Raw genomic sequence first — 68,942 nt, forward strand, 5'->3', positions numbered from 1 at the left:
TTCCCAAAAGCTAAGGAGTATGGCTGCAGCAATGAATGTCAAATGAGGGCACTAGGCAGTTCATGAACTTTCCAGGTTTGATGTCTATTAGCTTGTCACCGATCTCTCGAGTTTTGGAAAGCTAATTATTATGCTGCATTCTGCTTCAGACACAACTATGAAGAAGTATAACAGTTTTAGCATTTCATCATATATAATTCTTTTGTGTCACTACGCACACTCTAGCTGACATTCAGAAAGATCAGAAAGTTGGGAGTGCCATCCCAAAACTGAATGTAAGTGTTCCTGTGTGCAAGACCTATATGGGCTATACCGTTATTCTAAAATTCTGAGCTAGACTAACTGTGTGTGTTGCTAGAAAAATGTGGAGGGGATGAGGAGGGGAAGACAGGAGATTGACGAGGAATGGAAGGGTGGAGAGAGTACTGCGGGTTGCATTTTCCTTCCAAATCTTGAGAGGATTTGTTTTATTAAAAAAGGAAGGAAAGTGTATCCCTGTGATTCTATTCCCATCCCTTCTCCATTTCCTTTTCTTAACATGAGAGAATTAATCCTGCATTCCCCCTCTCCTCCCTGCTCTTTAATATCCTTCCATCCAAACACACTAAAGAACCTTTAATTATGCTTTGAGGTTTGATTGTCGAATTGCATCCCCTTTTTGCAGAATGTCATGCTTACAATACTGGTGGTCAATTCGTAGAGAGAAGGGCTCTTTGATTTCTAAGCCGAAGTAGTGGATTCCGTTGTATATATAAGCCAATATATTATATAGCATGATCCATAAAGGAACAAATAGTACCATAACTTGCTAGGTTGTGATCGCTAAAGTGGTCAAGTTCTTTTGGTTTATATTTATATTGTAGATTAGGAATAAATTATGTGTAAAACATTAAATCAAGTATGCTGTTGTAAAGAAGTACATATGATTTTTGCTTCAACAGCTCTTTGTAGAGCATTATGGTAGATGTCTGAGAGGAGATCTGAGCTGAAAAGAAATTGTGGCATAATTTTTGTGAAACCTGGTGAGATTTCAATTAACACCTTGGCAGTTTTGAACTTTTGATTAATTTCCTTATGTATGTTTTTCCTTTTTTTTTTTTCAAATCATCACTCTTTTTTTTTTTCAAATCATCACTCAAGTGTCTTATTTTAAGAAATATTAACCTTGAACTTTGAAAGCATGTACTTGTATATTAAAAGCCAATCATGCAAGTATCTATTTGATAGCGTAACAGTTGAGGTCAAAGACATAAACTGAGTGTCTGAGGTGAATATACGACCTAACATCTCACATTTTTTACCTTGATAGATGATCCGCAGTTGCAGAACTACAACAAGATTTAGAGAGCGACTAAGTTCCCTCCATTAGATAACAATCAGGAATTTGAGAACGACAAATAAACAACCATCATTAACTTGGGGCAATAACTCTTCACCATTGAACAAAACCAGTAGCATTTGTATATTGAGTGTGAAAAATTAGATCCAAAACTTCAGGTTTCAGAACCTAATACAATTTTTTTTAACTCAAACACAGAATTATCTTGTAACAAACTAGATAAAATCTAAAATGACTTGGCTTGAAACTCTAGTGAACACTAAACAGCTCTAGTCAAATATCACTTCACCGTCCTGCCTATGCAACTTCGATCTGCAAGAGGACATTTAGCATTCAGTTAGTACCTGAATTTAGTTTAGTAATCAGTAATCACTAGCTGAAAGTAACACAGCAAGCCCTGCAATCACACCAAAAGATCATACTACTGTCTAATTTACTTGTTTTCTTATTAACAAAACCATAAATTGGCGAATCATATATGAGCATTATACTGTTTATCTACAAGATGAACTAGGGCTTGCTCGCTGAAATGAGGACAAGAGCACTTAATCATACAAGAATGAAATTGCAAATCAAATATTATAGAATTTATAGATAAACAACTCATTAATTAAGCGACTGAAACTTAATAACCAAGAACAAAAAAAGGGCCAAAGATATATCCAATCTGAAATCTAAAATCCTAGAAATTGGAGGAAAATTGAACAAGTAGTGAATTCATCACATTAAGCACAGCAATCAAAACATCAGAAACAATGGTAAATTTGATTTCATAACATTCACATAATACAACTACATACTTCTAAATTTTATATCACCCAACAAAATCAAATTATTGATGAATATAATCAAATAAAATAAAAAATCACAAATACCTGACAATGGCAGATGCTTCTTAGATGTTGCTGGGATACATCATAACTCTAACCTTATCTCCCTGCAATAATATCAAAAATTAAAAAAATCAAATCATTAATTCAACCCAAAATAATTAAACAAACTGAATAAAATGAAAAAGAGATATACCATAGATTTAGGTGGAAGGTTGGAAGTGAACTTAGCACGAACAACACCAGTATTACCATGAGGTCTACAAACTTTACCCCAAATGCAACGATAATGGGATCCATTCTTCTTAATTTGAGCTTTGTAAATGTTAGCAATCCTTTTTCCCAAATACCATGATACTTCTTCTTGTGTATTTACTCCTTCGATCTGTACTAAGGATGTGTTTGGGTACTGGTTTGATTTCGACCTATTATTTTACAATTCAAAGATTATTTTTAGAATATACCCAGCAATTAGAATCAATTGAAGAGACAGAAATCATACATCTTTTGGAATTTTACAATTTAAGTAATACCCAGTAGTTAGAATCAATTGAAGAGATAAATTATACATCTTTTTAGTACTGTATTATACAATTTAATAAGATGGTTTTAAGCAATACCCAGTAATTAGTATCAATCGAGGTTACAGAAATTACAAATCTTGTAGTATTTTACAATTTAGAAGATGATTTAGCAATACCCAGTAATTAGAACAAATTGAAGATACAGAAATTACACATCTTGTAGTAATTGTCAATTTATAAGATGATTTTAAGCAATACCCAGTAATTAGAATCATTTGAAGAGAGAGAAAGATTACCTCTTGTAGCCAAGAATTGATCCTCTGACATACAGCCTTACACGCTCACCTTGACGTCCCTTCACCATTTTTGCGGTTTCTTAACTTGTGTTACAGGAGAATGAGCAAGGCGATAAAGATAAACCCTAGTGACTATTGACTAAGTGAGGTATGTTTATAATCCGGGTATGGGCTTTAACCCATGTTCTAGAGTAAGTGGATAGTAAGTCCCTTGAGGCTTGAGCTGTTCTACTCTACACTGTGTTAAAAGTTTAGTTGAGGTCTATTGAAATCTTCTCTGCTCTATCAAGAACCTCAAAAAATATGGCCTAACTTCTTTTTGTGGCACACCTATCCTGAGAAGTTTTCAATGCTCTTTTCATAGAGAGGTGTGATAAAGTCAATTTTTGTGCGCCTAAATCATTTCTCTTATTGCGACACATCTATTGTGGGCATTTTTAAATGTTTTTTACATAGAGAGGTGTGACAAAATCAACTTTTTGAGTGTCTAACATCATTTCTCCATTGAGAGTGAGGTATAGCTCAAGTGGTTAGTGATAGAGAATATCCATAAACCTAAGATGAGAATATTCTATGGATATTCTCTATCAGTTAGAGCTCCTTTCCCGATCCTAGAAGATATTGGGATCGATTTTCATCACCCATGTACGAAGTACGAGTAATATTTACTTTCACATATTAAAAAAAAAAATTTGGGATAAGAGTAGATGTGTAAATAGTACATAAGGTAGAAATGGTGCATGTAATTTTGACGAAGGAGAGTATATTTTAACACTGGTCAAGTTATACTATAAGGATTAGGGACCGTGTATACGTCACGTTTATTGTAATCGGTCTCAAATTAAAGTTGTTAAGTTTTGACTTTTGTATATCAAGTTCTAATAATATCAAGTAATTATCAGTGTAAGATCATGTATACCAAATTCTTTAACTTAAGGTATATCATATCATCAAATTCTTGGGGCTTGGCACGTTTTGTTTGGGGGGTTTGAAGAAAGGAAACTAATGACCTTGATTTTAATTATTTTGTGTTGTTTGTTACTTGAATCTCATCATCCATTATACGTACCATGATGTGCAATGGGAAATCAAAATCCCTCTACCATGATCCCACTGCCCTTGGAAATCACTCTAATCTAATTAACCACCAAATAAACTCCTCTTCACCCAGCAACCTTTACCATGATCATGACGTTATTAATTGATCTTATTATACGGAGTAACATACTTGCATTGTGTGTATATATAACAGAGTACACCCTTTGATATCATGCATATAAAGTTACATGGTACTTAGGGCATGGGGATATTATTTTCTACTTCCATTTCTCATAGGGCTGGAAATAAACTCAGTGTGTATTATCAACATATGAATGCCTGTAATTAACTATTTAGCTCGCTTTTTTTTTTTTTTTTTTCTTTCTTCTTCTTTTGAGTCGATAATGATGATGTATTTTTTTGTTTGTTCTACCTGATTTAATTTTAATTTGTGGTAAAATGATGTTCAATCATTTCTACTTGTGATTCTTATTGTCATAACTCCTATAATATACATGAGTCATGAAACATAATATACGAACATTGATATATATCCTAACAGCACACCACATTGAGACATAACTTAAAGAAGAAATGGCGAAAGTATGTTTTACATGTATACAAAGGGCATATAGTAACACTTACTACTATTGCAAAAATAATTTAAGGAAGAGAGGAAAACGCCATATTGGCCGGTGCAAGCTTAGTTATATGGAGCTGTTAGGGTGAATATAAATCAATCAAATGGTCCCATTTATATTCCCTGTTGCAGGTGAATATATACTACTTTGATTTTGTAATCTAACTAATGAAGTTATATATTGTTGATTTCTTGTTTAAACTCGAGTTGACTTTTTGCTGAATTCCATGATTCCAATTTTTTACGTTGAATTTTTGAAATGTTTAAATTGCATGATTATGATTCTTTTAATTAAAATCCTTGCATTGTTATTTTTAATAGGTATTATAGTATATTGTATGTAGGTCATTATCATGGCCAAGAAAAACTATGTTTGTATAAAAAAAAAAGTCATCGTCTATAATAATCCGTGGTACCTTTTGATTTATAAATTTGATGATTATTAACCTAATACTTGGACCTTATGTATTTTATTAGACCTAAGTCAAATTGTTTGGCTTGTTTCTTAAGGTATTGTGTCTTGTATAGTTCTAGAGGAGTTTGTTGTGAAATGAGAGGGAATCCTAGGGAGGTAAACAAGATTGTCTTTAACAAACTAGTATGTATACATCGATTTTAATTTGACTCTTTTGGGTTTGTTGATAAACCTTTCTCTCCCAAATTAAATTCTTTGGCGAAATTTGATTTGCTATGAAATAACTTCTCTTGGATGTTCCATCAAAGAAAAGTTGATAGATTATCCATGTGCATACCCTAATTGGCAATTGGGCATTATGTAACCAAGGTCCAAGACTATTTTCTATTTATCTTTTTTTCAACTTACTTTTAAGAAATAAGGTTAGAAAATTTTAAGGCAAAATTGGCCTCAACACCCTAGCTAAACTATAGCTTGGGTGCATCCAACACCTCAAACTTTGACTAGTAGCAGACACCCTAGTATTTGATAGAGAATATGTACAACTTATCTTTAATAGAGGATACGTTCAATTTATTAGAGGATATGATGAAGTATTTGGTGAAGAATATGTGTTAATTGTCAGAGGATACGTACAGTTTATTAAAGGATATGTAGTATTCGATGGAGGATATATAGTATTTGATAGAGGATGTGTACAACTTGTTAGAGGATATGTATTACTTAATAGAGGATATATATTATTTGATGGAGGATATGTATAATATGTTGGCTTACCTTGATTTTGTTTGCTGATTTCATCCTTCTGTCGGCTTATATGCTTCATTTGTTGGCTGATGTGTTTTGTTAGATGATATTTATCTTTTATTAGCTGTTATGTTCTGTTTGTTGGTTGATATATATGCTTCATTTGTCAGCTAATATGTTCATTTTGTTAACCGATATACATAATATCACATCCTGTAATAGAAGATATCATCCAACTTATTATAAATGAAATAATCTAGACAATTCAATAGAATTTATTTTATAAAAATAATAAAAAGGTCAACAATGGCGGAACCACCATTAAAGGTGTTGTACTAAGTCCATGGGTACAACATAAATATGCTCATTTCTCAACCAAAATACATGCATTTGTTATAAAAAAACGCTCATAAATCAACATACAATCACATAGGACAATCAATTTCAACAATTATACATCACACAAGAAAGACCCAAATCTATTTTATTTTTTTTTGGGTATGTATTTTTCAAAATGTTCGGAAATGTTCGAGAATCTCAAGCAATTATCAAGCCATTCCAAGCATAAATCGTGGACAAATATAATCAACAATCAACGAGTTTCTTGTCATTGACGATACCATCGCCAATAACAATGCCGCCAATGGGAGCGATCATTGGTATACAACAAATTAAACACCCGCTGGAATGACGAAATATCAAGTTGAACTGACACAATAGTTTGTGGAAAATAAATTCAAATAAGTTCATTAATTTGTGATTAGGTACATTTAAACAAAAATCATAAGCTTGTATCAATATATAGTTCTAACAAATTCTCATTCTAATTCTGATACTACCTTAGTCTCTTTTTACTTTCATTATTTTCCTTCTAGGTGTCAATAACTCAATATATATATCTCCTTTTACAAAAATTTAATTATTGCATGTATTTTTTTTAGTTGGATCCCACATTCACTACTCATATTTCTCTATTTTTTTTCACTTGCGTAATAACATGCGCAAATTATTGTATGTATGGAAAGTAACTTCAACTAAGAAATTATCCAATTACTTATAAAGAAGTACACAAATATTTACTTAAAAGGCTACTCAAGATATCTAGAAGTTAGCTAAGAAGTATAATATATATTAAGGAGCCAAGATATTTATAAAGAGATTAGGTCATCATGATAAATGAGTGCTTGAGGAAATATGGACTGTACTTGCTGTTTTTATTCAGCTTATACTGTTATACAGCATCTATGTCAACTTCCGTGATGAAATATACAGCCTTTTGACTTAATTAATATGATCTTATCACTATAACAAATTAAGTAATGCTATTAAACTTAATTAATATCGTGATTATCACTAGCTTAGGGATTTAATAGCTTATCACCAACGGATAAATGGGATTTTAAGTTAAATGTTGAACTCTTTTGAGAAATGCGCTTTTAGTAGTAAGCTAATTAGGTCAATGATAAGATTATTATGATATACAAATTGAAGTGTACGGTGTGTTTTATTTGAAATTTAAAATTTAACATGAAATCAGCATGATAAGGGTCAAATTTTTTGATATCTCAAATCGTTTATATAACAGGTTTATCTATAGATCTATTCTACACCATGTATGTACTACGTTTTATACTCATGCAGTCAAAATAAGAAAACTTTGACCATAGATAAGAAAAAAATAATGTAGAATAATTTTGTTACATTTGTTTAAAACTTTAGCATTCAAAATCTAAATTTTATAAATATAATTTTTACTTGTACAAAATTAAAGATATTAATTGTCAGAAATGTGTAAGGGAGATCATAATATAATATAAAGAAGAAATATAATCAACATTATGAAATGAAAGTAGTATATGTATATATGTTAGCATAAGATAATATCAGTCATCAGTATGGTGTATAAGCCTTGTTCATATCAACATAAATTTTCTTTGAAGTTTCTAATTTTGTGTGTAACGTAAAATTCTTTTTGCAACATGCAAGTATATATATGCGTTATTGTAATTTCGTTGATGTACTAACATATTTACATTGTTGAATTATATTGAACAAGGCTTTTACACCAATGGAATATTATTAACCCATTCTTCAATATGATTGGAGGAAGATGTACATGTTCTCGTTAGAAGTCATAATTCACAAGCATAGCCGTCATGACATACTTAATTACCATCTCTTATCGCACTAAAACAAACATAATAACTTTGTTCTAACAATGCATGTACTGTATGAATAGTAACGTAGGCATATGCACCACAAGTACAATTTCTAGGCCCGTTCTCTTTATTTTTCTTGAAAATAGGTGTGTTTTGACTTCAGTGTCTAAGAAACATTCCCGAGCTAAGATTATTACCTAAGGTAACTCATCACCATACTTGTTTCATAATCCCTCAAGCTCAAATCCCAAACAAACTCCCTTAAATGTATAAGGTATCCCAAGCCTAGCTCCTATATGGCTACATTTTCAACATAATATACATTGAACTATACTAATAAAACTATTCAAATGAATACTATAATTTCAAGCTTATCTTGTTATCAAGACAACCTCTACCAGCTGCCTCCTAAATTAATTTAATAAAAATAACGAAGAACCTAATAAGTTTGGTCTTTGATGATGATGTAATTAGAAGCCTCAACAACATAGATTCTAGGAATTAGAAAAAAGACAAACAGAAGCATGTTTAATTCTTCCTAAAGATCCGAGTCAATTTGAGGATTAATAAAACAAAACCCAAACATAATAAAATGTTAATTTGTGGGAGTGAGTGCTTTTTAAAATTTGTTAGCTTCTATTTTGTATATTTTCATGTAGGGATATGTTCTTGACCTTAAGTAATTTATATAGTAATAATAATTAATTAGCCAAGAAACATTAGTCCAAATTAGTGTATTAAATTAATTTAAACCAAGGTCAATGAGTGGTGCAAATAAGTTTGAAAGTTTTGGGGTTTTTCCTTTTGTTATTTTCTGCTAGAATTAAAATATTCACTAGCTTTGATTTTTTTTTAAAACTTTATTTATTTAGTAAAGTAGGATTATACAACTTGGCATACAATTTATTTATTTAGTTTTTCATATCTTTCTCCCTTTTATTTGGCCATATTAATGGGGCTTATTAAAATAATTGGACAATAATGACACTTGTAAGAAAATGAAGAACAACATAAGCTAAATTTCATCACTGGCTCAAAAGAAAAGAACATTATTGTAGGGTATGATTGTTTTTTATTAAGGGAATTTCACAAATTTATCCCTTCATTCCTTCCTCAGATAAACATGTTGCCTACCTTTGAAAAATAAAATAAAAAATAAATACAGTCTTTAATTTTTATTTTGTATTAATTGTACTTCGTAGAAGATTTGAACTTCTGAAATTTTAATTGAATTGAACTTAACTTATTTTTGCTAAAGTTAATTTGTTTCAATTGAACTATATTAAAATTAATTTTACTAAACTTTAATAATTTATACTGAATATTAAAACCCTATTCTCCTCCCTATTTTTTCTATCTAGGGTTCTTTCAAAAAGTGTTTCATAAGCTGGAAATAGACAAATTTCTCTAGATTTTTGGCTATTTCCGACCTTTTTCCCTTAGTGTTTTTTTTTTTCGGAATTCAATAAAGCTACACTATTTGAAAGTTCTAAGTATCCCTATAGGGGATGTGAGTGTAGTAAGTTAATTAAGCTTATCAATGTACACCTGACCAAAAAAAAGTTTGTTTTTGCAAGTTAAGAAAACGCAAGTGAAAATTGAGATTATTCCGTTTAGAATAAACGAAAGTTGAAATTATTAAAAGTAAATTGACCAAAATTTAGATTATAAAAAAAAATTTGCCCATGAAATAAAAGGAATAGTAATACTTCTTTTGTTCCAATAATATTGCAACAATGGGACTTTTGTGCTATTCATCACTCTTAGCTTGTTTGGCCATATAATATGATTAATACGTTAATCAAAATATAGTCACGTAGGATCTTGTTAGATCCATCTCATAAAATACTTTCACAATATCAACTTTATATAATTTTACTGTTATACAATTATAGATATTTAACATATAAAATGTGATTTAAGATGCGTAATTTCATCCTTATTGCGATATTATTAGAGCGGAGGAAGTATTATTTGTATTAGAACAATGATCGGACAAAGGATCAATCTTGTTGTATAACCTAATTAAGCCCCTAGATTAAAATCAATGATACTTTTCAGAGGGTGTCTCAACCTCTCGTATTTGTAGATACCTATAAAGTGATTCTACATTATTAGGGTCTGTTCACATTTACTTAATTTCAGTTCAGTTCAGTTCAGTTCAGCTCCAATCAGTTCAGTTCAGTTCAGTTCAGCTCCAATCAGTTCAGTTCAGTTCAGTTCAGCTCTTAATTTCCCTCTCTCATAAAATATTCATTTCAGCTTAGTTCAGTTCAGTTCAGCTCCAATCAGTTCAGTTCAGTTCAGTTCAGTTCAGCTCCAATCAGTTCAGTTCTGTTCAGTTCAGCTCAATTCAATAAATGTGAACAGACCCTTACTCGTATGTATCAAACTGAACTACCCGTCTACCCCATGTCTTTATTATTAATCATGTTGTCAATATCTTAAGCTCTCCCATCAAATAATGTTAGAAGTAACTAATTAAAAAACCCATTCATAAACTATCGTACATTTGTAAAATTGTATGACAAAGTTTCCCCAAAGAGCTGAGAAATGTAGTGCACAAATTGCGCATATTTTTCTATGCTTTTACATTTAAAATCCTACCTATGCTCAAAAAGTATTTGAAGATAATTTAATAGTCTTTTTAGCCAACGCCCTAACGGTACTTATGTAGTTAACTAGTTATGTTCCTCAATTTTGGATTTATCAGATTACTTTTCGTATGGTTTTGCCAATATATCTTCTACTTGTACTCCATTATTCATAATAAAAAGAGCTTTTTGATTAACATTTTACAGAATTCTTTGAGATGAAATGATTGAGTATTTGGAAGTCTCACACCTTAAGTTGATCTCTAATCAATGTATAAGTCTTATGTGTAACCATGAAAATATGTAATTTTAGAGTACATAACATGAAATTATCTTATGGGGGTTCTAATTTCATATCATCTTTTTCTTTTTTTTTTGACCCTGACCGAATCTTAACTCTCACGATTTTTTGGTTTAATATTTACGGGTCAGATACTTTGAGAATTAAGAGGAAGGGTAAGGAATCAGTGGCTGATCCACGTTGGGTTCAAGTGGGTTCATTGAACCCACTGGATCCGCCCCAAAAATCTGGTAGTTTAAAAGAAAAAATAAAACTATGTTATAAATAAAGCACATGCAACATATTACTCTTAAATTGAAGTGGCCTGGTAAACCTAACTCCTTCAATCCCTTGAGGTCAGCAGTTCGACTCTTGCTAGTGCCTTTTTTATTTTTTTTTTTAATTTTTAAAAAAAGTTAATCTTTTTATATTTATTATTATTCTTTACTATTCCATCCTCATTTTTTTTCTTTTTTTTCTTTTTAATTTTTTTTTGAGGGATTACTATTCCATCCTTTTTCAAAGCTAATATTAAGAGGTTCATTCACATATGGTAAAAGTTAATTTTGAGATACAATGAATTTCTTTTTTCTAGAAATATCATTGGAATTAATAAAGTTATTTTCTTAAATGTATTAACACCTTCAAGATTAAAGTTGTGACACATGACCAAACTGAAGCTCCCCGAACCTAGCTAGCTAGCTATTGTACATACATCGCACGTGTTAGTTACTCTAGTTAAAAAAAAAAAAAAAAATCCAAACCCACTAACTTAGAATCCTGGATACGCCACTGTAAGGAATCCCCACCCTCAAAGTGCTTCTAGTGGAGATTGAACCTGGAGGTGCAATATCTTTCCCACTAAATCAAGCTTACCTTGGTAATTTCATATCATGGTTGTCATAGTAATTAAAAGACATCCTACAAAACATGTATTCTGTAATGTAAGTATAAAGAGTATATACATGAGTCAACTATGTTAATGATCGAGGAGTAAATTCTTTTACTCTCTTTCTGATCCATTATTAGAAATAAGTTTCGATATTATCAATTAAAGAGTCCTTTTAACATTTTTCAAGGAAATGTTAGTCCAAGATACCATCTTTCAACTTTGTACTATGTCGTGATAAATTCAGTAATCCATCTATCTCTCATTCAATATAATTTAAACTACTTTTGACTTAGCAAAGCAAACTAAGAGGAAAAAGGTGAATGTAAAATAATTAATGATATGCATATAATTGTACGGGCTAGGTTTAAAAGCAATATGATTTAACAAAAATTAATTAAAAGTCAACATGTAAGACCAATAAGTTGGTGATTATAGAGAGTTTTATAATTAATAGTATTAATATTACATATGGTTACAATTTAAGGCTTGCCACATTGGTCAAAAAAAGTAAGGCATAGGCCATGTTATCTTCAACATATCAAATCAATTTCCGTCATATTAAAAATTGATCATTTATAAATAAAATAAACGTAATCAACACGTAAATTGTATGTTTTGTTGTTTTTATTAATCTTTCTTACATCCATTATAACAATAACGAATGTCGTTTTGGTAAAAATTATATATACATCAAAATGGAAATGCGTTTTCTATGCATGCGTGTCAATTTTCAATACTCTCATCGCATATAGTAATATATACAAATTTTTCGTGAATGAATCAATAACTCAATTGAAAAATAAAATAAAAACTCGAATACTACATATGATTCGTAATTGAACATGATTGCCTTGTTATCTATGAATCAAGGCCAGTGTATGTTTAACAGATTGAATTGAAACATACCAATACAGCTCCCACAAACACAAGCATATAAAAAATCGCGTCCCAAATTAAGCAATTTTTAATCACTTGGATTGGATTCTTGTAAATGGTTTAATTAGACTTTGGAGCTGTTGTGAATATGGATTATTCTTTCTATCCTTTAAATTAAACTCATCCAATGAATGCAAGCATGAATACAGCAGACAGTACAAGGCAGCTACTAATTGATTTCAAAAAAGATTTAGGAACATTTTCAATCTTACTTAAGGACAAACTTAATAGGTTACATTTTTCTCTTACTACCTACTAATAAACAACTCAAAAGCTTAAAAAGCCATGCATTTTTATATTAATTATATGATTACTACTATGTAACCAAAAAAAAAAAAAAACTTATATAATACTTAATTTAATTAATTATTGTTATTACTTTTATGATTAATTAAAGGAGTGAGGAGTTGTACGTCATCTTATTTTAGTCTATTATTACGTTAACTAATCCAAATTTCAAAGTTTAATTAATTAATTAATAAATTAATACATACAAACCCTAGAAGAAAAAATAATTATATAGATTATTTTAATGCAATGTTTGAAGATTTAAAAAAATGAAAATAAAGGAGAAGGTGAGATATGCTTAAGACTTTTTATGTTCCTAATAATTAGTCACATTTTTCAACCTATAAAACAAGGTCTTCTCTTCCTCCATTTTTTCATAAACACCAACAACAAGCATCAGCAAAAATCAACAACAACCATTCAAGAAAAAGAAAGTTAGAGAGAGTGAAGAAGAATCAAAGAAGATCGAAAATTTTGAAGAGAGAAAAAGATGGGAAGAGCTCCATGTTGTGACAAAGCTAATGTGAAGAAAGGTCCATGGTCTCCTGAAGAAGATGTTAAGCTTAAGGCTTACATTGAGAAGTATGGCACCGGTGGTAATTGGATCGCGCTTCCTCAAAAGATCGGTATGTATCTATTCCTAATCGCGTCTTAATTATCTTTGTTAAGGCATATTTTAATTTAATTACAACTTAATTAGTAGTTTTTTTTTAAAAAAGAAACAATAATACATTTTAGCTAGGAAAAATTATCTCAAAAGTTGGTGTTTTTTGACTTTGGTTCTTGTCATTTATGTATTGAATTGTTCTTTTTTATTATAGGGCTTAAGAGATGTGGAAAAAGCTGTAGACTAAGGTGGTTGAACTACTTAAGGCCTAATATCAAACATGGTGGTTTTACTGAGGAGGAAGACAACATCATTCTCAGTCTCTACATTAGCATCGGCAGCAGGTAATACTACATACTCCCTCTTTCCCTTAATGTTTGTCTCATCTATTTACCTCAAAAAATTTATTTGTTTAGGTGGTCAATAATAGCGGCACAACTACCAGGACGAACAGACAACGATATAAAAAATTATTGGAACACTAGGCTTAAGAAGAAGCTCCTTGGAAGGAGAAAGCAACAACAACAACAAAACGGTTCCAGGGACGAGCTGCCCTCGTTAAGCAGCTCGGCCCTGGAGCGACTCCAGCTCCATATGCAACTTCAAAACCAACAGGGAGGGATTCAAAATAACCCTCTTTCTCTCTTCAATAACCCTGCTATATGGCCTAAATTACACCCCCTTATTCAAGAAAAACTTATTCAAAATAACCTCCAATCTCTAAACCCTCAAATGATCCAGTACCCTAATAATTATAGTAACATTGATTTCTTACAACAAACTCCAAGTCTTGTACACTTACAAGCCAACAATTACAACAACAACAACAACGACAACGACGATGACAATGTTAACAATGGTATGATTAGTAAGGAGCAAGTTGAAGAGTTGGAAAACTCTAGCTTAAATGGGTCTGCATCATCAAGGAGCTCAAGCCTTGTTAATAACAATAACGATAACAATAACAACAAAAATAACAAGACTAGTATTTTTGTTGGTATGACTAATAATACTAGTGTTTCGAAAACTGAAGGGTATTCAACAGGTATGCAAAGGGTTTTAAGCTTTCAAGCCGAGCTTAACGAGCTTCTTGGTGGTGATAAGTTGGCCGGTAACGAATTCGACGGGATCAATGGATGGTGGGATGCTTCAAGTGTTGTTCTTCAGCCTGAGAATAGTACAACTATGTTGTACAACCAAGATTATGCTTAATTATTAATTTTAATAATTTAAGTTATTATAATTATTATTATTTTCTTGTAATTAGTGGTTATAGAAGGTGTAAGATTTAGGTATAGATCTTTGTGAGCTTTGTAATGATTCATGGAAATTGTAGGAGGCCTTGGATAAACAAGTGATCGATGTTGGATCGTCACTTCGATCTTGTATATTGTGAAAGTATTAACTGTAATGAATTTTTAATAAAATTGTTATTTTCTAAAGAATTAAACTTTGACAAGTGTTTTTTAGTAGTTATGAAGTAATTATTATTATTACTATTGGTGTAGAAAGACGTATGGAATTGTAGTGTGCAAATAATGTAGATTAGATCTAATTTTGAGTTTTGGTTGCCTGGATGCTAGTCACTAAAATTTTGATTTTATATGAGATAATTGATATCCACTTAATTACTTCGTACTCGTATGAAATAATAGTGTTGTTGATTTTGGATTTTGAGTTGGTTGATCTCAAGGTAAAAACGACTTTTGAATCTTTGATGAAGCCAAAAGGTTTAAAATTCTCGAGAGCGTTACATGTAGACTTTATTTTATTTCTTCAAAGGTTTCTGTCTACTATCCAACGAAACCACAACCAAGGGAACGAGCTTGGCAGAATCAGCGGGGAAAGAAGACCCTATTGAGCTTGACTCTAGTCCAACTTTGTGAAATGACTTGAGAGGTGTAGGATAAGTGGGAGATTCGGCGCAAGTAAAATACCACTACTTTTAACGTTATTTTTACTTACTCCGTGAGTCAGAAGTGGGGTAATGCCCCTCCTTTTAGACCCAAGGTCCGCTTTGCGGGCCGATCCGGCAGAGGACATTGTCAGGTGGGGAGTAATTTGGCGGGGCGGCACATCTGTTAAAAGATAACGCAGGTGTCTTAAGATGAGCACAACGAGAACATAAATCTCGTGTGGAACAGAAGGGTAAAAGCTCGTTTGATTCTGATTTTCAGTACAAATACAAACTGTGAAAGCGTGTCCTAACGATCCTTTAATTTAGACCTTTTGAATTTAAAGCTAGAGGTGTCAAAAAAGTTACCACAAGGATAACTGGCTTGTGTCAGTTAAGCGTTCAGATCACAGTCACATTGCTTTTTGATCCTTCGATGCCGACTCTTCCTATCATTGTGAAGCAGAATTCACGAAGTGTTGGATTGTTCACCCCCCAATAGGGAACATTGGGTTTAGACCGTCGTGAGACAGGTTAGTTTTACCCTACGTACTGATGACAGTGTCGAAATGGTAATTCAACCTAAGCTAGTACGAGATGAACTGTTGATTCACACAATTGGTCATCACGCTTGGTTGAAAAACCAGTGGCGTGAAGCTACAGTGTGCTAGATTATGACTGAACGCCTCTAAGTCAGAATCCAGGGCGGAAGCGACGCATGCGCCAGTCGCACGATTGTCGTCCGATTGTCGTCCTACAGTAGGGGCTTCGACCCCCAAGGGAACGTATCGTAGGGCTAAGCTCGCGCGGTGGATAGATGCGCCGTGAGAGCCACCTTGAAGTACAATTCCTACCGAGCGGCGGGTTGAATCCTTTGCAGACGACTTAAATACACGACGGGGTATTGTAAGTGGCAGAGTGGCCTTGCTGCCACGATCCAGTAAGATTCAGCCCTATGTCGCTTTGATTCGTCCCTTCCTCCCCACCCTATTCCCTAAAAACACACACACACGCACACACACACACACACACACACACTTACACACACACACACACACACACACACATATATATATATTGGAAAACGAGGTTAGCGTTGCTTCTTATATGCTAAAAAATGCTAAGTAGTGGATTGAGACAAGTCACAAAGCCAAAGTGCTGGGGTGTGGAATGGTGCAAGGGGGCGTGTGACATGTGCACCCAAGGACAAGGTATACAAACAACTAGTTTTGTCGTTTGAGGGTATGCCATCGTTGCCTTAAGACATGGTGATTAAGGATGAATGAGATGGTTCTGGGCATCATCCATGACTCCCAAGGCCTTTTGATAACCCATGGAAGTACTTGGATGCATAATCTTGTTGGGTGAAAAAATGAAGTACGGAAGCCAAATTTGAAGGCTATAATACATGAAATCGGAGCAATTTAGGAAGTGTTGGGACCCGGTGTAAGAAAGTCACAGAATATTACGGGATGCATCCCGAGATCATATGATATTGTTTAGACCCATATACAACCATAAGTCGGCTACATAAAGGCCCCGTGGAAGCTTATAGCCAATACAAGTGGTGTGTACGGACACTGGTAAACTGGATGCTTAAAGGCAAATTGGATGATTCCACCCACCCAATTGGACTCCCGAAGGGTATTAGGGTCTACCAGTAGCTTCCCGTCAATTTTTGTTTCCGGGTAAAAAAAAAATAAAAAATTGGCAAAATTGAAGCCTATAATACACGCTTTTTGGCCAATTTCGGAGGTTTCGGGATCCTGTGTCGAAAAGTCTCGAGATACTAGGGGATTCATCCCAGGGTCATATAATGTCGTTTGGAACCATATATGATCATTATATGTTGCCATAAATGTCTGTGTAGCCTCGAGTTTATGAAATCGGTGCAACTTGTAGACAGGTAAATTGACAGTTTGAAGGTATATTGGATGGTTTTACCCACCCAAATGGACTTCTCGGGTGTGTTAGGGTCTATGGGAAGTATCTCGACAACTTTTGTTTCCAAGTCTAAAAAAGTGAAAAACTGTCCAAAAGTGAAGGCTATAATACACGATTTCGGGTCATTTTTTGACATTTTTTTGAAAACCGAACTGAATATGTGGGGTGACTCTCGAGTTCATATAAGGTGGTTTGAAACCGTAACACACTTATAAAGATGTCTATAAAGTACCAAGAATGAGTTATGTTTCTATTTTGGAATTTTAGAATATAATGATGTCACAACAATATATTGAAGTGATAGTACTTGACAATAATGATGTCATATGAGTTTAACGATGTCATAAAAGTATATTATGATGTCAATAATTGTATTGAAGTGATGTGACTTGACAATAATGATGTAATATGGAAGTGATATTACTTGACAATAATGATGTAATATGGAAGTGATATTACTTGACAATGATGATTTCATATGAATATAATGATGTCATAAGTATATTGAAGTGATGTGACTTGACAATAACGTTAGGAGCCGCCACCCTATTTGGACATGAACAAACTAAAGGACAAGTTTTTATAAAATGAGTCACAAAACAAAAGATTAAATTTAAAGTTTATTTTAATAACAACTTGAACAATTCTAGAAATCCTAAATTTTTTCTTATTGTTCTTGTTCAAAGAACATTGGTTATCAAATCACGCAACTAGACTCAAGGTTTAATTTAGGTTAAAATAAAGTTACAAATTAATTGCAAGTACTCATGTTCTTGGTCTTTTATCTGCATAATAGATTTTTACTAATATTTTAATGTGTTCATCATTGAAATTATTTGTTGAAGTAGTAAATCATGTAAATATTGATAGTCACACTCATGAATCCATTTAAAACTTATGGTATGGTAGCTTATGTTGTATGGCCTGGGTGGACTAGAGTAGTAGGTAGAGCACAAAAGTTGCACCATGTATCCATGTAAATATATATTGATATATAGTCATACTCATGATGATGAGTTCATTCAAGATCAATAATATGCTGAAAGTATGTGGTTCATACTAAGGGTGTATTATAGAAGTAATGGTCACGTACACTAACAAATATAATCCAATTAATTGAATCCAAACCCCAACTTCCCTAGCTATATCAAATTAAAGTGATAAATGTAAACTTCTTCAAATGAGATTGGATGATAAGATTGTTAACCTTTAGTAGGCTATTTTGTGAGAAAAAAAAATGGTGGTAAACTTACATTAGCCCATATTTTTCTCACAAAATAGCTTAATGTCATTATGTTACTGAGGTTATCATCCAATTATCATTCATCATTTGAAATAAAAATGCTATCATGGAATCCATGGGACTAGATTAACTAAAGCTTAGACAGTTGACATCCTTGAAAGAAGCTCATAGCCTACAAAATTTATGATCGCGACACTAGTAGAAAAAGGATTTCCTATTTGTAACTGGTGGATGGATCATGGGATGGTTAATTTGATATGTTGCCAGCAAATTAGTGCTTTAGGAAAACGTGTTACAATCCCAAATTGAATTGGTTGTCATCATGTTTGATTAGTAAAATGCTACCAACATAGAAAAAGATAGATGGAAAGCGATTTCATTAAGGCAGTAGATTGACTAGATTTCAAACATCGTTCTCGTGCCCAAGAAGAATGAATGTGTTTGTGTATGCATCAAAATTTTAAATATAAAAATAGCATGTTCTCAAAGAGGATTTCCCACTATAAGTGAAGCATTGTAAATTTGCAATCCTCAAATCAGTCATGACTAATGAGAGCATTAATCACGCATCGCTTAATAAGTAATTGTAATTAGTATTATATACAATCTGATATGCCCTACACACAATTAACTTTGCCATTTGATTGTAAAACCCTTACCATTAAAACCGTGTACCTTTCTGATCTAAAAAAAATGGTCATAGCACCCCTCGTTATCTCCGGCCCCATGGCCCTGAGCCGGTAAGCCCTAACCCATTCAAGTATCCAACTACCCATTCAACTACCAATTCAATACTCCACCCAATTACGCAGTTTAATACGGACTCAACTAACCAAATCTTTTCCCACCAAAAAATTCTATCTTTTCTAGCAACTAGCCGTTTCACTCTTCAGTCTTCACTTCCACCCAATTCTCCCATTTTCTCTCTCCTCTTTCCGCCATGAAAACACTCTCAATTCTCCTCAAAACCTCCCTTTCTCTCTCCTCAACTCCACCCTCTCTCCTCCATTGCCGCTTCATCTCCTCCCTCCCTCTCTCTCACCCAATCTACACAATCTGGGCTGCCAACACCAACCTCGGCAAAACCCTAATTTCCGCAGGAATTGCTTCTTCTGTCCTTGAATCCCAAAACCCATCTCAATTTCACTACATTAAGCCTGTTCAAACTGGGTTTCCCTCCGATTCCGATTCCCTCTTTGTATTCAACAGGGTTTGTGATCTCTTCCTTCGTCGTCGCGCTGAATTCTCTCTTGTTGCGTCGAATCATGTTGTTAAGGTGTCGGATGCTGCTGCGAAGGAGGTTAATGGGGATTATGAAGAGAGGAAGGTGGGTGGTGTGATGGGGTTTGGGGAAAAGAGGCTGATTTGTAGGACTTTGTGTGCGTGGAATGAGGCGGTTTCGCCGCATTTGGCCGTGGAGAGGGAAGGTGGGGGTGTGGAGGATGAAGAGTTGTTGGAAATGGTGGAGAAATGTTTGTGGATGGGTGTGGAGGGTGAGGAGAAGAGTGAGTGTTGGAGTTTGATTGAAACTGCTGGTGGTGTTGCTAGTCCTGGACCTTCTGGTACTCTTCAATGTGATCTTTATAGGTACATTAATGCTTATCCTATAGCTTTGATTTTTATGTGTTGTTTTGTGCAAGAGTTTCCTTTACGAAAGGTTTGCTTCCTTTTGATGATTCATGTTAGCGGACCCCAAATCATTACAAAAGGTTGTTGTATTATGATGTTGTTGATGGTAATGTGAAACTATTATGGTTGTTTGATCTTGTAGTATTAAATGGTGGTAATGAGAATGTATTCATAAGAATAATCTATGTCCATTGCTATGGTAATGCTAATGCTAGTTTAAGACGATGCGTTTGTTACTGGCTGTTCGTGCAAGATGAATTATATAGTTTGTTTATGTGATATTGTTATAAAGATAAAGCAGGATATTTATGCTAATTTATAAACAATAGGCCAAGTTCTTTCAATCGTCAAGTCTGCAGCAATCTCTGTTTCCTTTTTGTACCTTTCACTCTCTCCTTGATGTTGAAATGAAGGGATAACTAAGGAGTTTCTTATATCTTGTGAATCTGATTGTTTTTGTCAAATAGTTTCCTGTATTGATTTAGCATTTTCACTTATCTGCAGACCTTTTCGTATACCTGCTGTTCTTGTCGGAGATGGAAGGCTAGGTGGTATTTCTGGGACTATTTCTGCATATGAAACTCTAAAGCTTCGAGGCTATGACGTGGTAGCTGTAGTACTTGAAAATCACGGCCTTGCAAATGATGGCTCCTTGCTGTCTTATTTACAGAACAGGTAATATGTGAGGACACTTTATTTATATCTTAGTGAATCTACTTCGAACTGAACAACTTTTTGGCCATCGGTATAGTTATTTGACGAGCCTGTAGGGTCTCTCTCTATTTTAAGTCTTTTTTTCTTATGGATGCTCAATGGAAGAGAGAGGGGAGTGGTTTTTTTTTTTTTTTTTTTTTTTTTTTTTTTTCCCAATATCTTTGAATTACTCCTTTTTACAACATATGATTTCTAGATATGTTAATTTTACTTCTATACATAATAATTAAGGATTTCATTTTAATGCATTTCTAATCGATGCACGGGAAGGTTAATAAGTCTTTAACTTGTGTTGATGTATTCATGCTTTCTTCCATAACTGTTGAGCTAGTTCTCTGTTAATGGTGTGAATTTATCTTAGCTTGCCAGTTCTTGTATTGCCACCTGTTCCACAAGATCTATCAGATGACCTGATGGAATGGTTTGATGAATCCCATGATGTATTTGCTTCCCTGAAGCAAATAATGCTGTCAGCATTTTCTGAGAGAGTAAAGCGATTGCATGACTTGCAAAAGAAGGCAGGAGACATCCTATGGTGGCCATTTACACAACATCAGTTTGTACCTAAAGAAAAAGTCACAGTAATAGATTCCCGTTGCGGTGAAAACTTTGCAGTTCACAAGGTGGATATACGTTTATCTTGTTTACGGTCCTTAAGCTATAAATCCTAACTCTTTAATTTTCATCAACGACTCAATAAAGTAGTTAAAGTGGGGCTATATTGATATGTATAGTCTCCAATTTGTATTAACTTTAAGTCATCTTAATATAATTACCAGCAACTCATTCCCCTGTTGACATGTGGTTGCGTAGGTGCTGTTAGTTTTTTTTCCTCCTTCAAGTAACATTTTCATCTTTTGTAACTTCAGGCTGACAATGGCGATGTCATGACTCAACAGTTTGATGCTTGTGCTAGTTGGTGGACTCAAGGACCTAGTGCCTCCTTACAGGTTATAGTTTTCTGCTCTTTGCTGAAGTATTTTTTTCCTTCTGTTTTTTCCAGTTGAGAGTAAAGACTGATTAGTGATTATGACTTAATTCTTTAATAGCTATACTCTTCCTTGTTCTTTGTATGTTTTATTAAAAAAATTATTTTCTTCTTTTTTGGATAAAAGAGTAAATACATGTAGCAACCTGGGAGACTGGATGCCTTTGATTCTTTGAAGCAGGATAGGGGTATCTTTTATAAAATAGTACAGTTATGCTGAATTTACTCTTTGAGTCTTGGTACATATATTTATATAACTCACTGTTAAATATCTGTATGGAAGTCAGGCAAACCGCTCAATACAAAAGTTAGGCTTATCGTGATATTGTCTTCTAAACACATCATCACACTAAGGAGGTGTTTGGTAGCAAATTAATAAATGTAAGGGAATGGAAACAAATTAGGAGGGGAAAGGGTAATATATAGTGTTACCCTTACTAGTTGTTTGGTATTACTAAGGAAACGTAAACAATTATAACCAATCCGTTTCCTTTTGTTTGGCATAGATAACTTGGAAACAAATAGTTATCCTTTTATTTTTAGTTGTCTTGGCTAATTTTTAATACACATTATGCAATGTAGAGCAACACTAATTACCAAAATATATATATATTTATATATTTTTAAAAAAACCAATTACCATAATATATCATATGCTAGATCTATTCAAAAAAAAAAAAAATGCTAGATATAGGCAAAGTCATATAAATTATTGATCACAATTGCATTGATATTATAGTATTCTAAAAAAAAAAACATTTAAAAACCATTGAAACATTAACTCTAATAACAACTTTTGACAAAACTTTCTATTTCTTCCTAAAGAGATCAATTGCATATTGTTTCTTTATATTAGTTGGCGCTTGATAGAAGATGCGGAGGTTATGTTCTTCCGCCATAAGAATTCTAGCAACCTCTAAAGTTTTGGATGGAGAAATTTCATCTAATGTCATCACCTCATCCAAAACCTTATTCACTTTTTCATCCATTCTTTGCTCCCTTTCTTCCGCTTTAGACCATGCACTAGCCAGTCCTGAGATTATAAAAGTAGTGTCGTGTAATTATTGAAATGGGAAGATGAGAATAATGTTGCTATAAAAATATAGTGAATTTGGAAAACTTGATGCACCATCTGGGAATATACAAGTAATCAAATAAGGGCAATAAAACTAGAAGATGATAAACTCAACTTAGCTAAACATTTCATCAAACAGCTTGTGTGCATAAATAAAAGTATCACTAGATAAAGTACTCATCATATTCGCAGCAATTATGACACGTAGTTTTCTGAGCTAAACAATTCATCCAACACTTTGTGTGCAACACAATATAGATTGACAAGATAACTTACACTCCTTTAACATCATCAATCTTAGATTAATTTATAATTAAATTGTTAGTGACGAATAAATGTCAACAAACAATCATACTAAATAAACTTACAAATTCAAAAATACTTACAAATTTGAGGTAGAAGATTGTAAAAAAAATGGAGCAAAATATGAAGAATAGCAGTTTTCTTAGGAGAATTCTCAACTGAATTGTCAAAAAAATTTGGAAATTCTCATGAAAAATGAAGATCGAGAGGAGAGAGAAAAGAAAATAATTTGTCTTTTGTGATAGAGGCAAGTAACGTTAATCGTTTCCCCAAGATTTACCCTGGAAACAAAAGGGTGGAAACGGTTACCACAAGGTAACGGATTTTGTTTCTTTACTTGTCAACCAAACACATGGTAAGGGAAACGGTAAGTTGATTCCGTTTCCACCCATATCAAAAACTCATACCAAACAGCCCCTAACCTCTTTTCCTTTTCCAAACACCCATGAAGAAATTACCTTGTGTGACTTGTGGCCGCTTCGGAATATCATCAGTGTTGATCCTTCCAGATCATGCTTCAAGGAAATCTTATTACCTCAAGGCACTTTTGATTTCTAACCAAACTAGACTGGAGCAGATTTTGTTTAAACTTGAAATAAGCACAGCTTTACACCATGAGCTGGAAGGATCCTGAATATTAGTACTATAATACTTATATAGAAGCACTACCAAAATTTTAGTAATGAGGGTTTTTTTTTGCTTATTACTTTATTAGAGTCATCCTCTCCAAATCAATGTACATATAGAGCATCATGAATGATGCATGATTGGACAAAATGTGGAATCTAGCAATAAATGCCCCCTTTCCCCTTATATATATTTTAATTTATTGATTTCCTTAATCTTAAATTTTTTGTCCCCAATAGTTTGGTAACAAGTTAAAAATATAGTTACATCTCTGAAATGTACTTTCAATAAAAGCATTTGTAGCAAAATTTTAAGAGGTTATGATTGAATTGAAATGTCATATTTTAGGCACCCTTCAAAGAAAGATAACTAGAAGTTGGACTGCTGGAGTATAAGTTGGTGTATAGTATAAATGTATTCAATGTGCAAACTAAAAAATAAATTTAAGATGCATGATATGATGTAGTACCTTTTTTTTTGTTGTTGTTTTTATGGAAGTTCTTTAATGTTGTTTATTAATCTAGGTTGTTTTAGATTGAATTGGCTAGAGATATGGGTTACGCTGCTGCAAGATATGGGCATGTGATGTTTCCTGAGAATGTTTATGAACCTGCGTTGGAATGTGCAGAGCTTTTGCTGGAAGGAGTTGGAAAAGGTGATCCTGGTTTATATATATATAATTTTGCATGGCAATGCCAATGTGTCCTTAGTGTGTTTCATTTTTTCCACTGCTAGCTTTACTCTTCTGCTGTTTGTTCCTGTTCAAATATATATGTTTACTTAAGAAGATTCTACATCTAGCTGAGACGCTATGTGTCTTATTCTGGACATGTCATTTTTACCAGTTACTTTATCTGAATTAGCTCTTGTACAGGTTGGGCCTCTCGGACGTTCTTTTCTGATAATGGATCAACAGCAACTGAAGTTGCCCTTAAGATGGCATTTCGCAAATTCTTGCATGATAATGAAGCAATTGTGGATATTTCTGACCAGAATGCTGAGAAATCCATAGAGTTTAGGGTGGGTTCTATTTCGTTTGTTTCATATCAACTTAAAGGTGTTTGGTTATTTTTTTTTTTTTTTGACAATAGCAAAGGGTGTTTGGTTATTGTTGATTGAAATTTGATTATGTTTATTCTGCTCTTCAATTACATCCAAGTGGAAGAGTTTAATGAAGAAAAAACTGAGGAGACACTGATGTGAAACTAAAGGGTGGCAGAAGATAATTTTTTAAACATGCCTTTGTATTTTTCAATAAACATCTGTGAGTTCTACTTATTGACTTATTGTATGTCTAGCTCAGTAAAAGTTGCAATCATCTGACTGTAATTTGTTTTAGCCATATTATGAAGCATGTTTATAAGAAGTTCCTGAATGGAGCTCATGATCATACATTTTTGTTTTATACTCCATAATAAAGAAGAAAGTGCTATACCATTATATTTATTTATTTATTTATTTCCCCTTTAGGTATATGTGTTCAACTCCAACATGAATATTTATGAATTATTTAAAGTTGTTGATAAATCATTTCTCAAAGTTTGACCTTTAGCTTTTCTTTCTTTCTTTTGTTTGGTGATTAAATCAGTGGTTATTTATTTTTGCTCTTTCCAATTAATGTGAAGCAGGTATTGGCTCTTAAAGGATCATATCATGGTGATACTCTGGGTGCAATGGAAGCACAGGCACCATCATCCTTCACAGGCTTTCTCCAGCAACCATGGTATGCTGAATGGAACTAAGAATTTAAGAGTACATCTAGTTGTATGTATTTTAATTTGGTTCTTTTCTGTGTTAATAATTGGTTTATATATATATATATAAAATTTCTGATTATTCCTGATTCCTTCTATATATTTGTGTTTGTGCTTTTCCTGCATTATAGTCCTGGTAAAAAACAATCTTTTGTTGCTTATATGTCCTCTTTTAAAAAGACGTTTCTGTCTTTTCAGCTTTCTTGTAACTTGTCACACGCTCACAGCCTCACAGTTTACAGGAAGTCAATAAAATTTCTCATGTCCCATTCTTTTAAGAGGGGCCAAGCAGTTCATTTATCAATTTGAAATTTTAATTTAATTATGGCATTGGATTATAAGGATGCTAGTATGTCTAGATACAATTTTCTTTCCCTTAAAATGTTTAGTTCTTTTTATGTCAAGCCTCTATACAGTCATACTCATCTTTGAAATTAGGACAAGGTCCTTTGTTTAGAAATTTCATTTTTGCCGACTTTGAATCTCAATACGTACCTGTACACCTGACACTTGTACTGGATTACAAGTTAAAACTTCTTGTGGTTAAAATATAGCTGTACTGCATCACAAGCATCTTGGGCAATGTTGTCTGAATTGCTAATGGAAATGGGTGATGATAATAGATATGCTGTATACTAACTACCGGGGATTGGGGTATGGCTCGAAATATCACATTCAGGTAAAATTGGGTCTTCTTATAGACGTATGGCTGTTGTAACAGGGTTCCAATGTGCGATTTGGGTAATATTGCTTAGGATATTGTATGCAGCCATTCTTTGTGAAAAAGCTGTTACTGCAACTCGAATATCCGGCTTCGCAAAGAATTGTCCAAAATTGTTGAAAGGGCGTAAGGTTTGGCCTGGCCACCTGGGTCTCCTTATATTCCGTCTTTCAATATTTTTCTGGATACTTAAGGTAACTTGAGCAGAACAGGATTTTCTAATATATGGGTAAGAGCCTAAAAGAGATCTCTAGGAAACCAAACTTCATCAAAAAAGGAAAACTAATTAAAATTGTTGAAGGGTGGTCTTGACCTGGTTCTTTCTATCTGCTATCTTAAATTTTGTCTTTCTGAGAATAGTACATTCGGCCACTGCTGGTAACTCTATGTCCATTTATAAATTAGTTAACCAAGCTATGTGCTCTTGCTATTAAACATTTATTAACATTTTGACTGTCATTATATTGGTATATTCCCCCCACCAAGGGACTGTGCTACAAGCCTGCAAATTGCCTACTCCTAACCAATCTGTTGTCTATAAAACATGAAAGTGTTAATTTGTTGGATGCTGAATGCCTTCAGGTCATGTTAGCCTCCCTGCTTCTTCGGTAACTGTATAGTTGCTTTTTTTATTAGTACAAGAAGCTTGTGGGGCCAAGGGAAACTAGGGCTCATTTAGAATTGCTAACAAACTGCATTAGAGCTTCCCCCAGTGCCAGCTCCCCAAAAGGGTTCCCTTCCCCTCCCCGCGCTCCTGCTCCAATGCCAGCTGTTATTTAGTAATGTAATTGATGTTTGGTTTCTTTAGGTACATAGGCAGAGGCCTTTTTGTGGATCCACCAACTTTGTACATGCAATGTGGAAAATGGAATATTCAGTTACCTGATGAACTTTCAGAAGGACATCAGCAGGAAGATTTGAGTAAGTTTAGGGCATTTCTGGTTTATTTTTACTTATTGCTTTATATTGGTATCTTACACACAACAATTTGTGCAGTCTTTGAATCACGGGATGAACTTTTCTCAAAGAACAGGGATACATCTGATGTTTCTAAAAGTTATGCATCTTATGTATCAAAGCAATTATCAGCATTCTCTAGAAGTGAACAGAACAAATGGATAGCAGCTCTAATAATTGAACCAGGCAAGATTATACTGGACTACATATGTTATTTCTAGTTGTTTATCTTTGCTGTATTTGGACTGTGCCTTCTTATTTTGTTTTTCCTTTAAGCTGCTGCTGTTTTTCTATAGGCTTGTTTGATGACATCTAGTTTGTTTAAGTTAGCTTGATTATATGACTTAATACACTTTAATTTGAACTGCCCTAGCCCCTAGGTGGTGCATTGGAGAAAAAAAGTATTTATACTATGTTTGGATAAATGGAAATCAAAAGTGAAGGGAAAGGGAAGGGAAGGAAAAAGAGGGAAGAGAAAGGGAGGTGAAGGGAGGGACAGAGTGACCTTCCATTTTCCTTCCAAATCTCTCCAACAATTGGAGGGATTTGTTTTATTATTAAATGGGGAAGGAAAATGGATCCCTCCATTTCCTTTCCCTTGCCTATGTCTGATCCAAATAAGGGAAATTGTATCCCTCACTTTCCCTTTCCTCCCTTTACCTTTAAACATTCCTATCCAAACATAGTGTAAATGGCCACTTTTTTAATTCAACAGATTTTTCGAATGATTGACACTTGATTGCTTGGTGCTAGTAAAGTTTAACTTGAATTCCTCTACTCTCTTTTATTGTGCCTAATTATGGCCACAGTGCTATTGTGCTGTTTTCTTTCTTCTGTGATGAAATAACATTAGAAACTTGAGTAAAAATGCCATGAGGGTTACTTCAAGAACTAAAAAGATTACTGGCAACACTTGTCACCGAAAGACACCATCAATATTTTGTCCTGTGCTTCTTTAAATCATTAAAGCTGCTGGTCACTTAATGCCATTTCAGTCAAGAAATAGCCTATATAATTGTATGGACATCTCTCACCTCTTACCTGCACTGTCTTGATTTTAGTTTGAGGCTAGAGTGGCATGAGTATTGTACCTGATGTCAAACACTTCAGGGTGGAATTGATGATGGGTAGTACATATTAAGTTAAAAATTGAAAATACCTTATCAATAATGCCTGTTTAAGTATTATAATTAAGCTGAGAATATACGGTGGAAGATTGGACAGCTATCACCTTGTGGCTTTGCATTTAGTTTAATTTCAAGGAGGGTAGGGTACTGGGGCTGCCCAAGATAAGCTGTCAGTTTATAAGCGTGATTGGTTTAGCGAGTAACTTCATTTGGTGGATAATTCATGGTCTTCATAACACTTTGACTCCAAAGAAATACTAAATATTTGAACCAGCACTTGAAATCAGGTAATAATTTCAAAATTATGACCCTTTGAAACTCTAGTACATCGAATTACTTTGGTGCATATTATGTTTATGCTCTGGAGACATAAGCAGTTGGAAGATTCTTTAAGCTCTAATTGTTGATAGCCTCTAAGATTATTAAGAAAGGGATCTTAAATAGTAATTCAGGCTGTATATAAGACTCCTGCTTCTAAATTTAGCTTGTGCTTCCTAGAAGAGAGTGTCAAAGGGATTCTTACTTTCTAAATGGATTTGTTGATGTCTTTACATAAAATCTGTTATATTGTATAGATCTTTCTGTTCCAATATTTTGCGCACCTCATTCGATAAAGAAGCATAAGTGCATTTGATGATACTTGTCTTCAAGGATTTTATTGGTCTTGTTATGGTTAATCTGATCTTACTCATCCTCAAGCTTCATACTGCTTTTGCCGTGCTAAATGAATATTAATGATGAGCCAACTCTTTTGCAGTTATACATGGTGCTGGAGGTATGTATATGATTGATCCACTTTTTCAACGCATCCTTGTTAGAGAGTGTCAAAGGCGGAAAATTCCAGTCATTTTTGATGAAGTTTTCACAGGGTTTTGGCGCTTGGGAGTAGAGGTTGGCTGGCACTTTATTGCTGCTATTCATCCCCTCATTTCTTTTTAATATTATCTGAAATATGTTTGACCTGAATTATTTGTGTAGTCTGCAGCAGAGCTACTTCATTGTACACCTGATATAGCCTGCTATGCCAAGTTGCTGACTGGTGGTATTATACCTTTAGCAGTTACATTAGCAACTGAAGCTGTTTTCGATACCTTCATGAGCGACTCAAAAGTAAGTTGGCTTAAATTTCTGCATTTGAGTATTCTGTTAATGTTATACTTTTTTGTTGGACAAAATATTTTAATTTGTATGAAAAGGAAATGCTGAAGTTCAAAAATGATTAAACCTGTTATTGATTATATCATGAGATTGTAGTAACTGTAAAGCTTTTGTAGAGTTCGCCTAATGCGACATTACAATAACAAAAATAAAATATAACAAAAGTTTACTTTCCCTCCAATTTTTGATAAAAATTACTGGCTGGGTACTGGGTATGTCCACAATGATAGAATATAATTTCCCTATTATTCCCTTGCTGCCAACTTTCTCCTTTGTTTTCTCTGCTAATATCTCCTTTGCTTAATTGTCAATATTTAGGGCACACTTTTTAAGTTAATCTAAAATTTGGCCAAACTTAAAATCAAAATTTTAAGATTTATTGTCCTAATATATATATCTGAGCCATGTAAATCTTACTAGTTTCTTTTCTATTTCCTTTTTGTGGGTGAATTTTGAACCATGATTTTCTGTTTTGATAAATAAATGCTCGCATGTCTTTTTTCAGCTGAAAGCACTTTTGCATGGTCATTCTTATTCTGCGCATGCTATGGGATGTACAGCTGCTGCTAAATCTATTAAGAATTACAAAGATGAAAAGAAAAACCCGAACTTGACACCTGATGGAAGAGCACTCAAAGAGGTGAGCAACTTTTATTGGATTGAAGGAGTAACTTTGCAAATTTAAGTTTTGTGTTTGTCTGTTCAATTTTGTGGATTTAAAATTTTCCCCATGTGAGGCAACCTTGTAAATTAATATTATTCAATCATTCATAGTAATATACTAAAAGTATTGTATCAAACTTACTTTGTTTCCTACAAAGGTTAACATCGTCAGTGCCTTAGAGCAAGTTTAGCCCCAAGTCTTAAGACTTGAATATGACATCATTTTTGGTGGTCTCCATTGAAAATGATGTCATCAAATTCTTGTTAAGACTCACTAAGACCTGCACAAATTTATCACTTTAGCCCTAAGACTTAAATATTTGATATAAAAATGAAGTGGGTCCCAATCTCAAGTCTTAAGTTGAGTCTTGCTTGAGATTTTTGAAAAAAAATGGGAAAAGTCTTAAGTATAAATCTTAAGACTCAAAATGATGATGTCACCCCAAGTCTTAAGACTTGGGGCTAAACTTGCTCTTAGATAAACACTTTGCAAATCCTGAAAAAGGTATCAACTTTGCTTAACAAAATAGTACAATTTGAATTTCCTTCAAAAAAAAAAAAAAGTACAATTTGAATTTCTTTGTTTTAACTTATTTAGCTCTTCAAATCAATTACGTAATATATTCGTATATAATACAGATTGGTATACTTAACTCGAGCCAGTATTGTTTTGTTTTCTTATGTGTTTTACATGGAAATATGCTTGTCAGATATGGGATGCAGAACTTGTTAACAAGATTTCAATGCATCCACAAATCAAAAGATTGATGGTGCTGGGAACAGTTTTTGCAGTGGAGCTCCAAACTAATGGTTCTAATGCTGGGTAATATCATCCAGCTATTTCATTTGATTCTTTTCGTTGTAGTTCAAAAACTTTTCATCCTCAAGTATCTATAATAAGATCAAAACATTTTTGCTTTATAGGTATGCATCGACTATAGCTACATCTATTCTTCAAAAGCTTCGTGAAGATGGCATATACGCGAGGCCATTGGGGAATGTTATTTATCTAATGTGTGGACCTTACTCTTCTCCTACTACCTGTAGTCAATTGCTTGTGAAATTATACCATAGAATTGATGAGTTTCACAAGAGTAACTCGTCTTCAGGTTTATAAGCTTTCTAATTAATGTTGCATCATTTAGTTGAAAACTTTTGCCAGAGTTATTTTGTAAGAGATTGTTTCACATCAACTATTTAATGTTCAATTACTATCAATTTTACAGTATTATTAATCTTGGTCTATGTCCAACTTTTGTTTGGCAATTATTTTTTTTGTTTGGCATTAGGTAAAGAGAAATTTTTCAAAGGATAGAATTTGTGCGAGGTCTCTAAATGTTCAACTTTTTCTAAGCTTTTTTCTAATAAATAAGCTAAGATAATTCAAAATTAGTTTAATTTGGACAAAATAAATTCAAATATATGAAGATAATTTCACTAACAATTTCAGAAAAATAAGCACAAACAAGTTAAAATAATTTCATCATGTTCATGTATGTTAATGCAATAATGCCAAATAATTTGAATCAAACAAAGTGCAAGCAATTGTTTTAGCTTTAATGTATATAATATGAAGAATTGTCATATATAGTTCATTCATTATACATTTATGTATCGTATATAGTTGAAGTATTAAAATGTCGTTCTTTATATATCTCGACAATCCATGAAGATTACTATTTTTGATAATTTTCTTTAGTCCAGATAAATGATTCCTGTAGTTTTGATGAGTTGTAAAGTTAATACTAGTACACAACTTATTACTCATAAATTCTAATAGTGTTGTCCTCATTATGAAGCTTTAACTCTTTCAAAAACTTTAAAAGAGGCTTGATTTCTTGATATCAAATATATATGTACGAGTATCAAAGATGATAATTTTACGTCGTCAACACTATCTAGAAAAAAATTGAAGATTTTGTGAGTATCATCATCATTGATGATTCTAAAAATTATTTCTCATCTCACTTTCCAACTCTATAGCACTCAATGATCGAGCGGCAATTATCACATCCAATGTAATTCGACTACATTTTTTCTTTTTATAAATCATAACATCAAAAATTTATTTCTAAAGATATTTCAAAAAAAAAAAATTCGAGATTAACTTTTTTAATCCCCTTATGATGACGGCAAAACATCAAATTTTTTTCTAACAGATTTCAAAAGCATAGATAGTTAGTGTCCTTAGTGACCTTAATGTTGTATGTGGTTCAAATTTCCTAATCATATTGTCGTAGGTTTTTAGTTATTATTAGACTAAGGCTTACCTAATTCAATCCAAAAGAGGGAAAAAAGATGACAAGATCGTTAAATATCAACGGCAAAGATTCAACGACAATACTCTCCAGTGACCAATAAAGAAAAAGCAGATATTTATTTATTTATTGAATTATTGTCATTTATTTTATTTTTCTATGATCAGATATTAGTATTATACTCAGCTCAATTTGTACTGTTACAAGCATTCAGCAGCCCCCCAAAAAAAAAAATCTAAAAAAAAAAAGAACTGATTCAGCTCACCTCAACAGTCAAAGTCATCTCTAAACAAAATCCATTAACTCTATTTTCTCTCTCTTTCTCTTTCTCTCTCCTCCTTATTTTTGGTGTGCTTCAGCAGCACAATAATTAGTGTTTGTCTCTTTAATCTCACCTGTTGGCTACTTCTGAAGTAATCAATTTTCTGGTAAATTTTAATTTTTTAATTTGATTATTAAAAGTTTATGAATTTCTTGTGTTTGGGTACTTTTTGTTAGGAATTTGGTGGGTTTTTGCATCTGGGTAATTTTTTCAAGGTGAAATGTGAATTGGGTAGGTTTTTATTGTGATTTTGGTGTCTTCTTGCATATGGGTTTGTGATTTTGAGTGAGAAATTGATATGGGTTATTGTTAATTTAAGCAAAAATTGAACTGAAATTTGTGTCTGATTTGGTGGTACAGATCTGTGAATCTAAGGTGCTGTGACAAATTGGTTGGGTCAAATGCAGAGACAGACGAGGTCTATGGAGAGATCCAATAGTATGAGGGGAAAGCGGAGTTTGGAGAGTAGCGGCGGCGGCGGTGCTGGTGGCGGTGATGATGATCAACCGGAGCGAAAGCGGCCGGCTTTAGCTAGGTCTGTATTTGAGCATATATGGTTGATGATTTTCTGTTCTGATGTTATAATGGATTAATATTTAATGTTTGCAATTGAAGGGTGGGGTGTGGTAATTGCCTGTTTGAAGGGGGTGGTTGAGCATCTGATTTTGGTATGAATCAGTAATTTTACTTTTGTGCTTAAAAAGTTTGTATTTTGGACAAAGTTGGTTGTTGTTTTTGCTTCATAAGAAGTATTGTGTTGGTTATTGATGATGGGAAGTTTAAGTAGAAAGAGGATGTAAATGTGGGGAGTTGTTCAATATTTGTTTGATGTGAGATATTTATAGAAGTATAAAGTTCTTTGGAATAAAGTGGTGTGTTTGGATTATCTGTTTCCTATGTATACACAGAAGGTTCTTGGGAAGCTCCCTTTCTCATAATTTGTATGGCTTCTGATGGAAGTTGTGTTTAAAACTATTTATATCCAGTTAGTACGAAATATCATTCGACATGCTAGAGAATTGATTGTAGGCTCGTGGAGCTGTATAAAGTATACATTAGGGCTTTCTTACATTAAGTAAAAAAGTAATCTTAAGTGGATACATGAATTGTATTTGGAACGTTATTTGTTACGAGTTTTATGACTGTACCCTGGTTGCCGAAACCTGAAGATATGTTCCCAGTTTGCATAAGCTCGTGCACAGATTTACGCTCATTAATCCCCGGGGCTTTCATTTCGACATAATCAAAGCATTACCAATTGTGCCCCCTCTTTCTATTTCTACCCGTCTAAAGCGGGGAGGAAGGAAAAGTGTTATAAGCTTTGAATGGATGCCCCAGTAAATGGCGATATAAAATTTTCTTACTGTTAGCAGAATGTAAGCTAATATCTCCCTACTAGAACTCTAGAAGTCTACTTGTGTTATAAACTTTAAAAAGCAAAGCCAAAGTTTCTCTTCGGTATTAAAAAAGAATCCATTAGATGTATTAGAGTGTATGCTATATTGTTTTTGTGTAATCAAAATTGGTATGTCATAAGGCCAATTTGACCATTGAATTCTTTCTTTTCTTTTGAGTTTGATTGTAAACTTGCTGATTTGTCACTTCCCTCAATTTTTGGTCTTTGAAAATTGTAAGCATTTAAATAATCTCTCAGGAGTTTATGTTGAAGGCACTAGTTGAGCATTATCCCCCCCCCCCCCCTGCTTTTTATAAAATTGTACATGACTTTTAGATGAATGGAGGAGGTATGTTGTGAACTCTGTGGTGATCTAGAGAAGAGGAATGAGTCTCTGAAGCTATATATTTATAAAAAAATTTGGACGAGACACTTACATGTCTAATTATGTTCTTAGCATTCAGTTCGACAATAACTCATTATGAACTCACAATAAATGTGAATTTTACTGATCTAATTATACCAAATTTATAAATTGTATATCTGACTAATATTCAGCTACTGCAACCGCTTTCTCAAATTAAATTCTTCTTCAAATGTTTGAGTCATCTTGTGGTGGTGGAATCATTTTCTGAATTTTGATTATTGTCTCAAATTTGGCTTGGGTCCACTTCTTGAATCGTATGCATTTCTTGCAGTGTGATTGTTGAAGCTTTGAAGGTGGACAGCTTGCAGAGACTTTGCTCGTCATTGGAACCTATACTTCGTAGAGTTGTAAGATAAATGACTTCTCAGCTGACATTTATGTTCATCAACTTTGACTTTAAACTTATCCTTTTCAACTTGGGTGGTGGGTTACCTCTTTTCTCAATGTTTTGGTCATGAGTTTCCTTTTGATGAAAATTTGATAAACGTCTCAGGTTATATAGTTAGGGGAGTTCTACGTGGATATTTTGGATGATGTTGATTATTGCAGTTAGTCACTTGCTCCTCTCACACACGCACTGACACACGTCTTTCAGACCATTAAGTAGCATGCTTAAATTTGTTTTTTTTTTTTTTTTTTTTTCAAATGCTGATCATTGATACTTGTTTTGGGATTAAAAAAAATAAAAAAGGACAAATTCTGTGCTTACTCCTGGCCCATAAAATATGGAAGAAAGGTTTAATCCTTCAATGTTTGTCTTTGAGGTTCTTGTTTGCATTATTTTTTTCTATCAGATTTCCTTTAGCTCTTACAAGATACTCTTTCTCATTAGCTGAGTGGCTTCTCATATTTGGATTAATCAGGTCAGTGAAGAAGTTGAGCGTGCCCTGGCTAGGATAGCTCCTGCCAAAATCTCTGGGAGGTAAGCCATATATGATATTATTAATATTTTGTTGAATGAGAATCTTCATTTTGAACTGTTTCATGTTCACAGTTTTAATCTGTCTTATTCATCTGACAAAGATTCAAGTAGTCGTAATCTGACTAAAATTCAGTTCTTACATCTAAGAGAAGCTTTGCAACATCATATTCAAGAGTTTTGCTATCTTGAGCTTGCTTATAACACCTACTAACTTTATCTTGGATAGTTGGATGAAGCTTGTGCATGTTTTTTTTTTTTTTTTTCTCCTTTTCTGTAATAAATTTTTGCACGAAAAAGGATATGTAATATGACACTAAGTTAATGCTTCCTTTAAATATGGAGTAAGTTTTTTTCTTGTACTCAATGTAGTGCGTCGCCAAAGCGAATTGGAGGGTCAGATGGCAGGAACTTGCAGCTGCATTTCCGATCCAAACTATCACTTCCTCTGTTCACAGGAGGCAAAGTTGAAGGAGAGCAGGGTGCTGCAATCCATGTTGTATTAATTGATGCCAACACAGGTCATGTGGTGACCTCTGGGCCTGAATCATCCACAAAGCTTGAAGTAGTTGTGCTTGAAGGTGATTTTAACAATGAAGATGATGAAGATTGGTCACAAGAAGAGTTTGAAAGCCATGTTGTAAAGGAACGTGATGGAAAGAGACCACTTTTACATGGGGAGTTGCATGTCAATCTCAAAGAAGGTGTAGGAACACTTGGAGAACTTACATTCACAGATAATTCAAGCTGGATAAGGAGCAGGAAGTTCAGGCTGGGCCTCAAGGTGTCCACTGGACATTGTGAGGGAATGCGTATACGTGAGGCAAAAACAGAAGCCTTTACTGTCAAGGATCACAGAGGGGAATGTAAGTGCATTGGTTGTGAATTCCTTTTGGTTGCTTTTGACTATTGCTGATTGATTCTTACAATTTACTCTCTCCTTTTTCTTTGGGTCCAGTATATAAGAAGCACTATCCTCCGGCCCTTAATGATGAAGTTTGGAGATTGGAGAAGATTGGGAAAGATGGATCTTTCCACAAGAGGCTGAATTCTGCTGGGATTTATTCTGTGGAGGATTTTCTCCGCCTTGCAGTCAGAGATTCTCAAAAATTAAGAACTGTTAGTGCATCCTTGTGATATTTCTTGCTATTTGTTATTTTCCCATTCGTTCATCTTCCATGTTATTGAACTAGTGAATCTTCAAGCTTGACCTGAACTGGACCTTGTTTGAATTTCTTAGTGAGCGAAGTCTATTTGACCTAACCTTGAGTATGACTAGACTTTTTATCAACTGGGATTGTTAGTCCCGAGTCTTCTTTATATTGTTGCTAATATATTACTGATACATCGTTGTTCTTCTTGTAGACCCTTGGAAGTGGCATGTCTAATAGGATGTGGGATGCTCTAATGGAGCATGCAAAGACTTGTGTTCTGAGCGGAAAGTTGTATGTTTATTATTCTGATGATGCAAGAAATGTCGGTGTGGCATTCAATAATATATATGAGCTGAGTGGTCTAATTGCTGGAGACCAATTTTGTTCTGCTGATACTCTCTCAGACAGTCAAAAGGTTAGTCATGCTGCTTTCAGTTTTGTTCTTGTTTTTGGTGGAGATACTAAGTTCCTTTTGTTCTTCGTGTCATGAAATAACCTCAGCTTCATGTATTTCTTGAAAAATGATCTAAATTGTCATGCCTGACTTGTGGACTGCTGTTTTCTTTCTGCTGCTTTGTCCTAACCACATTTGTCCATACCTAACAATTCATTTACCTGCTTTAAATCAAAAGTGAGAGGATGTGGGCTTGTGTGGTAGAAATCCTGCTCCCAAAACCTTGAGGATGAGGATTTCAACCTCAAGTAGGGGTTGAAAAGTGATTTGTAATGTGGGCCCTTAGGCTACCTCCTCCATGGGCTCTGTAACTTTTGCTTGAGACTCGCTTAGGGGCTACTCTTTGTCTTGTATTCTGCTGTGAACTGTGATCGCTTAAACCAAAGGAAAAAAAACAAGCATAAAAAGAATTGAATTTCATTCTTAGACTTTTGATTTATAGTATTGATGTGCTGTGAATTTGTGCCCCTTTTTTTCGGTATAAAGTTGTCTATTGTTGTTCCTTAGTAAGAATAGGTTGTAATTTTGTAGGATGATTTACCTACGATCCCCCCTACCCCTTAACTGACCTTGGCCTAAGGGAAAACCTTTGAAATTTAATTGTGATCACTTTGGATGTAATTCGTAAATATGACTTTTGATACCTTTTCAGGTATATGTTGATGCCCTAGTGAAGAAAGCATATGACAATTGGCATCAAGTCATAGAGTACGATGGAAAGGCACTTTTGAATTCCAAACAAACTAGGAGGACTCGCTCATCTCAAAATGAACTATCGATGAATACAATCAGTTATTCAAATCCTGTCGATAGTCAGTTGGCTTTACCTCGGTTGCCTGTTGCTATTTCTTCTGAGCAGGCAATGTTGGAGAATAATGTAGTGGCTCCAGGTAAGCTTTCAGTTAGATTAACTAGTGGAATCTAAACTAAGATTGCAAAGACAAAAAATTAGGTTATGTCGGTTGCTTGTTGGATTTATCTTTTAGGCTATGGTGCCTATCACTGTTGCTTTGTTTACCTTAAAAAAGAAAAAGAAAAAAATAATCTCTAAGTTCCACTCTAAAATGCAGGATGGTATTTTATCTTTTTTTTTTAAAAAAAAAAATTTAAATGGTGATTATTGGGCCCAAAGGACCTGTACTTTTGAAACTAGGGATAGCTTAAGAGGAAACTTGGCTCAGAGATCTTTAGTCTTTTCCTGCCCTTCCAATCCACTCTTATTGTACCTACAAAACTCCCTGATTTGTGAACACATGCTTGATAAAAATGCATCCTGGTGAGAAAATAGGCCAAAGATGTCGTCGCTTGCCTTTTTTCAACAAAGTAAATACCAAACTAGCAAGAGTTTTTCTTTTTGGCCACCAAATAAGGCTTTTGTTGTTTAAGTGAATTAACTCATATAGCAGTAATAGCACTGTAGGAACAAGTGGAGTAACTAGTAAAATATGTCCCCGTATCTTTGCCTTAATCTCTTGCTTGGCTTTGTTTTCAAAAAAAAAAAAAAAAATCTCTTGCTTGGCTTTGGACATCACTTTGGCTGATATACTGTTATTTGGAGGATGGATTGGCAACATTTGTGGCTGGTGGCCAAGGCTGAGGCTGCCACTATCCTAAATACACACAGATATGGTAGAGGCTGACAACTCATAAACCCTCTTTCTACCCCTGCCTCCTTTTCCCCACAACAACAACAAAGCCTTAGTCCATAAATGATTCGGGGGCTTCCTTTTCCCCAATAGTAGAAAAAAATCGGGACACTAAATTAAAGAAAACTATTCATAAGCTCATATCCATGAATGGCCTTCCAAAGAAAAATAGAGAAAAGAATATTCTATTGCAAGGTTTTTAAAAAAACCCAATCAATTCATTGTTTTGCACTTTGGGTTCTTAAAGGGAAGAGAGAGAGAGAGAGGGGGGGGGGGGTGTATTTAAAAAGGGGTTAGGTTGTTTTTTTTTTTTGGACATGATTTCGTTGTTTCTTCATTTTCATACAGATTATGTGATTGTTTATCCATTTTTCGTCATATGGCCTTAACAATCTAATACTTATTGGAATTCTGTGTGTGATTGCAGGTTATAATGATAATATGGTAAACAGATTTCAGAATCAATCACAGCTGATAAATTCAAATTTACATAATCAGTTCGAGAACACCTCATTCTCTCAGCATGATCTGATCGGTGGCATTTCAGAACAAACCCATATTACTGGGAATGATAGCAGGGCAGGATTGGCCTTGGGTCCTCCCCGACCTTCTGCATCTGAATTTCAGGTCGTACAACCATCTCAACCGTCCAATATCAATCCATATGATGATTGGTCACAAAACCAAATTTCAGAGGATGACATTCGTAACAGAAGTCACGAATTACTTGAGAGCGATGATATGCAACAGCTGCTGAGACTGTTCAGCATGGGAGGCCATGTAAATATGCCTGATGAAGCCTTTTCATCTTACCCATCTTTCATGCCTACACCATCTACCTACAATAGTTTTGAGGAGGATCGTAGTCGTTCAGGCAAAGCTGTTGTTGGTTGGTTGAAGATCAAGGCGGCTATGAGGTGGGGCTTCTTTATCCGGAAGAAAGCAGCTGAGAGGCGTGCACAGCTTGTGGAGTTGGATGACTGAGCTCCTGATTAAGTGTGTTTGTCGGCTAAATTTGCAACAGAAAAGGTACCATCAACTAGTTCCCTTGGTGCATATTCTGCTAGGAATAATAGTATATAGCATTTACCGCAAGTAGCTGTCAAATCTGGCCTGACTTCGCTGTTTATTATTGAGATCTAGCAGACATAGATATGTCTTTTGTACAGTTTCCTCCTGTACAGTGATTTGTAATTCTTGTAACCTTGTATTTTAACTTGAACCTCCTTCGTCGTAACTTTTGTCTGTCGCGAGTTTGGGATTTTATAGGTAATGCATGGTGCTGTTTCCATCCATGATGTACTTGTACTATAGGGAGAAATTCTAATGAAAGACTAATTCTCTATGTAGTCTTGTATTTTCTAAGAAAATTTGTGTTTTCAACTTTGGCAGAATTATAGTAAGAGTGTATGTAATCAACCTGAACTATGGTACAGCATTAAGAAGTTATCGTATTTGAAATGAATTTGGCCTTACAACGAGGCAACTTATTAGGTGTACATTGCCATGGCTATATGGAAAGATGTGTCAATATCAGAATATTTTCACCAAGCTAAGCTTGGTTTAAGAGAAAGACTATACCTTATAACCTTGACGTTGGGGGTTTGATTTCCTCTTAGAGACACATTGAGGGTGAGGATCTCTTACCTTCTCCCCTTCACTTTCAAAGTGTCCAACCTGTAAATAGTGGACCAAAAAAACCGTGAGAGTTGAAGTCTGGTGAAAAAAAATCGGAACTTGTTAGAGATGACGTATCAAAAGTGGAATTGTTACGTTCGAGTTGGTTCCTTATCTTGTAAAAAAAAATCGAAATTAATTAGAGATGATGCATATAAAGTGTAACTGTTACGTTCTAGTTGATTCCTTATGCAAACTATCTTTAAAAAGTCATGATACATTTACAAAATTATTAACAACACACTTCAAATTTTACACTATACAATAGAATTTTCCTATATTTAATACAAGTATATTTAAAGTTTAAACTTTTTAAGGAAAGTAAAAAGTAAGGAAACTTTGCACATACGTAAAGAATTTAATACAACCAAAAAATAATTAATAACCAAATAGAAGTTTTGCTACTTTACTAAGAAATATATATCTTAAAGGCCCCATGTATTATGAACTATGACAGCTAAATTTCCGTAGCATTTACGTACTCTTGCTGATTCGCTTGGCCTGACAAAATCTATGCTAATGGTATATATGCATGAGATAAGATCAAGGCTTGAATTAAGTTTCAGTAAGCTAAGGCATAATTAGAGACGCTCATCAAATTTATCTTTTTTTGTCGACTTAGTTAGAAGGTCGATTATACCATGCACCTAGGAGTACAGAGAATGGCAAGACGTGTTGTCATGCACATAGGAGCACGAAGAATAAAATAACACATCATCATGTTGTGTGCTTAAGTATATATATTTGTTACATGGGGGAACTCCCCATATAGCCCTATTACGGAGCTCCTACAATCGGTCCAAGTTAATAATATTTGAAGTTTCCTAAGTTATGAGAACATATCATATCAAATATGTTTAATGTAGCACTAGTTGATGTGATTTAGAGTTAAGAATTTGGTTTTTAAGTCTGGTATTGATAGCATTACTATGATGGAGAAATGTGATGTTATCTCTATTAATGCGATTTATCTTGTTAAATCAAATTTATTTGTCAGTATGTATAATGCCTTTAATTTATTTGAATAAGATAAGTGAATTGAATTATTTTTCATCTTTAATTTCCTAGTCATTAATCTTTTTCATTTGGATTTTTCTTTCCATGTTTCCTCATTTTTGGTGCACTCATCTTTACACTATTTAACTAAATTTGCTAGGTACAAGTAGTTGCTAAACTTTTTGGTGTAAAATTTAGAATTTGGATCTCAAGTTTCGTATGGTAATAAAAATCTCATGCATCCTCCATTTATTCATGTGAAATAGTGTCAGTAATTGAACATTAAAATAAAAATCTAGAGGTTGTGGTTCGAATCTTGTCAAGTAAGAGTGTTTGGGGATAAGGATTCCCTTACCACCCCTCTTACTCCTAAGTGTTTAGCTTAAAAAATACTAGATTAAATAAACTGTGAGGGTTGAGATTTAATCATAGTCATCCTCTTAAAAAAAAAAAAATCGCTTCGCTTTCGTCAAACTAGCTGGAGGGTCCAGCTGGCCAAGTGGATGCAAATAAGTCCTGCCGTCCTGGTTTGGAGTTACGGGGTGATTTTTGATAGTATCTGTTATATTGGGCTGCATTATTTGAACCAAAAAGAGGTATACAAATAGTAATATAGTATAAAGTCAAAGTTAAACTTGTTTAAGAAATTGGAGAACGTATTGATCAGGGTAGATAATAAATGTAATTGTAGCATAAAACATTAATATCGATTAAGGGTGTAATAATTTGAGATAGTAAGATGGAAGTGAGTGAAGAGTGAAGATCATGAATAATTTGCTAGAGCGAGCATATTTCTTATTCATGTTAGTCATTTAACCTTACAAGGTCATCACATCCTTAACCAAGGTCTCGGGATCGAGCCTTGGCTATGGAAAAAACCCCAGTTGGGAGGGATGCTGCCCTTTAAGGTACCCCTGCAAACTCCCGCAGGAGATTAGTCCACACGCCAAAGGCGGTGGGAACTCCCCATAATAGTACCAAAAATAAATAAAACAAGGTCATCACATTCGATCATATCATGGGTCAAAGTAGAAATCGGATTAGAGGTCATAAACTAACTTATGATCTACGTATAAATGTATAATGCCCAATTGACCATTGATATAGATTAATAAATCAATTATATATATGGAGCTTTTTATTAAATAGGTTCCTTAATATGTATCAAGAGCCTTTTATAAATGGAGCTCTAATCCTCATCTAAACTTTTTATTAAATAGGTTCCCTATAATATGTATCAAGAGTCCTATATGAAGTATATGTAAAGGGACATAATAGAGTATAAAACCAATGCTGAATGACTCTAATCATCGGCTCAAAAGAACATTTGGTTGAGTTACAAGCTTGCTTATAACCTCAATAGGATTTTACTCTAGATCGACATTAATGTTTCAAACGAACGTTTAATACTCGATTATAGTTTTCGCTATACATATTAATTTTTACAAAGAAAAAAAAAAGAATATAAATAACAAATTAATAACTTGCTTAAAACAAGTATGGTCATGGAGCAATCAATTAGCCAAACAGACTCGAAGAAGATAAGGTGTTATCATGAAAGTGATAGTTGATTATCTTCCAAAAATTATGCTGACCATAGTTTCTAGTCTACACGTTAACTAAGGTTAAGTTGCACCACTCTTTTTACATTCTGTTCTTTAAGAAAAGCCAAATAAAGCCAATTATAATACTTAGGAACAACGAAATGGGTGATGCAATGATTAAGCTTCATATTCGGAGGGAATGCGATTGTACATTTGTACATAGTTATATTGAGAGAAAAGAACTATTATGTTTACAATTTTTTAGAGGTACACCTATCTCTTGGTATACCTAGTTGCATAATAGAATTTCTCGGGAATATGTGGTGTTCCCTTACACAGACAAAACACAAATGAATGAATAAAAGATCAAGAGAGTTTGACAGATTCACCACACAGCTGCTTCAGCTCGACCTCTAAAATTCCCAGCAAATTTGCTTTATTTCGACGATAAACCCAGGCTTCAGAGCTGGGATCCCAGTCAAATCTTGAAGGACCACTGAAACATTATATTAAAAAGGTCCGTTCAGATTAAAAAGCTTGGGTGTTTTAAGAAGATAGAACGAACAGTAGGAAGAAAAAGGAAATTAATGCACATAACTATGAGTGAATGCTAGACTCTGAATAAAACAAATTATCTAAGCTAATTTCACCCAAAAAAAATCCTACTCCGTACTTTGTATCTGATAGTTTGTAAACCTCCAGTGAGGATATTGTGGGAAATCCAATCATGTTCTATTAGCATTTTTGGGAATGGGGCAACATTTTGGGACATTACAGCATGGGTTTTTGTGAATTTTATATCATGCAGTGGGAGTGACATTATTACCAGTAATAACACATGATGCAGCAAGAACAGGACTGATAAGAGAAAATATCATCATCCTCCCGCAGCACAAACAAATGCAGAGAATATTGTTATATTGGGAACTGTGGGGAACTGCTATCCCATGGCACACTGATGCTCAGTGTGAAGTATAACATCTATGGACATGAGCATCACTCATCAAACTTCAAAATAAACATACATAAATATGAAGATATGTGAGTCATGTACAATATGTCAACTATAAGCCACTTTATAATACCAGCACAATAGTTTATGTCAGCCAATAATTATACCAGTCTAATATGAAGTACTAATTAAGATAGTTGTATTCATGATATGCAAGTAGCTGTTATCATGCCTAGTACTCCGTAATACTAAAGAGGGAATAAATATAAGCAAGATTGCAAGAATACTATGTTCTTAATTACCTTACTGGAGAAGACAACCAGATCTGTCTGTTTGGCGTCTGTTTATTCACCACGTAAGTGCCCAGATCCCCAAGTTTCATGGTGAGAACTTCATTCTGCAATTAAAATTCTTTTTAATTTAACACTCTGTGTGGGAGATGTATGCATGCCGGTGTGCAAAATAATATAGGAGCAAAACAATTCTTACCCCATAATCTACGTCAAACCCATCAATATCAACAGTATCACCATATTCCTGCCAAGCATGAAAGCCATGTCAATAGACAAATATACCTACAATCTAAAAACCAATTATTGAAAACCCAGTGCATTGCTCATATCTATACCATACATCCATATAGAATTGTAGAATAATCATACTCATACGATAAAGCATCTTGAGCACTGCATACTAAAAAAAGTTATTATTTGTAATTTTTACCCCTGTTGCTCATCTTACTCTAGACAATAATAAAGCAATGATGTCAACAAAATAAAGACTGCACCTCAGTCCCTCACATTCTACTCCCTTTTCAACCTACACTCCCACTTGTCATACAACAATTGCAATGCACTTAATATCTTAAAAGACAATTGGCATAGCAGGAAGACATCAGCTAATACCAATTGACATATAATTACCTCGAGTTTCTCGAGCAGATGATGTATGGTGGAATCTGCTAGCCGATGAAACTCGTCTTCCTGAAGCACAGAACTGCTTTTGCATCAATTATTATCACAATCGCATCGATATATACTGGTACCACAAACACCATCAGTGACTAGCAATAAGGAATTTGTATTGTTCTTGAGCTGCTTTTTCATCAAATTGAACAAATATTCTTCGACCAAAAAAAAAAAAAAAAAAAAAAAAGGTGTATAATCACAAACAAAAACAAACCATCAAACAGCAGCACAGCAATTATACAAACAAAAAGATGTATACTTTCAATTCTAACAATAAAAAGGGTTTCAAATTCAAACCAAACCAAATCAAAATTCTAAATCAGCAACTTCCTTTACCACTTTAAATCCAAAAACAATCCCCAATTCAATTCTCCACAGTTCCAAACTAATTAACTAAATTTGGCCTCAAAAAACCCCTATCTAATTAACTAAATTGGTCCTAAAAACCCCTAAATTCTAAAAAGTACAACATACTGAGAAAAAAAATGAGAGTGAGTACCTATAATCGATGGGAGCAGGAACTTGAGATTCATCGACAACATTGGTAGAAAAAGTTCTAGAATAGGAAAGAAAAGCAGTGTAGAAAGAACGCGGTAAAGAGGAAGAAGAAGATGAAAGTGATGGTTCCAGAAGATTCCAGACAGTTCTAGGAGCCTTGGCAGCGGGAGCAGCTTCTTTGACATAGTAACGAGCAGGAATCACATTGTCCTTGGGTAAAACAGTCTGAATAGTATACATCTGTAGAAATCACAACAACATATGATAAGTTAACAGAAATACTAGGAAATCAGGGATTCTTATTGGAAAGCCAGCAATACTACAAACAAACTACAAGATTCAAAGCACAAAAGCCCTGCTCAAGCTAATACTCGACAAGTAAAACATAGCCCCAAAACGCAGCCAAACAAAGTATAAATCCCAGACCGAGCAAGGAAATATGTCTACAGCTCCCATACCCCAAAATCATAGCCCTGTTACTCGACAAGTAAATCATAGCCCTAAAATGCAGTCAAACAAACATATAAATCCCAGACCAAGCAAGGAAATATGTCTACAACTCCCATACCCCAAAATCATAGCCCTGCTCAAGCTAATACTCGACAAGTAAATCATAGCCCTGTTCAAAATAGTACTCGATAAGTAAATCATAGCCCCGAAATGCAGCCAAACAAACGTATAAATCCCAGAACCAGCAATTAGAAAAACATCGCTGCAATTATAACTAACAAATGTTTTTATAGCATTGTTTTCAAGTTCCGTCTCAAACATATTACCAATGCATTAACACATTAAAATATTCAATAATGAACAGCTCCAACAAAATCAAAATCATATACATTACGGAAAATCAAAATGCGACAACACATTGCCACTAATCCAATTTCTTTACTAATTCAAAACCAAAACCCTGACAACATCTCATTCTACCAATTGTTTCATAAAAAAGGCCAGAATTTGTTCAATTACACCCCATTTCTCGGAAATACAAATTTAAAATGTAAAGTTCGAATTCATGCTAAAGCCTAAATCGAAACAACATATATATGAGTCAACGATCATGAACAAATCTCAAGGAACACATTAGAATTGCAGATAAAAAAGTAGCATATAAGTCGAAGATTTTGGAAAATAGACCTGCTTAGATTTGGAGAGGATGCGAGAAGCGAGCGCCATTATCGAGTATGAAAAATCATCAAAGCGGTATACTCGGACGAAACCTCAAGGGCAACTAATCTATCTACGTTGATTCGGATTCGGGATTAATTACGGGTGGTTAGATTCCACATCCCTTCCAATTATTATTGCAGGGATCGAACCCTATCAAGTGCAGACTCAATTACCACTGCACCAGCAATCAATTGGTACAATTCATGCGTATTTGATTAGTTGTATTGTTGTAAACACAAATCACTAATGGTCTCCCAAAACAAAAATCAAATCAAATCAAAATAAGTCTAATTAAGTTCAGAGGAAGTTCAAGTTTATCCCCTCGATAAACTTTAAGTGTTTATCCGGGGGTATATGCGTCATTTCGCGTCTCTGAGTAAGGGTATACAAGTAAATTGAGCGGGGGAAGTGTTAACAGCCATTATGTTGGAAAATTTGACTCTAGTTACCTTCTGTTAACCAAAATGTAACTCAGGTAAACTCAACCTTCTGTTAACCAACAAGTAACCCAAGGTAAACTGTTCGATTTTGAAGGGGAAGGAGCCTGCAAAATGACGGTGGTGACAAAGACGATGGCGGCTGGAAGGCGATTTAAGGTTTCAGATTTACGGTTTTTAAGACGGTGGTGATGGGCAAGTCGCTTTGCGGTGTCGAAGACGGTAGTGGCGCTGGTTTAGCAACTTCAGGCGGCAACAATTGGAGTGGTGGGCCATCAGGCGACGGCGATTGGAGTGGGTATCGACTGGTGGCTTCAACGACTGAGGAAGCGGCTATTGGGGCGGTGCATGGTTGTGGGTATATATGATTTGTAATACTTACTCCAAGTTTTTGTCGATTTTGCTTATCTTCATCCCCTCTCTCTGATTGTTGAGGGTTAAAAGAGGCTTAACTGTCGTTAAGACCTACATTCCACTTTTTATCTGACACATGTGTTTACTTTATCCATATGTAAGCAATCTAGCAATTTCCAACTGATCTGTCACATGTTCACTCATGCGCACCCTGAGAAAACTTCCTAGGAAGTCACCCATCCCAAGACTACTCCCAGCCAAGCACGCTTAACTATGGAGTATTCTTAGCATATGAGCTCCCTAAAAGGAAGATGCAAGCACGCTTAACTATGGAGTATTCTTAGCATATGAGTTCCCTAAAAGGAAGATGCATCTTGTTGATATGAGTAGTATATCAAATCCTTTTAAAGCAATCATGAGGGGTATTACATACACCCCCACTTGAGAACGGCAACGCCCTCGTTGCGCCTGGAAAGCTAGGGACTCCAGTATTATGCCTAATGGCAACTGGGTAGCCAAAGTGTTACATCCAGTCTGGTTACGGCCATATGGCCCCAGAATTCTCCCCCGCTAGACGACTGACATAGGATTAATTATCCACGGTCAGCACGTGGTCGAAGGATTGCTCTAATACCATTTGTAACACCCCGACTCCAAACAAATTAGGGAGGGGCCTATTGTCATAAAATGCGCATCGAGGGCCAACAACTGTCCCCACAAATAAACACAAGTCCTTCTGGCGCATTTTGTCCTCACTCATGCGCACCCCGAGAAAACTTCCCAGGAAGTCACCCATCTCAAGACTACTCCCAGCCAAGCACGCTTAACTATGAAGTATTCTTAGCATATGAGCTCCCTAAAAGGAAGATGCATCTTGTTGATATGAGTAATATATCAAATCCTTTTAAAGCAATCATGAGGGGTATTACAAGTGGAAGATGTTTATCGAGGAGATAAATGTGGGGCTCCTCTTAAGTTCAAGATAGGTTGACTAAATAAAATACTACGAAGTAATCAAATATTGATTTATTTAACATATCAAATGCAATCTTATGTGAAGTATATGCCCCTCGAGTTGATGCAACTCATGCAAGCACCAATTGGGGTATCCATGTCTTTCACAATTTTTTGAGTGTGTGCAAATGGGGTTGAGGGTGGAGATATAATACCAAATAAGGAAATGGTGCAATTTTTAAGGGAGTATGAAGATTAGTTTGGTGAATTCATATGGTTTACTCCTTGCTTTCTACTCCGTTCTGTATTTTTAGTCTATGACCACTTGTAAGCTTTGATTCAATCCTTAATAAAGCACATTTTGCCTATGAGCCAAACAAATAGGGTTAGAGATAGTATAAAGTAGGCGAATAAACAAAATCTAAGTATCAAGAACAAATTTTAGAAAAAAAAAGTACAGAGTATATGTAACACAACAATAAATGGATGATTTATACGGAGTATGTTAGTCTTGTATTTTTGTAACCTATTTTTAATACTTTATGATAGGAGAAAGATAGAGAGAGTTTATTAACTAAAAAGGAAAGTAATGTAACTAATTTAAAACTTTCTTTTTAACAAAGTAATGCAATTAAAAAAAAAGTACATTTATTTCAGATGTAAAGAACGCATTCATCCACACAATTTTTCATGAAAAAAGGCTTCACGACAACCTAGCGTCCTAGCCCACACACTCTAACTTTTCCCTCAACGCACACTCTATCGAATTATTGATGGAATTGTTTCAAAAAAAAAAAAATTATTGATGGAACGAATTAACACTCTTTCAATGGACACCAAAATTAAACCTTGGAATCTACGATAGGGATGCTCCCATTACACAAACAACTCTCATCCCTAATGTAACCTTTGATGTTTCAAGAATAGTCAACGAATTAAACCAGTAGAATTGCACGATTACATTACATAAAATTCCAAATCGAAAAAGTTAAGTTAGAAGACATAATGGTAGTAATGTAGTATGTACAACGACATGAGCTAAAGAGGTCCCAATTATCAATCTTTTCATAGCTAGTCATCGTACAAGTTGTAATAATTAAGCATTTCAACTCATTCGGAAACTTAATTAAAGTGACAAAGTTACAGTCAGACAAGTAGGCTTGCTTGGTCTATTAATTTTAGGCACCAAACCAAATATGCATGTTGCTTTCATTTTAAAGTTGAACGTTTTTCCAATTTGAGCTCTAAACGTAAACTATTGACAAAAATGGTTGCGTGGCAAAACTATTTACCAAACTAAGCTTCCAGGGTAAATCGCTGTCTCGGACAGCGTTTTACCCCTGGTTTTTTTTTTAAAAAAAATTCAACTGGTAAACGTTGTCCCAGACAGCGTTTTACCTTCTGTATTTTTTTAAATTCAGTAGGGCATAAAACGCTGTCTCGGACAGCGTTTTATCCTTGGGTTTTTTTAAAAAAAAATTCAATGGGTAAAACGCTGTCCGAGACAGCGTTTTATGCCCTGTTTTTTTTTTAAAATGAAACGCTGTCCGGGACAGCGTTTCATGGCCATATACCCTAATATCAGCTCGTTTGCAGGCATTACACCACCAGGTTCATGGTGGGGTGGGGAATCGATCCTCGCGTTTTGGCGTACGTCGAGTTTGTCGGTTTAGGTGGTTTTCACCGTATGGCGTATAGGGAGATCGATCGAGCGCTTGTCACTGCGCTCGCGGAGAGGTGGAGACAGGAGACGCACTCCTTCCACCTACCTGTTGGTGAGACGACCGTTACGTTACGGGACGTGGCGATTCTTACGCGCCTTCCAGTACATGGGTCTGCGGTGACAGGACACGCGTTAGTCGATCCCGTCGGTTTGGTTGGTCGGGTACTTGGTGTCTAGCCAGGTCCCGCCGATATTAGGGGATCCGGGTTGAGGACCGGCTGGGTCCGTGAGACTTTCCGTGAGCTACCACCAGGGGCTGATGACGCCCAGGTTCAGAGATACGCCCGGGCGTACTTGTTCTTCCTCATCTCGGGCGTGTTGTTCGGGAATAAGAGCGGGATCCATCTTCCGTATTACCGAGACGCCCTAGACCGACTCACCGAGGACCAGGTAACAATTTAAAATACAGTTTTAGCTTTTTTGTTTTAACATTGTACTTGTTGCGAACTAACATATTCATAATATTACTGTTGATGTGTATTTACAGGTGACATGGGACCCGTATGTACCTGACTTGGTAGATGCCATGCCTCCACATCTGCTAGACCATCAGGCGGAGTGGCGTGCTAGGGTCCCCCTGATCTGTTTCGAGGTTGTGGAGAGTCACCTGCCCGACCGAGTCATGAGGCAGTTTGGACTACGCCAGACTATCCCACAGGGGTGTGACACTAGTGTACAGCTTCACGGCATTGATCGTCGGGGAAAGGGGGAGACCAGCTGGGCGCTGGAGCATTGGCGTTTCCTTCAGCTATGGGAGCAACGGTTGGAGTTCATCGTTGGAGGTGATCTAATGCAGGGGGCTATGGATCCCGACGATCCGTACATGGTGTGGTACAGGCGTATCACACGACGCTTCATCAACCCCAGCTACGCACCACCATCCACACATTACCATCCAGCATATGACATCATTAGCGGATATGTGAGTTATTATTTTTCTACTCCTTTTCAACAATTTCCATATTTGTATGCCATAGATCTGACTGATCGATGATTACTGCAGGCGGCGGATATGGTGGCGATGGTTGATGCGCTATCAGTCTCCCTTGAGTGCGGACCCACTAGAGCCCAGGTCGAGCAGGTGCGAGATATGGGCGTCGCTACCTTACGGAGATATGGTCACGCTCATCTCGCCCACCGGCGGGACGGTCATGATGGCAACTCACAGTTCGATCTCGGCCAGAGCAGCGGTGGATGTGATCCTACGTCACCCAGACACGCAGAGGATTACAACATCCACAGTACTGCGCCCTCTGGTACCCAGGAGGACCCCTCGTCCAGTCAGCTGACTCCCCCACCGCCCCGAGACCCATTCACCACCGTCACTCATTACAGGCGGCGACGTGTCAGACGGAGGGCCGACACTCAGGAGGCAGGACCTTTACCCCGAATAAATGAGTCGGGCTAGTATTATCTGTTGTATTCCCTGTTATTTTGTGTAATGATGTACATAACACTTATGAAATTAATATAATAAATCTTTTTTGAATGACTCCGTGTGTGCTTTGAAGTTAATTTGGTGGTTGGACTGTTGTTGGGCTGTTTCGAGTTTTCTGCAGTGCTTAAAGTTGACGGAACTCCCAGAATATGGTGGTGGTACGTGGTGGGGAGTGGCGGAGTTGGTGGTCGACGGTGGTGGGGTAGGGCTGTGGAGCTGGCTGTTGTGGTGGCTGTTGGAGGACTGCAGCATGCAAGCTGTTTGCTGAAGCTTGTTTTCTGCCTGGATGCTGGTTGCTGTTTCCAGCAGAAAAGCGCTGTCTGAGACAGCGCTTTATGTTCAAGCATAAAGCGCTGTCTGAGACAGCGTTTTATGTTCAAGCATAAAGCGCTGTCTGAGACAGCGCTTTATGTTGAACATATAAAATAGTTGTAGTTGAATTTTTTTTTAAAAAAAAACCAGGGGTAAAACGCTGTCCGAGACAGCGATTTACCCTGGAAGCTTAGTGATTAGGGGATTTTTATCCACCAATCACCGTCTGACAAGTGGACCAACCAGGTTCCGCCACGTGTCCTTCACGAAGGCCAACAGGAGCCTGCCACGTGTCAATCACAGATACGTCCTCTACGGACCAATTTAGACACGCCACGTGTCCACCCATGCCAAATGGGAAAACCGGCCATCAAGGCCCAATTCAGTCTAGAGGCCCGATCAGCCCTAGGTTTACCTTAAACCTAGAGAGTGGCACGCTTCTCAAGGCTATAAATACTTAATTAATCCTCATTAGTTAGGTAATCGAAAAATCAAGAAATCAAGCAGAGAAGAACAGAGTTATGACGGAACATCAACAACCGGCTAATCTCGCTAACGACGCAGATTACCAACACTAAGCACTCTCACCTAGAGAGATCTCATTACTTTAATTTCCGTATTAATTACTCCTTAATCAGGTACTAACTTGACCGTTGGAGGCGGAGCTCTCAGGAGTCTCCGTTATTTTGCAGGTACAGGCGTCCGGTTCCAGTCTCGGAATTGTAACTCTCCCGCAGGACATCAGAAAACCCCGAAACATTTGGCGCCGTCTGTGGGGAGAGTACTTCAGAGATGGCATCCAAGTCTGTACCGACTCCAGAAGAGAGGCGTCCCCTAGACGACCCTCAAGTTCAGTCGGACCATGATACCGAAAGTGAATTTGAAGTTGAAACTCATACAGCTCCAGACGGGACCCTAAGGGCCCGACGTACCCGCCATACCGAAAGGAGGGAACGGGAGCATCTTCAAACAGGAAGCGAGCCAGCAGGCGCACCGCTTGCTCGGCAACAGGCGACTGATGGGTCTGCTCCCATCACAAGGAACGAACTCATGACCTTCATGAGGGACTTCAAGGGAGAGATTCAAGAGTTGATCAACAAAAAACCGCCTGCTTCAGTCAAAGAGCAGTCGGCCAAGAAACCTTCCACTTCACTGAAGAGGAAGCCAGTTCAAGGGCGAGAGGCGACTCCCCATCCTAAATCCAAGAAGCGGGAGCCACCTGCCCTTGATTTCACAAAACTCCGTTATCCTACGGGAAATAGGAAACCGGTTCGTCATATTCAGGCGGACGGGTCAAAGCAAACGTTCACAGATGCTCGGCTCCTGCTAGAGCAGAAGAAGAGTGACCGATTATCAGAGTCGGCTTCTACTTCAAATTTTCAAGACAGTTTGCGAAATGCCTCAATGAGGCATACTCAGTCGTACCATGAGAGTCAGTCAGGCGGCACCTCCCGTCAGTCCGGCTTTCATAGTGCCCAGGCGGTACCAAACTTACCATTTGTGCCGCAACAACAGTATTTTATGCAGCCACCTCCATTTGGTGGACCTGCAGCAAAAAACGTCCAACCTATGGACTGGCAGCTACGGCTGCTTAGACTTGGTGAACAGCCGTCGGCCTTCTCCAAGGAAATTACTGAAGCCGCTCAGCCGGCCAAAGTAAAAAATGTTCTAGTAGGCGCCTATGATGGCACTACTAACCCTGAATACCATCTGATGGCATTCACCAACCTGATGTACCTTCAAGGGTTGGATGATCCCACTTGGTGCAAGTGTTTCCCAGCGACTCTCAAGGGAATTGCACAGCAATGGTTCGGCAACCTGCCGACTGGTTGTGTAAACAGCTTCAGGACGCTTGCTTACTTATTTGCCTCCAACTTCGCTATGAACATCCCTGCGAAGAAAACGACCCTTGATTTGGGAACAATTCAGCAGGGCGAGAAGGAGGGGCTACGTTCTTACATCAGGCGGTTCAACCTGATGAGAATACAGATTCAAGGGTTACCGGATGAGGTAGCTTATACTGACTTTTTTAGAGGTCTCAAAGACGGGTCTACCTTCAAATTTGATTTAGTTCGAAAAAGGGTGGCGACTCTTCAAGAGGCCTTGATTGAAGCAGAAGCCTATATACAGGCGACTGATCTGTGTACGATAAAACAGTCGGACGGGAAGAGGTTCGACAATAGAGAGGGACGACAGAAACAGTCGTCCAACAAAGATGAGAAAAGAAAAGAGGTCTGGGCGGCTGACTCCTCTAAACAGCCGACTCAGAAAAAGAAAAAAGAATTCAAACCATACTCCCCAAAGTATGTGTTTAACAAGGATAACCAGAGTATCCTAAAAGAAATAAAGGGACGGTTCTCAACTGAGAAGCCGCTCCCCATGAAGGGTTCTGCAAGCAACCGGAACCAAGACAAAATCTGTGCTTATCATGATGACGTTGGTCATCACACAAATGACTGCATCAGTCTCATGCGGTACCTAGACCGCTTGGCTGATCAAGGTGATCTTGACACTTATGTCAAGAAATCTACGGGGAACACTTCCTCAAAAAAGCAGTCGGCCAAAAAGAATCAACAGGCCGACAGTTCCGATACAGATGATGCAGTCGTCTACACCATTGCAGGCGGCTTCTCAGGAGGCGGCCCCACTATTAGGGGCAACATACATCCGGTTAGATGTAAATTCTGTTCACCAAGAACGGCCGTCCACATATACGTTTCCTGAGATTGTCATCACTAAAGAGGATCTAGGAGGAATAAGGGGGCCGCATGACGACCCTCTCGTTATTGAATGTAAAGTGGCCAACCAGAGAGTTGGCAGAATCCTCATCGATACCGGGAGCTCCTCAGATCTCATCAGCAGCAAATGTCTGTCAAAACTGAAATATCAGACGGACTGCATACATCCGGCCTCCCACCCTTTAATAGGGTTTGGAGGAGGAGGAGTCCACCCACTGGGACGAGTAGATCTACCCATTCGCCTGGGCGAGAAAGGGGAAGGACGACACATGGTAGTCCGGTTCCTAGTAGTAGAGGAACTCTCGGCCTACAACATGATTCTGGGTCGACCAACCCTGAATAATTCCAAGGCTGTTATAATCCCGTCTCTTATGCTGCTTAAGTTTGAGAGGGATGATGGAACAGTCGGCTCCCTAAGGGGAGATCAGAGGATGGCCCGAGAGTGCTATCTCTCGGATGTCAAGCCCACTGTTATGGCCACTGGGTCAAGTGGAGAAAAAACAGACCTTGACAATGTCAAGAAGAGTGCGCCTGTTCAAGAAACAGGCGACAAAAAGAGAAAGGCGTCCCAGACAGAGTCCGCAAGAAAAGCAAGAAAATAGCAATCATTGGCAGAGGAGCGGCCGGATGAGTTCCGCCCTCAGCCGGCTGGTGAGCATGCGGACCTGATATTAGACGACTCCCGTCCTGACCGAACAGTCAAAGTTGGGACGACTGCTCTGAGAAACCTTGGTGACGACTTTCACAACCTGTTGAAAGAATACAAGGACATCTTTGCATTTGAAGTCCATGAAATGCCAGGCATTAGTCCTGATCTGGCAGTACACAAACTCGCTGTGGATCCGAAAAAGAAGCCAGTACGGCAAAAGAAGCGGAACCATGGTGAAGAAAGAGGGCAGGCGGCAGCCGCCGAAGTCAAAAAATTACTTGATGCAGGGTTCATTCGGCAATGATACTTCCCAGATTGGGTTGCAAATGTGGTGCTTGTTAAAAAGCCGAATGGCACCTGGCGAATGTGTGTAGACTACACAGACTTGAACAAGGCGTGCCCCAAAGACAGTTACCCTCTGCCTAAAATTGATAACCTGGTCGACTCAACAGCCGGACATGCCTTGATGAGTTTTATGGACGCCTATTCTGGTTTTCATCAAATTCCTTTATGGAAGAAAGATCAGGAGAAGACGGCCTTCGTCACTGATCAGGGATTGTACTGTTACACGGTCATGCCGTTTGGTCTTAAGAATGCCCCGGCTACCTTCCAACGAATGATAAACACAGTGTTCTTTAATCAGATTGGGAGAAACGTCGAGGCATATATTGATGATATGATTGTCAAGACTAAACTTCAGAAAGATCATCTGACGGACCTCCGAGAAACTTTCGCCACACTCAGGCGGCACCATGTCATGCTCAATCCCAAGAAATGTGTATTTGGAGTTGAGTCTGGGAAATTTCTCGGATTCCTTATCAATCAGGGAGGAATAGAGGCGAACCCTGAGAAGGTACAGGCGGTCATTGACATGCAGTCGCCTCGTACCGTCCGAGAGGTTCAGAAGTTAACAGGTTGTCTGGCGGCCTTGGGGAGATTCCTAAGCCGATCAGGCGACAAATGCCTATACTTTTTCCAGGCAATTAGGAAAAAGGCAAGGTTTGAATGGGGGCCGGATGCTGAGGCCGCCTTCCAGAAATTAAAGGTTCACTTGCATTCCTTGCCGAGGCTGGTCAGCCCTTTGCCCAAAGAAGATCTCTACATGTACCTGGCCGTCTCTGATCATGCGTTAAGCGCTGTGCTCCTAGCTGAAAGGGACGGCTGTCAGCTCCCGGTCTACTTTGTCAGTCACGTACTGAAAAATGCCGAGTTGAGGTATCCCCTAGTGGAGAAATTTGGTCTTGCACTCTTCATGGCTGTTAAAAAATTGAAGCCCTACTTTTTGGCACATGCAGTCGTCGTGTATACCGACCAACCAATCAAGCGGCCCCTTACCACCATGGAGTCGTCCGGACGAATGATCAAATGGGCCATAGAAATGCAGAGTCTCGAAGTTACTTTCGAGCCTAGAAAAGCAGTGAAGGGGCAAGCCTTTGCTGACTTTATTGTAGAGATGACTCGTCCTCCTGACTCTCAAGTTCCAGACCAAGTCTGGAAGGTATATGTGGACGGAAGCTCTACTTCAAACGGTTGTGGAGCAGGCGTCGTATGTCAATCTCCAGAGGGCGACAGGTTCGAGTATGCTCTACGCTTCAGTTTTCAGGCTTCAAACAATGAGGCAGAATATGAAGCTTTACTAGCCGGGATCCGCATGTGCAAGGCGGCAGGGGCAAGAAAAATAGACGCCTGTTCTGATTCACAATTGATAGTGAGTCAGTACAATGGCGAATACGAAGCAACTCATCCGGCCATGATCAAGTATTTACAGGCGGTCCGACAAGCAGTCGGCTCCCTTGAGGATTTCCATCTGATCCAAGTGCCGAGATCAGAAAACAACCAAGCAGATGCACTTTCGAAATTAGCATCATCCGCCTCCTCCGATACTCCTCGAACTGTTTTTTGGGAAGTAATGGAGAAGAGAAGCATCGAGGAAAACCCTATTGGAATCCTAGACAGAAGCTCAACCTGGATGGATTCAATCAGGGCATATCTGACAAACGGTACACTGCCGGATGATCCTCAACAGGCGGCAGCACTGAAAAAACGAGCCTCCTGTTTTGAAATGATACAGGGAGAACTTCACAAGAGGGGGTACCTTCAACCCTTCTTAAAGTGTGTTACTCCTGAAAAGGGACGAGAGATACTAGATGATCTTCACTCTGGTTTCTGTGCTTCCCATATAGGTGGTAGGATGCTTGCTCAAAGGGCAAGGCGGCAGGGCTACTTTTGGCCTACTTTGGAAGCAGATGCAATGGAGATGGTGAAAAAATGTGACAAGTGCCAAAGGTTTGGCAAATTAATTCACCGTCCGGCTACTGACCTCACTACCATTCACAGCCCACTACCGTTTGCTAAGTGGGGCATGGACATTCTGGGTCCATATACGCCTGCTACAGGCGGCAGAAGGTATATACTTGTTGCCGTTGACTACTTCACTAAATGGGTAGAGACGGAGGCTGTAAAGGGAATCAAGACGAAAGATGTAATTTCATTCATTTGGAAAAACGTCATCACTCGGTTCGGGGTTCCCATGTCTATGGTTTTTGATAATGGTCCCCAATTTGAGACGCCTGTTCTCAAAAGCTGGTTGGGAGACCAAGGAATTGCCCACTACTTTGCATCTGTCGGCCGTCCACAAGCAAACGGCCAGGTAGAAGCCTTTAATAAAATCATCTCGGACGGTCTCAAGAAAAAGATTGAACGGGCAGGCGGCCTATGGGCAGATGAACTACCAAATGTTCTCTGGGCCATTAGGACGACTGAAAAAGGGGCGACTGGAGAAACTCCATTCCTCCTAACTTATGGTGCAGAAGCTGTTCTTCCAATAGAACACTACGAGCCGACTCTTCGAGTAATGTTGTATAACGAAGAGGCAAACTGGGAAGCCATGCGCCTGGCATTAGACTCACTTCCTGAAAAGAGGGGCAATGCTGTTTTGCGCCATGAGATCTATCGCCTGAGAATGACTAGATCATACAACAAAAAAGTACACAGGCGTCCACTCAAAGTAGGGGACTTTGTACTTAGAAAAATGGAAGCAGTAGGTAGGGCTAATGAGTCTGGCAAACTAACTCCCAACTGGGAAGGACCCTACCGAATCTATGCGGAAGTCAGGGATGGTACCTACCGTCTGGAAACACCAGACGGACAACCGTTGCCTCGAACTTGGAATGTAGATAACCTTAAAAAATATTTCTTCTGAAAGATGTAAAGTAAAGAGCTACTTAATAAAGTTTGCACTTACTATTCAATTTTTGTATTACGAGGGGCATGTCGTCTGTACCTTTACAGTCGGCTACTCTCCATTGAGTTTTTTCACTCTATCTTCAGAGGGGCATGTCGTCTGTACCTTTACAGTCGGCTACTCTCCATTTGAGTTTTTCACTCAATCTTCAGAGGGGCATGCCGTCTGTTCCTTTACAGTCGGCTACTCTCCATTGAGTATTTTACTCAAACACTTAGCTAAAAAGATTAGGGCCTGGCCGACCCTGTGCCTAACAGGCGGCTACCCTTCTTTTACTTAGCACCTACGTTCACCAAGAACTTACCAAGGCCACCGGCCGAATGATCAGACCAGGCGCCAAGCCACCTGATCAAATCTACAAAACTAATACGACCTGTCCCAACATCATAGCAGGCGTCCGACGGCATCCCTCCGGATGAAATTCGTCGCAGAGAGCAGCTCCCTTTTGGGTGGAACATTGTTCTATAAACTAATTACACGGCACCTATACGACTGTCCCCAAGGGCAACCACGTAGCCGTTTTTGAGACAAGGATAACTCTTATCACTAACCAAACCAGTGGTAGCAGTTGACATCTGAGTCAGATGACCGCCTGTATTACTTGGGATAAATGCAGGGGGTACCCTTGAGTTAATAGCCAACAAACATTGGCGAATCAAGGGGTCTAGCCGGCCTACGCCGCCTGGTACCTCTACTTCTCAAACAAAAGTGACGGCGACTGAGTAACTCCAACGTTAACTCATAGTCACTCCTTCAAATTTGGTATGGAATCTAAAAAGTTTGAGTCGTCCACCTGTTTTAAACAAACAAGGGCACTCGAACCCCTATTCCTACTAAGTAACCTATTGAGTTAATAGCCAACAAACATTGGCGAATCAAGGGGTCTAGCCGGCCTACGCCGCCTGGTACCTCTACTACTCAATCTAGATTGTGACGAAGACTAAGTAACTCCTATGTTAACTTAATAGTCACTCAAACTTAGTATGGAGCCTAAAAGGTATGAGTCGTCCACTTGTTTTTAATAAACAAAGGCTCTCAACCAATACTCTTGCTAGGTTAACAAATTACGAGTTAAAAGCCAACATTGGCAATAAAGGGAAACAACCGGTACCCGCCGCTTGTTTTCCTACTTAATTCCTTGGCGACTAGGTAATTCTATTTACTTGGTCAGACAAATTGAATAAATAGTTCGAATACCGATTGAATAAATGGTCGACTGATCATCTACCCTGGAAACAGACCACCAGTCGTCCAGGGGCATAGGCGGCATACTTACTATTTGTACCTGTCTTAACGTTCGGCCATACACAACAGTCGGTCTAGTGAACAAATTAAAAATACTTAGACAAATTTGAACCAAAACAAAAATTTGATAAATGAGCCGGCCATTAAAGACCAGCAGAATATTCAAAACCCCGGCCCCCTGGCCGGGTAATTACAAAGCAAACGGCACGCAGGCCGTGAAAAAAATACTAAAAGCTTAAGTAGGGGGCAGTTCAGTATCAGCAGCTGCCGCCTGGTCAGCACTCTTCTTGCTGGACTCGGCTTTAGCTGCACCCTCTTTTGATGCCTTACCCCCAAGTGGCACAAGCGCCACAACCGGCTCTTCCTCCTCCAACGCACCGTCCAACGCCTCTTCTTCAGCAGCCGCCAGGATCTGTTGATTATATATTTCCGAACACTGGCGGTACGTTCTTTCCCATGAGGCAAAGTCGGCACTGGGGAACAGTCGTTCCCAGGTCATGCGCTGGATTTGAGCGGAGTCTTCCACCATCTCCCGGACGAGCTCTTGTTTCTCTTGCTCGGCCTTATCCGAGAGCTCTTGGGTAAGACTCTTCTCTTGGTTCACTAGGCGTTCTTTTACGTTGGCCAAAGATTTCTCCATGGCTTCGTAAGAGTGCATTTTTTGGCGAAGAGGTTTCAGCTCGGCCTTAAGGTTTGTGACGGTCGCCTCCAGCTCGTCAACCTTCTTTTGGGCCGCCTCTAACTAACCCGAACAGCGGCGGTAGCCTGCGCCTGATAATAAAGAAGATCAATGGTCAGTACTTCATTTTGGGCAATTTGAAACATTGCCTTATCACAGCTGGAGGCGGCCATAGCCTTTGCGGCCTTTACCTCTTTGTTTTTTCCGATCAATCGGCTTGCGAAGGCTGTTGACTCGGAGCAGGGCCTAAGTACAAAGAAAAACAGGCGTCAGTTTCCATACAAAAAAGATAACAGGCGTCCCGGAACTCAAAAGCTCAAAAATATGCTAAGTATACCTCAGCAAGGACCCCTGAAATCCCATCAAGGTCAAGGGTGCCGGCACCCCTGACCGCCTCCCTGTCAGATGGAGGAACTACTTTAACCATAGACTTGGCTACCTCAACCAAGTCAAGTCCCTGGGGGCCGGCTGCATTAAGCGAAAGAAAAAAAAAAAAAAAAAAAAAAAAAGTTAGACCTAGTCAAGAAGGAAGTAAGAGTGAGTTTTTACACGTGAGTGTCCATACATCTAGGCGGCCCCGCCTGGGTTTTTGAAGAAGTGGCCGGCTGCTTCTCAGCCGCCACTGTTTTCCTGGAAGACCCAGGAGAGCTTGCAACAGTCGTCCTCCGGGCCTTGGGGTCCGGCTGTTGCGAGGAAGAAGCCCTTGGAGTGCCAGACTGAAAACAAAAAGAGTTAGTATATGCATAAGACAACTAAAAGAGGAAGAGTTTTTGAAGCTTACCAAGGGTGCCTCCTTGTTGGGGGAGTCGGCATACGACTGTTTCATGAGCGAGGCCCGCAATATGGCCGCTGTAGTCTTGGATGCTGTTATTTTACTCATGGCGTCAGCTGCAAGAAATAAACAGCAAAGTTAGTAAAAATCCCAAGTAAACAAGGCGTGAAAAAACAGAGTATTTGTCAGGCCGGCTACCTCTAGAGCACCGACTGCTGAGGCCACAGGCGGCCAAAAAGTACTCGTCATAGAGCCACTTGAAGCTCGGGACGCAGTTTAGGGGTACTTGCTCTCGTACCCCTGATGTAGAGTTCACCCTAGTCTCTACTTTGAAGAGTCCTTTGTCTAGGATCTCTTTTTTAGCCTTTGGGGGAACAGGCGGCATGCTGCGGCCGCCTGCGAGAAGAGGCGGATCCCTATTCCACTTGTTAAAGCGTTTGTTCAGCTCCGTGTCTGAACCCTCGATAATAAGGAAGGTGTTCCGCCAATCCTTCCATTTGTTCGCCTTACCTCTCGTCATGAGGTAACCCCTATGGCTCGTTAGTTGGTACCAGCCGGTACCTCCCGACTTAGGGGTCCGGCTGAGATAGTTCATATGGGCGAAAGCCTCAAAGCTTGGCTCCACCCCGTACATTTCGCACCCGGCCACATAGCCGAGTACGTTTACCCAAGAGTTGGGGGCTAACTGCCATAACCCCAGGTCATACCCATCTAAAATCCGCTGAACAGCCGGATGTAATGGGAAGCGCAGTCCAGCTTTGATGGCCGCCACATAGCAGCCAAAGCAGCCGTCACCATAGCTGGTACCGGCCGGCCAGACGACAGTGTCTTCTGGATCCGGCACAAACAGTAAAAATTCCGGGCCCATTTTGTGGTTAGCAATAAAGCTCGCCACGTTGTCTTGCATGGTTGCGATCCGGCCCCGGGGTACCATGCAGTAGTAGGGGGCGTTTTCCTCTCTGTAAGAGGCGGACGGCTCCGCCCAATTGTCCCCCTTCTCAACTACATGAAAAACTCTCGCCTCTTGTAGGCGGCTATGTTTTTCTTCTGAGCCAGGAGAACTGTGGCCAGAAGAGCTGGACTCGGACTCGTCCTCTGACGAGTCCGAAGAGGACGACTCCTCCCCTCTCCTAGAGGGGCCCGCCTCCTCTCCCTTAGAAGGAGCAGGAGGAAAATTAGACATGTCAACAGTAAGATGGGAAGGGAACACCTTGGCCCCTCTCTCAGAACTGTCGGCTTGACAGTCGCCTCGTTTCAATTCTACATCTGGCGCCTGGTCAGATGTTTCACTAAGGAGCACCCTTTGGGAGGAGCCGTCTGAGTTTGATATCATAGCAGTCTGTTTCGTTCTGGCCATCACGTTCTGCATAGACACAGATACAGTCGGACTTTGTATAAAGGGCAAAGATGGGTCCAGAAAAGGGCAGGCGGCACTCCTAGTCCTAGATTCAGCCGTCCCCGGTGACCGGCTGATCACTAACTTAGGTCGTGTCGTGTGCTTCCATGGTGCCATTTCAAAAAATAAAAAGAAAATTAAGAGTAAGAGAACTGAGTTACCTGAACGAATGACGGTTGATGAAGTCCTGGAAGTTCGGGTCAGTCGGCTTGTCAGAACAGGCGGTAGGCAGAAAAGGTCCGAAATGTCAGAGCAAGTTCAGGGGTCCGAATGTTCTCGCAAAGTTCTCAAATGTGAAAATGACCGAAGTCAGCACTTCCTTATATAGGCAAGGTGAGAAGGCGAAGGGTCGCTTCCAAATTCAAAATTTGGGCGGGAAAATCTCTCGGCCGTTTGCAAGGTGACACCTGTAACAGGCCGTCGCCTGTCACCGTGCGACACCTGTCACAGGTGACACGTGACCAGTCACGTGCCACCTGTGAGGGGCAAATGATTAGGGGATTTTTATCCACCAATCACCGTCTGACAAGTGGACCAACCAGGTTCCGCCACATGTCCTTCACGAAGGCCAACAGGAGCCTGCCACGTGTCAATCACAGATACGTCCTCTACGGACCAATTTAGACACGCCACGTGTCCACCCATGCCAAATGGGAAAATCGGCCATCAAGGCCCAATTCAGTCTAGAGGCCCGATCAGCCCTAGGTTTACCTTAAACCTAGAGAGTGGCACGCTTCTCAAGGCTATAAATACTTAATTAATCCTCATTAGTTAGGTAATCGAAAAATCAAGAAATCAAGCAGAGAAGAACAGAGTTATGACGGAACATCAACAACCGGCTAATCTCGCTAACGACGCAGATTACCAACACTAAGCACTCTCACCTAGAGAGATCTCATTACTTTAATTTCCGTATTAATTACTCCTTAATCAGGTACTAACTTGACCGTTGGAGGCGGAGCTCTCAGGAGTCTCCGTTATTTTGCAGGTACAGGCGTCCGGTTCCAGTCTCGGAATTGTAACTCTCCCGCAGGACATCAGAAAACCCCGAAACACTTAGTTTGGTAAATAGTTTTGCCACGCAACCATTTTTGTCATTAGTTTACGTTTAGAGCTCAAATTGGAAAAACGTTCCATGGTTTAAGTCATATCAAGTATTGTTTATCATAAATCTAGACGTAACGCATTATACTCTCTCACATGATAGTATGATATGAATGCTTCTTTTTCAATGAAAGATGGTACAATTTTACATTATGATATGTCCTCATCTACTAATTAAAACTTCAAGCATTGTAATCACTTTTTTTAGATTATAATACGAGCATGCATTTACTACCTCACTTAAGGTTGAAATGTGAGGTTTTGTGAAGTCAGTGTAAAATAATGAAAATTATCAAGTCATTTGATTTCAAATTAAAATTGTCAAGCTGTTTAATTTCAAATTTATGTGATGTTGTTAACGGTCCATATATTATCAGTAATAGTTGCTAATAAAACATATATACGGAGTACAAAATATTAGCTAATTTCTATTAATGTTGTACTTTCTTTAATACTTGTACAAATTAGCAATATTAATTTAACAAGTTTAGCACAATCAAGTAATCTTCACTTAGATCATAAATTCATTATACATCAGATCGCGATATTCTCTTATATCGAAGCGTTATACATCATATCAACTTAAACATGTGAAGTAAGCAACTAATTATAAAAGCTAAGTAACATCAAAATTTGTCACGGTTGTTAGCTTCGTGTCAGATATGTCACGCATACATTCCACTTCTTATATGATAGAAAATGACACTAGTGGTAAATCCTCGTAAAATTGACTTAACTGTTTAAATTTATACGTTTGAATTTAAAATGATCAAAAACTTGAATGATTTATCATGAGAAGATAATTGTTTATAAACTAAAGTATAGAGCTAAGACTGCATCGGGCCGAGAGCAATAGCACTTGTTGAGCCAGCAAGTTGTGCACTTGTGCCCGGAGACCTGGATTGTCTTGAAGAATTTCTGAGCCCATGCACAATCCCATCCATGTGTTACTAAGTAGATATATTAGTAATTTTTAGATTTTTTGTCAACTACTACTTTATTTGTTTTACAATAGTTATTAACACACTTTGACTTTTCACTATATATATGTATCAACTTTTACTATATGTCATTTATTTAATGTTAAATTTTATATGGAGTACAAATTTTCATATGTGGCTAGTCATACCGTATAGATATGATTACTTGATTACTCGGTCGGTCATGTGTTACTTGGTCAAGGCTACTCGAACCATTAGAGGTTACTCAGCTCGATAGGGGGGTTATCAAGTCAGTGTTTTGGTGTGTGTCAGCCGGCCATATGGTGTGACCAACCACACACAAAACGCGCTTTAAGTTTGATAATTTAAACTTTTTAAATAGTTTTTACTAATGTTTAGTTATATATTGTTGTCGTTTGCTTTAATTTTAAATGTGTTAGTTATTCAAAAAACATAAGGATTAAATTAAAAATTAGCCCCATGTGTAACAGCTTAACGTGTTTGTTTGACCCAAATTTGAAATGATGTCAATCCACTGCCCATGACCCACAAACATGTCGTGTCGTGTAGTCTCATACCCTCTATCCAAATATTATAAATTAAATTAACTTGAAATTGAATGACACACTTAGTCTTTTAATATTACGAACTACTAAGCATTTATTATATTATAAATAATTTTTTATTTATTTTTTGGTGCAAGAACAAAAACTTAATTAAGCCGAACCAATATATAGAGTTGTCAATTTGGGTAAACGGGTCGGGTTTGGATTGGGTTGGGTAAGAGTGGGTCGGGTTAACTCGGGTCAGGTCAATACAGATTAATTCCACAACCTATGCGGGTCAGGTTTGGGTTGGGTCATGCTTGAATCGGGCCATGCTTCTTATCGGGTTTAGGTCGGAATTAGGACTGGTTAATAACAGGTTGGGTCCGGGTTCAATTCGGGTTTTCACGGGTTAAAACGGGTTAGGGTAATTCTCGGGTTCGAGTCATGTTCGGTTCAAGTCAATAATTTGCAGGTAAAAATCAGGTCGGGTCATTCTCGGGTTTGAGTCGGGTTCGATTCAATTCAAGTCAATAATTTGTAGATTATAATCAGGTCGGGTCATTTTCAAGTCGAGTCATTGTCGGGTTCAAGTCGGGTTTGGTTCAAGTCAATAATTTGCTGGTTATAATCAGGTTGGGTCATTTCCAAGTCGGGTCATTCTCGGATTCAAGTTGGGTTATGTTCAAGTCAATAATTTGCAGGTTACAATCAGGTCGGGTCATTTCCAAGTCAGGTCATATTCGGGTTCAACTAACTATAAATAGATAATTATCATTTTCATCAAGCTAATTATTTCCTTTGACAATAATAATATATATGGAAATATACTAGGAAACTATAGTCTATAATTTAGGAAGATAATTATCTCGTTTGACCATACAACAAATATATACTATATTTAACTCTTAAATTTGAGGATGATACTCCTTTCTTTTGCTGGTCTAGTCCGACTTGGTCTCTCAAGACAAAATGTTTTGATGAACAATAATAAGGTGGTCTAAATTACATTTAAGATGATTTGAAATCGGGTCAGGAACAATTTGGGTTGAATTTAGGTCAGGTCAATAACAAGTCGTGTTAATTTCGAGTCGGGTTAGTAACAGATCGGGTTGAATTTTTGGGAGTAATAGGTATGGTAAAATTCAGGTCGGGTCAATAACAAGTCGGGTTGAATTTGGGTCAGGTCAATAACAAGTCGGGTTGATTTCGGGTCGGGTTTGTAACAGGTTAGGTTAAATTCGGGTCGGGTTGAATTCAGGTCAGGTTAGTAACAAGTCGAGTTAAATTCAAGTTTTGACTATTTAAAACGGGTTTGGGTCAATTTCGTTTCAAGTCGAGTTCGGTGCAAGTTAATTAAATAGGCCGTTGTAAACTGGTAAATTAGTGCAAGTTGAAAACCAGTAAATTGGCCGTTTAAAAGCAAATTAAATGGTTCCACACACCCAATTGGACTCCCGGAGGGTATTAGGGACCATGATAAACATTTCGGCAATTTTTATTTCCGGGCGAAAAAAAGTCAAAAAATTCCAATATTGAAGGCTAATATCCACGCTTTTTGAGAAATTTTGGAGGTTTCGGGGCCCGGTGTCGAAAAGTCTTGAAATTCTATGGGATATATCTCGGGGTCATATAATGCCGTTTGGAACCATATATGATCATTATTTGTTGTCATAAATGTTCGTGGTAGGCTTGAATTGATGAAATCAGTGTAAGTTGTAAACTGGAAAATATATCTCGGGGTCATATAATGCTGTTTGGAACCATATATGATCATTATTTGTTGTCATAAATGTTCGTGGTAGGCTTGAATTGATGAAATCGGTGTAAGTTGTAAACTGGAAAATTGGTCGTTTAAAGGCAAATTGGATGGTTCCTCCCACCCAATTGGACTCCCGGAGATTAGGGAACATGGTAAACATTTCGACAATTTTTATTTCCGGGCGAAAAAAAAAAGCAAAAAATTTCAAAATTGAAGGCTAATATCCACACTTTTTGAGAAATTTTGGAGGTTTCGGGGCCCGGTGTAGAAAAGTATATAAATTTTAGGGGATACATATCGAGGTCATATAATGCTGTTTGGAATCATATATAAATGATCATTATATGTTGTCATAAATGTTCGTAGTAAGCTTGAGTTAATAAAATCCGTGCAAGTTGTAAACCGGTAATTAAATTGGCCGCTTTAAGGCAAATTGGATGGTTCCACCAACCCAATTGGACTGTCGGAGGGTAATAGAGATCATGGTAAACATTTCCGCAATTTTTATTTTCTGACGAAAAAAGTAAAAAAAAATTAAAATTGAAGGCTAATGTCCACGCTTTTTGAGAAATTTTGGAGGTTTTGGGGGCCGATGTTGCAAAGTCTTGAGAATATAGGGAATACATTTGGGGTCATATAATGCCGTTTGAAACCATATATGATCATTATATGTTCTCATAAATGTTAGTGGTAGGCTTGAGTGAATGAAATCGGTGCAATTTGTAAACTGATAAATTGACAATTTAAAGGCAAATTTGATGAATAAACCCATCAAATTGGACTCCCGGAGGATATTAAGGACCATTGAAATTATTTCGGCAAATTGAATGGTTCGACTCACCTAAAAGGACTCCCAGAGGGTATTAGGGATCATGGTAATAATTTCGGAAATTTTTATGTACAGGCGAAAAAAAGTCAAAAAATTCCAAAATTTAAGGCTAATATCCACGTTTTTTTAGAAATTTTAGAGGTTTCGAGGCCCGGTGTCGAAAATCCTTGAGATTTTAGGGGATACATCAAGGGGTCATATAATGCGGTTTGGAATCATATATGATCATTATATGTTGTCATAAATGGTCGTGGTAGGCTTGAGTTAATGAAATTGGTGCAAGTTGTAAACCGGTAAATTGGCCGCTTAAAGGCAAATTGGATGGTTGTACCCATCCAATTGGGATCCCGGAGGGTATTAGGGACCATGGTAAACATTTCAGCAATTTTTATTTACGGGAGGAAAAAAGTAAAAAAAAAATTCCAAAATTAAAGACTAATATCCACGCATTTTGCGAAATTTTGAAGCTTTCAGGACCCGGTGTGAAAAAGACTTGAGATTTTAGGGAATATATCTCGGGTCATATAATGTCGTTTGGAACCATTTATGATCATTATTTGTTGTCATAAATGTTCGTGGTAGGCTTGGGTTAATGAAATCTGTGCAAGTTGTAAACCCGGTAAATTGGCCGTTTAGAGGCAAATTGGTGGTTCCACCCACCCAATTGGACTAACGGAGGATATAAGGGAGCATGGTAAACAATTCGGCAATTTTTATTTTCGGGCGAAAAAATTAAAAAATTTCCAAAATTGAAGGCTAATATCCATGCATTTTGAGAAATTTTTTAGATTTCGGGACCCGATATCGAAAAGCTTTGATATTTTAGGGGATACATCTCAGGGTCATATAATACTGTTTTAAACCATATATGATCATTGTATGTTGTCATAAATGTTCGTGGTAGGCTTGAGTTAATGAAATCGGTGCAAGTTGTAAACCGATAAGTTGGTCGTTTAAAGGCAAATTGGATCGTTCCACCTAACCAATTGGACTCCTGGAGGGTATTAGGGACCATGGTAAAAATTTTGGCAATTTTTATTTTCGAGCGAAAAACGTC

General features: G+C 37.3%; 7 protein-coding genes across 10 annotated transcripts in view; 5 read left to right on the forward strand and 2 right to left on the reverse strand.

Annotated features, from left to right (window-relative positions):
* The window catches only part of LOC110721092, a 9,784-nt gene extending 8,727 nt beyond the window's left edge, over window positions 1-1,057 (forward strand). The window contains exons 8-10 of one of the 2 annotated variants that reach the window (XM_021900217.1): window positions 1-75; window positions 150-275; window positions 665-1,057. The exon at window positions 1-75 is cut by the window's left edge and continues 121 nt beyond it. In XM_021900217.1, the coding sequence (XP_021755909.1) occupies window positions 1-46 (46 nt within the window). In that variant the 3' untranslated portion in view covers window positions 47-75; window positions 150-275; window positions 665-1,057. Of the gene's footprint in view, window positions 276-664 lie in introns of both variants that reach the window. The other variant, XM_021900216.1, reaches the window with a different exon arrangement.
* Window positions 1,058-1,411: 354 nt separating this feature from the next.
* On the reverse strand, window positions 1,412-3,138 carry LOC110721093 (60S ribosomal protein L35a-3-like). Its single transcript, XM_021900218.1, has 4 exons — window positions 2,990-3,138; window positions 2,366-2,594; window positions 2,215-2,276; window positions 1,412-1,651 (listed from the first exon to the last, which is right to left on the reverse strand). The coding sequence occupies exons 1-3, from the start codon at window positions 3,055-3,057 to the stop codon at window positions 2,235-2,237; spliced, it is 339 nt and encodes a 112-aa protein (XP_021755910.1). The 5' UTR covers window positions 3,058-3,138; the 3' UTR covers window positions 1,412-1,651; window positions 2,215-2,234.
* Window positions 3,139-13,262: 10,124 nt separating this feature from the next.
* Window positions 13,263-14,973, forward strand: LOC110721094 (transcription factor MYB36-like). Its single transcript, XM_021900219.1, has 3 exons — window positions 13,263-13,604; window positions 13,800-13,929; window positions 14,002-14,973. Exons 1-3 carry the CDS (start codon window positions 13,469-13,471, stop codon window positions 14,795-14,797), a joined length of 1,062 nt encoding a protein of 353 aa, XP_021755911.1. The 5' UTR covers window positions 13,263-13,468; the 3' UTR covers window positions 14,798-14,973.
* Window positions 14,974-19,263: 4,290 nt separating this feature from the next.
* LOC110721095 (bifunctional dethiobiotin synthetase/7,8-diamino-pelargonic acid aminotransferase, mitochondrial-like) lies at window positions 19,264-31,617 on the forward strand. The gene is made up of 14 exons (XM_021900220.1): window positions 19,264-20,253; window positions 20,800-20,970; window positions 21,371-21,632; window positions 21,879-21,959; window positions 24,537-24,657; window positions 24,877-25,022; window positions 25,631-25,725; window positions 27,286-27,398; window positions 27,474-27,620; window positions 29,319-29,452; window positions 29,540-29,671; window positions 30,225-30,359; window positions 31,093-31,205; window positions 31,307-31,617. Exons 1-14 carry the CDS (start codon window positions 19,607-19,609, stop codon window positions 31,497-31,499), a joined length of 2,490 nt encoding a protein of 829 aa, XP_021755912.1. The 5' UTR covers window positions 19,264-19,606; the 3' UTR covers window positions 31,500-31,617.
* A 1,125-nt stretch (window positions 31,618-32,742) lies between these two features.
* Window positions 32,743-40,451, forward strand: LOC110721097 (calmodulin-binding protein 60 D-like). Of its 2 annotated transcripts, none has more exons than XM_021900221.1 (9): window positions 32,743-33,068; window positions 33,323-33,497; window positions 35,057-35,132; window positions 35,649-35,707; window positions 36,077-36,570; window positions 36,663-36,823; window positions 37,070-37,273; window positions 37,965-38,202; window positions 39,386-40,451. In XM_021900221.1, exons 2-9 carry the CDS (start codon window positions 33,364-33,366, stop codon window positions 39,940-39,942), a joined length of 1,923 nt encoding a protein of 640 aa, XP_021755913.1. In that variant the 5' UTR covers window positions 32,743-33,068; window positions 33,323-33,363; the 3' UTR covers window positions 39,943-40,451. The 2 variants fall into 2 exon arrangements, with proteins under 2 accessions (XP_021755913.1, XP_021755914.1); XM_021900222.1 differs by lacking the exon at window positions 32,743-33,068 and adding an exon at window positions 33,096-33,193.
* Window positions 40,452-43,337: 2,886 nt separating this feature from the next.
* LOC110721098 (frataxin, mitochondrial-like) lies at window positions 43,338-47,620 on the reverse strand. Of its 2 annotated transcripts, none has more exons than XM_021900223.1 (6): window positions 46,731-47,620; window positions 45,595-45,833; window positions 45,051-45,123; window positions 44,617-44,664; window positions 44,430-44,524; window positions 43,338-43,671 (listed from the first exon to the last, which is right to left on the reverse strand). In XM_021900223.1, the coding sequence occupies exons 1-6, from the start codon at window positions 46,767-46,769 to the stop codon at window positions 43,542-43,544; spliced, it is 624 nt and encodes a 207-aa protein (XP_021755915.1). In that variant the 5' UTR covers window positions 46,770-47,620; the 3' UTR covers window positions 43,338-43,541. The 2 variants fall into 2 exon arrangements, with proteins under 2 accessions (XP_021755915.1, XP_021755917.1); XM_021900225.1 differs by lacking the exon at window positions 46,731-47,620 and adding an exon at window positions 46,162-46,320.
* Window positions 47,621-50,195: 2,575 nt separating this feature from the next.
* On the forward strand, window positions 50,196-52,054 carry LOC110721062 (serine/threonine-protein phosphatase 7 long form homolog). The gene is made up of 4 exons (XM_021900178.1): window positions 50,196-50,393; window positions 50,502-50,621; window positions 50,719-51,153; window positions 51,235-52,054. Exons 1-4 carry the CDS (start codon window positions 50,196-50,198, stop codon window positions 51,637-51,639), a joined length of 1,158 nt encoding a protein of 385 aa, XP_021755870.1. The 3' UTR covers window positions 51,640-52,054.
* The last annotated feature ends 16,888 nt before the right edge of the window (window positions 52,055-68,942 follow it).

The sequence above is a fragment of the Chenopodium quinoa genome, unplaced genomic scaffold, assembly GCF_001683475.1.
Source record: "Chenopodium quinoa cultivar QQ74 unplaced genomic scaffold, ASM168347v1, whole genome shotgun sequence".
Lineage (NCBI taxonomy): Eukaryota > Viridiplantae > Streptophyta > Magnoliopsida > Caryophyllales > Amaranthaceae > Chenopodium > Chenopodium quinoa.

Bases quoted from the DNA above. Each gene is read 5' to 3' on its own strand.
- LOC110721093 (XM_021900218.1), bottom strand. From the start codon at position 3,057: ATGGTGAAGGGACGTCAAGGTGAGCGTGTAAGGCTGTATGTCAGAGGA. The intron at 2,595-2,989 runs GTAATCTTTCTC...GTAAAATAATAG, and splicing joins TCAATTCTTGGCTACAAGAG to GTCGAAATCAAACCAGTACC. The intron at 2,277-2,365 runs GTATATCTCTTT...ATATTATTGCAG, and splicing joins ACCTTCCACCTAAATCTATG to GGAGATAAGGTTAGAGTTAT.
- LOC110721094 (XM_021900219.1), top strand. From the start codon at position 13,469: ATGGGAAGAGCTCCATGTTGTGACAAAGCTAATGTGAAGAAAGGTCCA. The intron at 13,605-13,799 runs GTATGTATCTAT...TTTTTATTATAG, and splicing joins CGCGCTTCCTCAAAAGATCG to GGCTTAAGAGATGTGGAAAA. The intron at 13,930-14,001 runs GTAATACTACAT...TTATTTGTTTAG, and splicing joins TACATTAGCATCGGCAGCAG to GTGGTCAATAATAGCGGCAC.
- LOC110721095 (XM_021900220.1), top strand. From the start codon at position 19,607: ATGAAAACACTCTCAATTCTCCTCAAAACCTCCCTTTCTCTCTCCTCA. The intron at 20,971-21,370 runs GTAATATGTGAG...AATTTATCTTAG, and splicing joins CTGTCTTATTTACAGAACAG to CTTGCCAGTTCTTGTATTGC. The intron at 24,658-24,876 runs GTGATCCTGGTT...GCTCTTGTACAG, and splicing joins GCTGGAAGGAGTTGGAAAAG to GTTGGGCCTCTCGGACGTTC.
- LOC110721097 (XM_021900221.1), top strand. From the start codon at position 33,364: ATGCAGAGACAGACGAGGTCTATGGAGAGATCCAATAGTATGAGGGGA. The intron at 35,708-36,076 runs GTAAGCCATATA...TACTCAATGTAG, and splicing joins CCTGCCAAAATCTCTGGGAG to TGCGTCGCCAAAGCGAATTG. The intron at 36,571-36,662 runs GTAAGTGCATTG...CTTTGGGTCCAG, and splicing joins CAAGGATCACAGAGGGGAAT to TATATAAGAAGCACTATCCT.
- LOC110721098 (XM_021900223.1), bottom strand. From the start codon at position 46,769: ATGGCGCTCGCTTCTCGCATCCTCTCCAAATCTAAGCAG. The intron at 45,834-46,730 runs GTCTATTTTCCA...TGATTTCTACAG, and splicing joins TCCTCTCCAAATCTAAGCAG to ATGTATACTATTCAGACTGT. The intron at 44,525-44,616 runs GTAAGAATTGTT...TTTTAATTGCAG, and splicing joins GGTTTGACGTAGATTATGGG to AATGAAGTTCTCACCATGAA.
- LOC110721062 (XM_021900178.1), top strand. From the start codon at position 50,196: ATGGCGTATAGGGAGATCGATCGAGCGCTTGTCACTGCGCTCGCGGAG. The intron at 50,622-50,718 runs GTAACAATTTAA...GTGTATTTACAG, and splicing joins ACCGACTCACCGAGGACCAG to GTGACATGGGACCCGTATGT. The intron at 51,154-51,234 runs GTGAGTTATTAT...TGATTACTGCAG, and splicing joins ATGACATCATTAGCGGATAT to GCGGCGGATATGGTGGCGAT.